This window comes from Medicago truncatula, chromosome 4, assembly GCF_003473485.1.
Source record: "Medicago truncatula cultivar Jemalong A17 chromosome 4, MtrunA17r5.0-ANR, whole genome shotgun sequence".
Lineage (NCBI taxonomy): Eukaryota > Viridiplantae > Streptophyta > Magnoliopsida > Fabales > Fabaceae > Medicago > Medicago truncatula.
Genome location: NC_053045.1, coordinates 45,374,652 through 45,445,785, shown reverse-complemented (window position 1 = coordinate 45,445,785; position 71,134 = coordinate 45,374,652). Strand labels below are relative to the sequence as shown.

Sequence of the window (71,134 nt, the reverse complement as noted above, 5' to 3'; positions counted from 1 at the left end):
AATTATGAAATACTTGTATATACACATATAAAAGGTATTTTTTAGTGAATTACTCTGGGACAGTTCCCCGTGGGGTGGGCGTATAATCCCGTCCTCGTACTAGCCTCAAGGGGACTTTCTTCCCCATTTACGCATGCAAATTGACATCCCTATTTGTATGAATGGCGGATATAGTATGAAATAAAGCTGTGTTATGATGTGTATCATGAGTCATAAAACTTAATCTGTTAAGTGAAGACATCTAATTGATTTTATATTTAATATTAAGTTTCCTCCAATACGGATTTAACTTTTGCTGATTGGTACAGTAACTGATCATTCCATAAGTCATACAACATCAGTTTCTATTGTATAAAATATAGATATAGATTTTGTATATGCAATGCTATTTGATTGGTGACCACCTCCTCAAGTTTTGGCCATGGACATCATTGGGATTAAAGTTCATAAAATCCTTAATGATGCTCCCTGCACTTGATCTATGATGTACGGTATATTTTACAGATGTTACTTTCTTTAATAAGTTAATAAACTGCTCTTTGTCAACCAGAAAAGAAAGACTGAAAAACCAAAGTGCTTACATAATAAATAAATTGCATAGCTGTTCATCAAGTTTAAATAGTCCTCCTTTCCTTAACGGAATGCATCTGGCTTATAATGCTTAAGCTGCTGATTTCTTAAATGTATTTTTATCAGGAATAACTAATGGCCAGTTAGAATATTTTTTATGAAGAATCTTCTCTTAATTTCTTATCGGGTTAAATCCAATGCAGCAATGGCAAGTTATAGTGCCCATTTCATTAATATTTATTGATGTGGGTGCATATCTGGCAGGTGCGGTAGTAGAGGCAAAAGCTCAACTAGTTGGGATTCATGAGCGAGTAAGAAGTGACATCAATGGTGGCCAACCACCAACACCAGCTACTGTGAGCACATCTGAAACAGGCAAGCGGGTGCCAACTGCAACCAATCCCAATGCTGAAGATGCTGCAGAGCTTTTGAGGTATGTATTATTCTTTTCTGAGGTAGTAGTTAGGACCTGAAAATATTATTTTTATTTCATTATCTAAATACCAAGTATACTACATGTAGTCTGTGCATAAAACTCCTATGCAAGTTTGCAGTAGGTGTATCTTCCAAGAGGTGTTAATGTATTAGCTTTTAAAATCAACAACTATGAACTTTCCCTTATTCTCTGAGCTAACTTGCTCGCAGCATTATGAGGAATATTTTACTAACTTATGATACTAGTTTATATGTTTTTCCTTTAAAGCAAAATTGGCATGTAGAGGCATCACATACTGTTTCATGTGTGTAGGTAGATTTTTTGTTTTTTGGTTACTTGTAGTCTGATCTGAGCACTTCGCTTTCTCTATAGAATGTGTGTGCAGTGTGGAATTCCCAAAACCTACTCCAGTGCACGTGGAATGGTCTGCCCTGTATGTGGTGATCGCCCTCCGCCGGAACCAAGTGCAGAGGCCAAGAAGAAAGGATCAACAGTCAAAGACAAGGAAAAATCTAAAAGGATGAGGGGCCAATCATCTCATGCAAGTTGGAAAAGTGAAACAGAGATGCAGCTAAGGCAACACTTTGATTAGCATTATCTGTGTTTCCTATGTAGGTTTCATGCTGTGTAGAATGTCCCAGCAAGTTTGCGACAGTGTTGTTAATTTAGCAAAGTTTGTTGTTAATGAAGTCAAAAGAAGTAAAAGCTGACTATGACTACAAATATTATAGTAGTGATTTGAAGTTAGACTTCTGTTGTTGCTCTCTCGAATCTGAATTCCGAACAAGATTACCAAATGCTGTACTGGTCAATTTGTTACTTTTAACATTTCATTTACATTCATGCAATTGATGCAACGGTATTCCCTCTGATCAGTCTGTGTTGTTTTAGTCATTTTGAGTAGTAAATTTAGGATTTAAACTTGTCAGATTGCAGCTGCAGATACAGCTTGTTTAGGGTTTTAGGTTACTTTGACAAGTCTTTATGTTTTTTATAAATAAAAATTTCTAACAGTTTTAACAAGGCCTGTCACGAGCATTACATGAGGCTTTTGTGCTTCGATTAGCAAGAGCTGTCATCTACACAATAATTTATGTTTGCCGCTCACACATATACTGCCAACCATGCCAAGAATCTTTTAAGTAACCGTTAGCCTCTCACCTCCTTGGGTTGAAAGTTGAACCTTAACACAGCATCACAAAACATATTTATGTCTGTTATTGAATGGAAACAAATTCAAGTTGTAGTATCCAGAAAGCAATTAGAATGTATGGAGAAAACCCACTTACTTCCAAGAGATACACATAGCTTGTTTATAATTCTTCCGTTCTTTTTTACATATTACTTCCGTTCTTTTCATATGAAATAGAAGAATGTAGCTGAAAAGGTTTCAGAATATCGAAGGAGAAGAGGGCTTCGACAAAACGTCTCCGTACACGATATTGTGTTCGTATTTTTATGGAAATAAGAAAAATACAAGAACTGAGAAACACTGCTAGAGTAAATGATAGTTTAACAGAAGGAAAAAAAAAAAAATTATTTTCAAAGAGAACTATGTGAAGGAAAATTTATATAAAATGAACATGTATATGATAACAAACAAAACCTTATTAAAAGATGGTATATCACAGGAAAGCACACCTAAGAAATTATTGAAAGATAGCATATACTAAGAAAACACACTTAACAGATTAAGCAATTGAATGATTGATCATGACAATCATGTGCACTATGCATAAAATATACAAAGGTTCCAAGATCAGGCAAGAAGGCGAGTGAAGTTACGAAACAACTTAAAGAACAGTAAAACATTTGTCAAGTAGGAAAAGGCAAGTGATACCAATAGGAGTTGAAATATTTAGATTTTTTAAGAAAAATGGAAGAGAGGAATTTGAAAATGAAAGAACTATTAAAAAGAAATAAAATGGTGACTAAACTAATCGATCACTTCTCCAAAAAAAAAAAAACTAGTCAATCGACTTTGCATGAGATTTTCTTTTTCTTTTTTACCATTGGCCTTAAAGCCTCTGATATGGACCCATAAGACTTTTTTTCCCTTTGTTTGCAAGTTTGAAGGGGGAAAAAGAGAAGAGTTTGAAGAAAAAGAAGGAATGAATGAAAAAAAATTAAAATTAGAGTGCATTAAGAGACAAGAGCACTAAGAAGTAATTCCCATAAGAATTTTTTGAAATATTATAATTAGATGCAGATTTTTTGTTAAGCAAGTACCCTTGCACTTATTAAAGATTCAAAAATAGAAATAATTTGATAAATTCCATGTAGAAAATATTTTCAAGATAGAATTTCCACTTTAAACTTCTAAACAAGTTATCTAAGAACACTCGTTAGCATTTTTCATGTAATTAAGTGCTCGAGCCTTGAAGACAGCAAAAAATATAAAAATTAGCTTTGCCAAGATTGTTTAGTTATAGAAATATTTAAACAGTCAATGCAATACCCACGTTACATTCCAAAGTAATACTCAAATAATTTTTAAAACATCGAAAAATAAAGAATCATTGACACTATAACTATATTTTGCAACTACTGTTTTTAGTTCTAAGAAGTAACGTTAAACAGTAAATAACCAAGCCAAACACCAAGACAGATCAGTATAAAACAAGTCAATCAACTCTTTACGTGCAGAAAACCGTTTTATCGTTTTGGCGGGTAACTGAGTGGCGATCGACAGTACACACAATAAGAAAACTATTTTGGTATTGTGGAGTTCTGATCTCATTTCCTTTTCCCATCCCTATAAAAAATGCGACAATTACTCGAACCATTGATTGGCTTGTCAAAGACTCAAATCGACGAGCTTGCACCATCAAAGTTGAAAGTATATCTTTTAGGTGAAGAGAGCTGTGTATGTAGCATTGCTCTACATAATATATGCTACCATACTATTTGCCCAATATACATCAGTGTAATGGCATCAAAGCAAAAACTGAATGATTAATCGATCTGAGTAAGCCAAATAACTATATATACAATAGAGGATGACTTCATTGAAAAGACACTGTACACCAGACTTCCAGTTATCACTAGGTAATTCCCTTTAAGACTTATTTTCTACTCCAGCAGAAGATTCTTCCTGACAAGCCTGTTTCTCAGCAAATATTGGTGGATCAGTTACTGGTCCATGTATCTGTTAATAAAACCAGAAAGTGAGACTAGCAACAAAAAGGAACTATCTACTTCGTTGAAGCATTCCAGCAGTTTTATAGTAATTCAGGAATGCATACCATGAAACTGGATTTTAAAGGTAAAGTATCACTCAGGGGCAACACTGATGGATCTGATGGCCTATGAAACAGCAAGTGTGCTATAGACCGATCAATGGGATTTGTATTAGTTTCCAAATTCATGAATCCCGTACACCTGTATACAAATGTGTTATTATTATACTAACAAAAATGAAAAATTGATATTTTTTTATATGAAAAATTAAAATTAGACACTTTGCAAGTTTCTTCTTAAGTTGAAACGAAGTGCACATTAAATGATCATCTTTGGGTTGACTTAGTTATACTTTACAAAGCATGACAATTTATTACATAGAAATGAACTTGCGCCATATACCCAAAAATAAATGAACCCACACCTAACAAAAACAATAAAAAAAACCACTTGCAAATGAAGCAATATGGTATTTCAGAATAACTTGTTTAAAGAATTTGTTGAGTTCTTAAACATATTAGAACTCTTGCAATGTAAATACAGTTATGTTTAATTTCCTAAGCAAATTTTGATTCCATTTTCAACAAGTAGTAAAAAGGTGGGAAGGGAGGAGAGGAGCATGACTGATCATACAAGTTTTATTTATACCTGACATTCAGAGTTCGATCATGATATTTTCTTTGGACCTTAAAATATTTCATTTTCCAAGTCATCAATATTTCACTTTTCACTCAAAAGTATGTTGCATTAGCATTTCAGTGTGTCGATGGTTGTTGACTAGTAGCCAGAAATATCAAAAATGAATAAGTTAGCCATACCTGTTTGCATCCTCTGTCGTTCCTCCTTTGCATTCTTCACCATCATCACCCATTAAACCACTTGCACTGACATCAACATGTCTTTGGTCGGCACTTTTAGCCAAGCGGTAGAGACTGTCCCTTATGCATAACTTGATTTTAACGTCCAACTGCAATCAAGGAAACTCTATGTTTACAAAAGTATATAATATCAAATGAGTGAAATAGTGTTGTCAATCACGGGTCTGTTCAAATTCAGCTACACTATAGTGCCACTATGGCCACTATTTGACAACACTTTGTAATAGTAAGTAGCATACCGCAAAACAATAGCGATTTGTTCAAATTCTGCTACACTATATGATACAGATTAAGTTAGCATAACTTGATATTACATATCAAGATTGCATAGCCTCTCCATTGCCACCACCAATGCTAGTTTCTCCATTGCACCACCCTAACATTGACTTTAAGCCAATCAGGCCACCATGTTTGACAACCTCCAGTTTACCAGATTCTGTTTCAATTCATGTTATAAATTAGAGTTTAATTGCTATACACTGACAGTGTAAAGTTATTTCACACATGCATTCAACGATGTGTTGCGACATCAATTAATGAATGCGACAACTCATATGTTTTCATATTCATTAATTGATGTGGCAACACATCATTGCATATTTGCATGCATGTGTAAAATAATTATACACTGTCAGTGCATACTAATTAAATTCTATTAATTACTACTATTATTTCAACTGTAAATTGGTCTCTAGGATTAAGGCCAATTCCTACAGGTAATGTCATCCTGTAAGTTTATAAAATTGAGTGTTCTCAATTGAGAGTTCGAGAGTTGATTCTCTTTTGGCTTCTGAGCCACTATAGCACCACTATTTAACGTTGCGAAAGATTTCGAATAAAAAGTATCAGTATAGTTATAGCCGTTTATTTGAAAATCACTAATAGAATTTAACTTCACTATACATGTTCATGTATTTTCTAATCAATAGTTTAACAACTTCACTATATTGTCAGTGCATACAATTACAGTTGTTGATTTTCTAATCAATAGTTTAAAAGAATAATCCTCGCTTTAGAGGAGTCAATCCCACATGGAATAACTTTTTCCCCTCTAAAGAAGAGCCTTACTCTGAACCACCCACAATAAAACCTCCTTAAACCAGAAGTTGGTAAGATGTAGATCAGTTAGATGCCTGCCATTATGTGTTTTGGGAGCACCATAATTTCAACATTTATATGGCAGGCAGAATGAGAGAATAATGCTAACATAAACATGAAAAACAGAATTCAATCATCATGAAGAAACTGAAATCAGTCAAATGCATGGTGTGTTAACTTTGACTTCAAAGTACAAGAAACAATGATAAAGACCGCATAATCAAACTTTAACATCGCAAAATATTCCAATACCTGATCCAGAACCTGTTGCAGCAGGTGAAAGCTAGCTGCTTCGGGTGACGTTTCGTCCAAGGCAGAGCTCCTAAATGAACTTTCATGCACATTTGATGATTCTATTTCTGGTGAAAATCCTATACTAACTTCTCCAACTTCACTATGGCCTTCATTCACATTTTCAAACTGACGTCCTACCTTCTGAGCTGAACTTGGACTTTTGAATGGCATACGATTTTGCATATTATCACTTTTGAAACCCCTGCTCATATGGTTTGCATCATTGCAATGATATAAGTTTTCTTTCTTATCATTTGTTTTCAAGGCAGCAGCCTCTAAAGGATGACCATGAGAACTCTCCGTATTTGATACATATGACGATTCTTTAAATGAAGGAGATGGATATCCATTATATTCAGACCTTGATGCAGATGAGGCAGGAAGGAGGGAAGTATACTTTGAAGTATGACCGTAATCTGGGTGCACTGGGGGAGTTTGTATCTGCACACATCCTAGCGAATCAGAATCCGTGTTTGGTATTTGTTTGTGAATGCTATCCTGGGAAGTGACCCCACTGGAAGAGACTTCATAGGGTTGCTTCAGATTAGCATGTTGCTCCACGTGGGCATAAGGATAATCAGAATCACCGTCTTTTAGACAGCTATTTTTTCTCTTACCTGCTGATTGCTTTAACAGCTGCCCTTGTATCTGCCATACAACGAGACTGATTATGATATGAAAATTAAGAGACGGTTTATTTCAGTTTATAAGTACACCTGAATTAAATGGACAGAGCAGTCAGAGTAGTTTACTTTTACTATATAACTCTAAGATAAAACATAAACCTGATCAATGCTACAAACAGCCAAAAATAAAACAGATGACTTGAGTAGAGGTCAAGCCCGATTTTCTACCGCAAAAGATAATTAATATCAAATTAAACATGTAATTACTTGATTGCTGAAAAAAAATTGTAATCACTTGATCCCATTGACACACTATGCTTTGCAACTCTATTAATTAGGATTAGAATTTAGAAGTGCTATATAAGTATAAAATGGTATTATTGTCTTATCTTCATAACATACATCACAAAATATTACACAAGCAAATATTATCCATAGTCACTTTTAGCTTTCTTTTCTTTCTCCAGGACCTCCTCCAGTTAGGCCTCTTTAACTTCAAAAACAATTAAATCTCTGTTTAATGGATGGATGTATACTGTGTGCAGATATCAACTGAATTTAATTCTATAAAATACATAAATCCTAACATTATCAGTTATAACATTGAAATGTCAAACACAGCCAAGTCCTGGGTTGACAGTCGCTTATTCCAACTCCATCATGCCACAGTGCTATACCCCGCACTCTGTACTAAATCGCGTATCACAGAACAGTAACGATTGGTTGACAACATTAATCTGATCTAGTGCCTTCATCATAGAATGCATGTAATAACAGAATTCAATAATAAATTCAATGGCATCAACAACTCTAGCATGTTTAGAGATAGATCTCAAACTTATTATGCAATATGTTTCTGAGAGGTTCATTTGGTGGGTGCATACAAGTCACCATGTGTATGTGTGAAAGAGTTCGCAGAAATTGCAGGTACGTATTTTAGAATTCAGAAAAGCAGAAACCAAGGTAAAACATGAACCTTTTGTTTAGGTATCAGGTCATCTGTAATACTCGACTTCACATCTGACTCGCCAAATGTTGATAATGAAGTAGCAGCCCCATCAAAATCGACATCCATTTCAGACCCCAGTTTTTTATCAAAAAGTGATGGTTTTTTGTCACAGTCAAGAATTGCCAGACCTTCAATATTGTCATTCAGGTCCATATTATAGTCTGATATATTTTTCGGTGAACTAGCTTCAGCAGATGAAAACTTGAAGTCCGATTTCAGCGCATCATCATCAGGTCCTTCAGTTCCATGTGACAATGAGGGCCAGCAGAATTCATCTTCATTATTGAGGCTCTCCATTCCGAAAGTTGAGTCATAATTTCTGCAATTTTAAAAAGTCATATTCAGGTATTTATAGCAATCATTGTGCATTGATCGGTAACTCATACAAAGCAAGAGGTGAAAAAAACTTGTGTCACGTGAGAATTTCTTACAACATCATCCTATCAACATCTTCAAAGTTGTCTATATCAAGCCACCCATCAGTATCAAGAAAGCTGAGTTCATTGTCAGTCTGAGATATGTGATTGATTGAATATTGAGATACGCTATCATCCTCCACCAAACACTTGTCTCCCAAGATAGTATCATTTGCACAAAACGCACTACTGCAAGAATCTATTTTGCTGCTCTTGAAATAGCGATCAGTTATACTTGTATTATCTGATGCTAGCCTTTGCTGTTCTTTGCATGAGTCAATAATATTACAAGGAGAAAACAAATCTTCAGGTTTGCAGGAACATGAACCCTTTTCCACCATTCTTTCTTGTTCTGATTTCATAGTACTGATCTTTACCCTGAGTACAATGACTCCTCACGTAATCGGCAGTTTAACGTTTCTTTTGATACAATATATAGTTTGTGAAGTAATGTCTTACTATCGGACTGTATTGCAAACTGATCCTAAGTTTGTCACAAGCATAGAGCACTATCCGCTATCTGTTTCGACAAATTCATCCCACATGTTATCTTGAAGCTGTAACACCAAAACAGTTGTTTAGAACAATTACTAATAACCTGTATCAATAACATAATAACTCCGCACAAACATATCACCAAATCCATTAAAGAAAGAAATAAATTTTCTAATTGTTTCACATATTTCAAAATATACAGAGAGAGAAAAGTGACTCAAATAAATTACAGGAAAAAAGCATTTATCCTTCAATGACAATTTTGAGAAATATATTTATAATGCTCCCATAAAAATTTCTCAGTTAGACACCCTGAAATAAAAGCCCTTCGAGCTTGGAGGGTGGACAATGCATAGCATAGCCTGCCTGCCTTTTTTTTTTAAATCATTTAAACTTAATAGAAGAATGGGGACAAAAAGGATGAAATTTGGACAACCTAGCCATCAGGGCTTTGATCATATGTCACAATTTATCTATCCCAAAAGCTCAAAATAGCTTCTACACAAAACTAAGATATATCATAAAAACACTTCCTTCCAAATATTAACCAAATGCATCCAAAGTTGAAACATTAAAAATTGCATTCTTTTTTGGAGAAAAAGTTCAGCAATAAATTGGAATATATATTTTTTTAAGAAAGAATAACCCAATACACCAGGGCCCTACTATTAGGAGTATGCTAGGATCAAATGTATGCAACTACACAGCCTCGCTCTTGTGAATTGAGACGCTATGTGTTTCTATAGCAAAATGAATCCTCAAAGATGATTCTCGATCACAGAATATACCAAAAAGAAAATTAAAAATAACACATGGGTCAAGTATTGAGTTTGGAAAAATCAACTAAGACGGAAATTATTTGGACGGTGAAGCAAACAATCAAACTATTTGCTCCAATCCCCTCATATTTTGTGTAAAATGCTACAAACATGTGAAAATTCGGAAGTCATGTACAGTCCCACCTACCAATGCCAAAGTCACAAAATAAGACTCTTTCAACAGCTCAACAAACAAACGGAAAAAATTCAGATTTTCTTTTTAACCGAAAATGTTAGTATTGTTTGTGTTTGCTGAGGGCGGGGATCGAATCCTTGACCACCTTATCACTCGACTCACTAACCTCAGTCACCAAACTATAATTATATCCCCTTAGTTGTAATAAGGTCCAATTTAATAATTACTAAGAATAAAACGAAATTTTTCCATAATTTTTACCGCCAATTACAATTGAGTTGGATTTAACCGGAGATCTACAGAAGAACCATGTCTTGCTTGTACCCTATAATTTTCTTATAAACAAAAACATAGTTCAAAAAAAAAAAAAATAATAAATCTCATTACCATACTCAGTAGAGAAGGCATTAAGAAAAATAAAAAAAACCAAACTATTGCACTAAATATTCATTCAACAAATAACAGAAAGTTGAAGATCTAGAATACTTTAAGAGCTATGAGTGAGTTGCATAACATAGATTAAATTAAAAAATATATAATAACAAGAAACGAACCTGAAATCAGAAGTGGATTAAACGAATTTTACAGGAAAATGAGAGAAAGAGATATTTGATTCGTATGTTTCTAGAGTCTTCTTTTTCCGTCCGTCGAACTTTACCACTCACCAGCGAAACAACTTTTATTTTTTTTAATTAATTGTTGATTAAAGATTTGAAATAAAAGGTATGAAGGTGGAAGCGACGCGTGGGTACGAGAAATCACGGTTCGTGGACGGGAGCTCTCATTCAGATCCGATCAGTTACGACATTTTCATTCGTCCACGTACCCCTTCTTTTATTTAGATTTCGACACGTTTCCATGGTGGACCACTAAGCCGCCCTCTACTAATAATAACTAGTATAGTGACCCGTGCCAGCACGGGGAAATAAAAAACTGTTTTGATCAAATGTATAGATTTTATATTATGTTATCTTAAAGTTATAAGTATGGTTATAATTTAAATTTGATATGGAAAAAATATCATCTTAATTTTGTTAATTTTGTATATATTTTGAAATATCTAAACATTGCACATAACGATTAAAGTATTTGGATTTATACTTAACTAAATTATTTGTAGTATAAGATGTACTCATTGTTAAACTTAGCATATGTAATATTTTTGCAAAAATACTCCGACGTACTGTATATTATTATTTGTTGACATAATGTATTTTATTAATCATAAAAACTAAAAAAATTGTATTTTTTAATATAATAGTCAGTGTCAGATGTATACACCTAGTCTATGAATGCAAACGTTAAATTTTTTACGGGTGTGTATAAATATAGTTTGGGCTACAGAAATGCCGATTGTTATTTGTTTTTATTTTTTACAAAATCAATGGTCTAATGTAAATATTATATTTTAGGGTAACAACGATGTAAAAAAAAAAAAAAAAAAAAGTTCCACGTATTGTTATACTTGAAAAATGCATCAATTAAAAGTCAATGGCAGAAGGACATGCTTATATAGAAATTGCATGTCTTGTAATGACCAATACGCCTTACAAAGAAATAAAAAAAAAGACTTCCAAATAATACGCAACTTTGGTTTTCTAAATTATAGCAACAACAATTCTAAAACATAACCAATGATCATACTTTTTGAAAAACTTCACGATACACAACATCAGTGGTCTCCTTGCAAACATTATTATCTCCATCCAAGATGAGCAGCTTCAAACCTTTTCTAGAAGTAACTCGAGAGACAGAGACATAAAGTTGTTCATACGTGAGCACGGGCTTAGGAAGATAAACTCCCACTCGAGATAAAGATTGACCCTGACTTTTATTTATTGTCATTGCAAAACAAAGCGTCAATGGAAATTGCATGCACCTGCATAATAAGATTCATCCTGGGAATGAATACCCTGGTACCAGCCCTTTTTCCCGTAATTACGGTTGCAACTATCGTGCTCTTCCCTAGATGTGTAACTGTCAGCCTCGTACCATTACACAGACCATTGACCTCATCAATGTTTCTCATCAGCCTAACTGGACATCCCACCCTTAGTTTCAACCTGTGATTTGGAATGCCAGAGCTCTTAATACCATTAAGAAATTCCGTACCAAGCACGAGCTAGAATTTTGTCATACTTGATGAAGAAAGTTGGTATTGTTAAAGTTCAACATTGAATAAAAGAGTGTAAGTTGAACGACTTATAAGTAAAATAATAACTCATATACTTAAGGCTTAAAATTTTGGATGAAGATGATATCATTCTAACTTATGTGGTTACTCTTTTTAAAATGTGTGGATCCACACCAGTGTTGCTCCCTTAGAAGGCCCAACAGTGGCAAGATATCCCAGTTCAACATTTTGGGGGGAACGGAGTGGTTCTTGGTGGTCGATCATGGGCACAAAGAGTTTGATACTATCCACACCAGTGTTGGCTCCCTTAGAAGGCCCAACAGTGGCATGATATCCTAGTTCAACATTTTAGGGGGAACAGAGTGATGTTAATGTGTCAAGTGTGAGTTAAAATTTCAAATTTTATGTAAGAGTATATGTTCAGCAACATATAAGGACATGAAAATGTGATATCAATCTCGCTTGTGTTGTTTCTATTAGCCTAATGTGATTATACAATCCAATGTAGTTTGTAGGTGTCATTTGTTTAATGTTTTTAATATTAAATTTTAGTTTTTAAACGTCATTCGCTTTCATGTAAAAACAATTATCCAACATCTATTATTTCAAATTCTTTTCTTCTTGGTCTTTGGTGGGATCCGACAATGGAAAAATATAGATGTGTTTTGGTGAGTTGATAAAATACATGCTTATTAGACATTTTAAATTGATGTGACATTTTTTTTAATGAATCTAATAGTTTGGTGACATAATTACCCTGTAATCTCCAACACCTTCAACAAATCTATAAAATTACCCTCAATTCACTATTTTTGCCTATACTCTCACAGATAAAACAAACTCCTTACTTTCTTCTCCTTATAATTTCTCTCATGTTTAAATTAATGTTTCTTATATTTGTTTTGCTAATTTTCTTTCTCTCTTATCTAAAAGAAAGGAACAAAAACATTCATCGATGAAACCGCTACCAACCCACATTTTTTACCATGATGTTTCTCTGCCTTTATCTGACTATCTCACAAAATCACAAACACATGGAGTCTAATATTTAAGAGAGAGATGTTAATGTTTCATGTGTGAGTTAAACTTCTATATTTGATGCAAGAGTGTGTGTGTATGTGTGTGTACACACACATATACACACTTGGGGATGGGTAATGAAAATACACTGAGTGTTTTTTTATCTCAAAGATTTTTTCTACGTGGTGCAAAATTAACATTCAATCATCGTAACTTTTTTTTACCCAAAAGAAATTATTGGGACTTTTATTTTTTTTAATAATGACATTAAATGTCATACCTCAAGAATCATTAGGGTTCAATGATCATTAATTTATTTTTGTATTAAAATACATTTAAGTGCATTATTATGTTATTAAAAGACATAATATACATAAAAGACATCTACTTTTATTATGATGTGAAGCGTGTGAGAATTTTCTTCTTTTTAATTATTTTTTATTTGTCTTTTTTAATTATTGAATGAAATGTTTTTTTTGAAAATAATGCTTGGTAATTTGTGGAGTTGTCATTCAATTTGGTAATTTATGAGAAGAAAAAGACTCATCATGTGATCAGATTAATTATCCATGTATGTTCAATTTTGTTTCACCAAAATAAATGTATTTATGAAGGAAAAAAAGTAAAAATTATAGAGGTGAATGATAATGTTAAAATAACCTTGTGGGGATAGTATGCTTTGATGGAGGATAAAAAAAACAGTTATATTTTCAAAAAAGGGGATGAGTTACGTCGTATAATATGAATTAGAGTACCTACTGTGGTATCTAACTATATACTCCCTCCGTCCCAAATTGTATGTCGCTTTAGGGAAAAATATTTGTTCCAAATTATATGTCGCTTTACAATACCAATGCAACATTAGTGTTACTTTTCCTATTATAACCTTAGCTATTTATTACTCTATTTTCTTTCAATTCTTTCATTTATCTTTCCCTATATTATTTATTAAGGACAATTTTGTAAAACAACTCTTAATATCTATTTTCCACACAATATTAATTGCATTTCTTAATATGTGTGAAATGTCCAAAACGTCATACAATTTGGGACGGAGGGAGTATTATTTTACTTATTAAAATTCAAACATTTAAATAAAAAAAATCTAATTTTCATTTCTTTTTGATAAATTATCTTCATTAATTTTGATTTAATGCACATGGTGATTATAGAAATCGATTATTTTTTTAGAAGATTTCCTCAATAAAAAAAAACCCATAATAAAAACACCAAAATGATAATTCTTATAAATAAAATTATATCATAATCACTTATAATTATACACTGAAAACGGAAATTCTTGTAAATAAAAATATATAATAATCATTTATTATTATAATAGAAATTTCCACATTAATTCATTGAATAAAAATTAATGTCTTTAATTAATTAGATTGTCTTTAATTTCTATTTAAAATATGAGGTTGACCATAAATTTTATTTATTTTTCTATTTAATTTTAAATTAGTAACTTGATAACATCAAAGAAGTTATTTTTCCCAAATTTTCTATCAAGATGAAGTCCATATTATAGTTGTCAATGTGAGTTTTGTTTTTTAAGACTATTTAAATTTAGAATTGTTTCCTTTTTTAAGAACACATTTATTACAATTTTTGATATTTTTTAATGAGTCATAAATTTTGATTAATGTAGTTTTTTTATGTTATTTTTATATGTAATTTTTTTTTGTTGAACTTATAAAGTTAGTACATTTGATGTACGATTAATTTAAAACTATTACGATGAACAAACAAAAATATATAAATTTGATCTATATTTTTTTTAGAGAGATTTTAAATTATATTTATATCAATAATGTTAATAAAAAATATATATATTTTTTAACGTTTTTATATATGCTTAAAATTATGTTATTAAAAATTTATTTAATATATACAAACTTCTCAAATAAGATGACTATCTGGAATAATAAAATCATGTGATTCTCCTTATTTTCTCCAATAAATGTATAAGATAATTTATTAATGGTTTTAAATTATTTTAATCAAAATAGTGTGATACTCGTTACCTTGAAAACTAATAATAGTCCTGTGCAATTAATTTTTTTTTCTTTTAATTGCATAAAAAGATGGGTTGAATTTTTTTCTCTCACCTTAGAATTAAAGAAAATAAAAAAAAAGTATATATTCATCCTTAAAAAAAAGTGTATAATCAAATATGTTACGTTAATAAAATCCTTTATATAATTAAGTTTGTTAATATTGAATATGCCAACTAAATAAAAATGTGCTAGAAATGGATGTATATGACTATTGAATAATTAAGTTTGTTAATATCTCATCAAACCAATATCTGTATAGACCAATTCTCATTTTATATATTTATTTATGCAAAGAAAAGAGCAAGATCATTGTGTTAGAAAGGATGAAGACAATAGGAAGAAAGAAAAAAAAACGTAGATAAGATACATCAATAATTGAAGAAAATAAATCAATAATAATGAGCAATGTCCAACTCGAATTTTCTATTCAACCCTATAATCAAATTTCTATAATATTCAATAAGATCTTATCAATATTAGAATCTTAAGAAAAAATCATAATACACATATGACAGTTCTTACGGCCGTTTTTTTGTATATGCACATCAAAGTTTAAAATACAAAAGAAATACCACTATTTAGAATGTGAAATATCATTTACAACACAAATTGTATCTCTAAACTGATTAACTAATTACATGAATAACTAATAAAATACATTTATTATAATCAAAGTGATTAATCCAATTTCTTCAGAGTTCATGCCATGCGCCGATTCTTTCATCATATTCATCGTTTGAGATCCACTTCTGCAACAACTAAAGAGAAGGTGAATATAGATCAAGGTGAATTGAAAGGAAGAAAAACATTTGTTTAATTGTTCTACCAATGGAAAAATATCAGAAATTGAATCAGTTTAAGAATTAGATCTATACAAAAAACATGAGACTAAGAAGAAGAAATGAATAAAATAAAATAGTGATCTTGAGAAAATTTTCAAAACTTTTATTATGATTCTCAAAATTGTGTAAAAATGTTAAAACCAAAAAGCACAATTTATAGCAAAATTATGAGTTGTAACTCAAATCAAAATGGTGTGAAAAGTGTGAGCCTCAAACACAATATTTATAGCCAATATGTATGAAGCAATCAAAAAACTTGTTCCCTTAATTTATGGATATAGTAATTGAAAATAAAATTGTACATTAATTTTCAAAAATTTATATGATTAAAATTAGAAAGAAAAATAAAACAAATACTCATGATACATAGATATAGAAAGAAAAAATGATACATAGAGATAGATTAATCCATTAATTTTGAAAATATTTAGATTTTTTTATTATAATTTTTAACTCGGTTCTAAAAAAAAAGAGGTCTATGTTTTTTTTTAGTTATAATTTTTGGAGAAAACTTAGGTACAATTCTTTAGGTGTTTTTCGTATGGTTCTTAACTAAAAATACATAATGTTTAACCCGATTTTTAAATAAAAAATAAAAAGAGGTCATGTAAAAAAAAATCGTATCATATTAAGATTGTTTCGATGCATATTTCTTTGACCAAATCATATCAATAATATTCTTAATCAATTTGGAATAACTATTACCATTTTCGGTTCCTATCATATTAATAATATTATTATTTTAGAAAATCAATTTAGAATAGTTTCATAAAATAAAAGAATAAACATAAAACAAAAAATCTTCTTTGTTTTAATGAAAAATTCTTTCACCAAATCATATCAATAAATTACTGATCAATTTGGAGTAGCTATTGCCATTTTCGGTTCATGTCATATTAATAGTATATTTGAATATCATTGCATCAATTTATTATGAATAAAAATAAAATAATAACATTGAATGTCAAATGCATGAGAATGCTTGGTTCCAGTTCCGATTTTTTTCTCTTCCCTAAAATAAAGATTGAACAATTCAACGAAATTTATTAAAAAAAAAAATCATTTTAATGAAATAAAAATGTGATTCACATTTTTTACTTTGTGATAAATTATAAATCTGATAATTTTTTAATAGGTTAAAAATATATGCAATTTACTCTGCATATTTAAATATGTTATAATTGAAATATTATATTATATAAAACAATCTCGTTAAAATTTCATTCTTTAATATCAACTATAAAATATATGATAATAAAACATTACAATACACGATTATCAAATAATATAATAATACAATATATTTGATGTTCCAAAAATAATACAATATAATTGATACACATGGTTATTATGTGTTATTATTGATAAAAAATAAATTTGAATAATTCAATCAATTGTTTTATTTTAATCTTTGAATTCAAACTATCTTTTTTGAAAAAAAAATTAATTTAAACTATTTGATTATTAAAAAGAAATTATTTGATTCAAATTTGTACTTTTTGAATTCAAAATGTTTGATTTCTAATATAAATTCAAATAATAGAATTTGATATTGTAAACGAAAATAAAAAGTAAAAAATTTCTAACATTATTTGATGTTTTTTTTTTGAATAAACACTATTATGCGTTATTATTAATAAAAAAAAATTGAATAACTCAATCAATTGTTTTATTTTAATCTATGAATTCAAATATTTTAATTCAAACTATCTTTTTTGAAATAATTTTAATTTAAACTATTTGATTATTAAAAAAAAAATTATTTGATTCAAATTTGCACTTTTTGAATTCGAAATGTTTGATTTCTAATATAAATTCAAGTAATAGAATTTAATATTGTAAAACTTCATTTTATACATGAACATTAAATACAAATATGTGAGGATGATTGTGGTGAGAGCATTTTGTAAGGATCAATATGGTGAGAGCATTTGTAAAAAAGAAAGGGACATGTGGCAACACCAAAACAATAGTAATTCATTTCCATAAAAGTCTATGAAATGGGTCCTAAATTTATATTATATAGATATGGCAAATTCTATGGTATACCCAATCATTTGAATGTATTGGTACACCATACCATTAAATTAATAGTTCAATGAATTATTTTTTGTAGGAAAAAATTATTTTCTATCACCTATAATTATAATAACTAAATCTTATTTACCAATAACGTCAACGCAATAAAATTTTATTTTTCTGAATTCTTATTACTCATAATAGAGAATTTTGATTATTTTTTACAATAAAATGTAAAAAAATTAGTATGATTTTTATAAAAAATGAAATGATGTTTCTTCTTATAAAATTATATTTTCTAAAATATATATGTCAACAAACACTTATTTTCTTCATAAAAAATGATAGTTAATTTATAAAAATTGTAAGCGAGAGTACTGATATACTGTAATTTACGGGTGTACCGTAGAAGTTCCCTAATAATATACCTTTACTGTATTTCAATGTCTTCTTTTTTGTTGATAACAAAATGGTCTTAATTTTCTTAAAAAAAAAAAATATGGTCTTAATTTATGAGAAATAATAAACTGACAACCAAAAATTGTCCTCCATTGTATATTAATACGGTTTTGAGTACAAACTAAATTTTTTACAATATTTTCTTACCACCTTGGATTCCATTCAAGTTTAGAATTGTTTTATGGACATATGCGGTGTAAGCAAAAATTGTTGATTTTTTATTATCAAAATATCACTGCTCTTCGTTTATTTTCATGTGTGTTTTTTAAATGCATACAGGTTTGTTTGTTACTTTATTTATATTTTTAAAGCATCTTCAATGATAAGTCGTTTATCTAGTAAGGACTTCAACCTATTTGATGTAAAATAAAATGGGTAATAAACTTAGATAACAAAGAATCATTTTTAGAGTATAAGTACGAGTTTGAATTTTCACATAAATGATCATTACTCCAACTTTATTTCCCTCATGATTGGATTTTTGGATCATCAAAGCTCACTTCTCTTGAGGATTAAAAACCAATAAATTATGATTACGACGTGCATCAACCCCACCAAGAAGTGAATTGTGATTTTGAGTTGGTTTGGTTTTTAAACATTAGTGAATATATTTGTAATTTATATTACCTCTGTCTCTAATTATAAGACCTTTTTGAAAAAATAACGGAAATTAAGATAGTGGATATTTGTATTAAATATGTTTGAAATTAATATTGTTTTTACAATTTTATCCTTTAAGAGAGAGATGATTTATGTCTTCAACATATTATTTATTATTGATCGAAGAAAAAGATGTATAATTAATAGGGGCATGAATGTAAAGAAATAATTAATGTAGTTGGAAATAGCAAAGGGGTCTTATAAAAAGTGACAAAAAAAAAATCTCAAAAGGGTCTTATAATTAGGAACGGAGGTAGTAATTGTTATAGGGTAAACATCTGAATAAGTGATCAACTAATATTATATAACACAATTGACAAATAAGTGATTCTCTTAAGTACTTGGGTCATAAGTTTAATCCTTGATCGAAGTTTATGGAAGAACGTCTATTGAGAGATGTCGATTGCTTAAATGGATTTTGATACTTTAAAATATGTCTTTATCAAACATGAACTGGTAAAATGGTATTGTATTGTGCCACATGTCTCTCTCACAATTGGATAAATGGTTGTGACTCTGTTGTCAATAGCGGCCGAACGCGGCGCGGAGCGGTCAAAAACAGCAAAGCGCGACACAGTGCTCCAACGCGGAGCGTTTGGAGAAAGCGGATGAAGCGGGCGCAATTGCGGGCAAAAGCGGGCGCGATGCGGGCGCTTTTGACAACCCTGTGTAAAATACTAAATTTCCCTTAATTTAAAACTGTTTTAAGGGTCATTTTTGTAATTTTAAAACCCTAACTATTACTCTTCTCCACCATAGCCAAATACACAGCCACAAACTCAACTTCTTCATCGTACCAACAAAATAAATCCATCTCCTCGTCTCATCATCTCAGAACCCATCTTTGTTCTCCTCTCATCATCTCTTGATTTCAGAATTTGTTAATTTGTCAATTTGTTAGTTGTTAATTGTTAATTTGTCAATTTGTTAATTGGGATGATGAACTTGTTAATTGTTAATGTTTTGCAGTTTTGTTACTTTAAGCTTTAGACTTTAGATGCTTAAAGCGTCAGTTTCCTTGAATTTTATTAGTATTTTTTGCAAATATGTTTTATGTTTTGCTTAAGACTTGTGACTTTTATTTTAAATTAGGAATACTTCATGAATTTTGAGTAATGTTTAAGGTATTTTAGTAATTTTTTTAACAGTATAGTATTTTAATATTAAATATATTAGTGTCTGCGTCACCGAAATAGCGCCCGCACCCCCGCACTGCATTTCCGCTTTGACAAGAGAGGGTTGTGAAATATATTGATACAATGACAAAAATCAGCTTATACATGATGCAAAATATTAAAACCATGTTATTTATGTACCATATAATCGATCTCAAAATATTTATTAAAAAAAGAATGTAAAAAAAAAAAAAAAAAACTAAACAAGTGATCCATAATGCACCGTCATATTCACAATTATTTTACTGTAAATATATAACTAGGTTAGAGATGACGATGAACAACACAAATATACGAGGTTTGTTTGCTTCACGACTTGAAATTACATTACTTGTAACGGTGTTCCCATAAGCATAATTCCTAGAAATAACACTCCTACTTTCATGTGTTTGGCAAAAGAAAAATAGAGATGTTTTCTAAAATTTGTTTAATTTTAAAATATAAAAAAAAAAATACAAATGAATGTAAGTGGTAGAGATAAATTATAGCTAGTTATTGATATTTATCATCATGATAATATTAGATTGTCACCAAATGAAGAAATCATGTTTTAATAATGTTCTTTGGAATAAAAAAACACCTAAAAATAATTTTTTAAAGGTTAAATTTTATTTTTAGTCCCTTAACTATTTAGGTAGTATCGCTTTGGTCCCTTAATTAAAATTCGATTTATTTTGGTCCCTTAACTTCTATTTGTTACACATTTTGGTCAATTCCATTAGTTTTAATTAAAAAACGTTAGACTTTCTTCAGAATTTTTTGTTGTTAAAGGGCGATGGAGATGATATGAGGAGGAAATGATCCAAATGTGTAACGAAGAGAAGTTAAGGGACAAAAATAAATTAAATTTTAATTAAAGGATCAACGGGATACTACCTAAATAGTTAAGAAACAAAAATGCAATTTAACCTTTTTTTAAAACTTGAAACAAATACAAGAATATTGTATTCTCAATTCCACATTCTTATAAATAACATTACAAACTTTAAAACAAACACATAGTAAATGTCTGGTTTCATAATCACTTTTAGTCCTAATCAATCCTACATACTACATAATCAATTAGTCCCAACATTATAAATTACTTGATTTGCAGCTTATTTTTAGTCATAATTAAATTTACAAAATTAATTAATTTATTGAAAATCTATTACTATCTTAAAAAAGCTGAATGAAACATACAACACTACACAAACTCAATTCCCACATCTCTTATTCTCTCTTCTCCTCCTCACTCACTCCCTTGTCCTATCTCTCTCGCGTCTCGTCGCCACTAACCGCCGGTTTCTCTCTTCTTCACAGTCACCTATCTCGCCTCCTCTTAGATAAGGTAAGCCAATCCATTCTCCAATTTCTCCTTCCTCCTCCATTTTGATGTGCTATAGCGCTGCTATAATCAATTTTGTAAGAACACCTATGTGCAAATAACGTTCTTCCATTTTTTTTTTTGTGAACATGGTGTTGACTGTGTTAAGTATTTTCTACTTTTTTTTTTGTGCAAACATTACAATGCTTGAAGTAAGATCATGTTGAATTGTGTTGACAAGCAATAGATATGTGGATTCAGGGCTCCGATGATATCCCGCGTGACAGGGCCGTCCCTGAGAATTTGGAGGCTCAGCGGGGAATGAAAAGAGGCCAGTGATAAAATCAAAACGTATTTTTTTTTTTAAAGAGCGATGTTCTATTTATATTTTTTAAAAGATAAATACAAGGTGCCGTATATATGCGGTACACTCAGAGGTGAAAATGACTACCGTATACATGAAGAATCCCCACCTAACACCAAAATCAATCATGAGAAACCCCCACTCTTGAGGCCCATCCTTGGAGGAGGCCCAGCTCGTTTGAGCTGTTTGCACCCCCTCAGGGACGCCCCTGCCGCGTGATAGAGCATGCCGATGCTTGTTTATGATAATTGCTTATTCCGTAGAAAATTGTTTATTGTCTATTTATGTTATGTAGAAATTGTTTACCGAAAATAGCTTATTGTTCATTATTGTTTATTGTGTTATGTAGAATTGTGCATCGTGCTTTCTTTGTACAATAATTGTGCTTACAAAGTCAATATTTCTTATTTTTAGTATAATATACTTTGCATCATAGTTTCTTTGAAACTTTAGTCACCTTAATACCTAATGTTTAGATCCGCCTCTGACTTTTTTTTTGGCTCTTTCTGGTTAGATTAATTGAATTTCTAGCGGATTACTTATTAGTTTATATGGTAAAAATAAAGAGAAATGATATTTGTACATCCATTTTGTAACAACTTTTGTGACAACTTTCTCTCTCATACTCACATATGTTTTTACTTTATCTCTCTATTGCTTTGATTTTCGTGCCAAAACCTACTTTTTCTTTGTAAATTTATGGTTGTCAAATAAATTCTCTATCAAATGGTTGTTCAAATAACAAATTTCAAAAATAAATATGTTCAACAACAGTTTTTTCTTACAAGTTTATAGTTGTTTTTTTACAGCTTGCAACATTTACGTTCATCTTCAACCCAATTGAGTAGTGTGAGTACGTATACAACCGAAAATCTGTACTCACACAAATGCAATGCAATGCTGCACACATTCGCAAAACTCATCCGAACAACAACCACACTCTCTAAATCAAAACTACTCCATCACCACAAAACCCTAACCACCACCACAACCACCACCTCCAAAGATGAATACTTCGCCGCTATCCAACACGTCGCAAACATCGTCCGCCGCGATTTCTACCTTGAACGAACCCTCAACAAACTCCGAATCACAATCACCCCCGAACTCGTCTTCCGCGTTCTCCGCGCTTGTTCCTCTTCCCCAATCGAATCCCTCCGTTTCTTCAACTGGGCCCAATCCCTCCACCACCACCCTCCCTACACTCCAACCTCTGTCGAATTCGAAGAAATCGTCACAATCCTTGCCAACTCCAACAATTACCAAACCATGTGGTCCATCATCCATCAAATGACTCACCACCACCACCTCTCCCTCTCCCCCTCCGCCGTCTCATCCTTAATCGAATCCTACGGCCGTCACCGCCATATCGACCAATCCGTTCAACTTTTTAACAAATGTAAAATTTTCAACTGCCCTCAGAATCTTCAACTTTATAACTCCCTCCTTTTCGCACTCTGCGAATCAAAACTCTTCCACGCCGCATATGCCTTAATCCGCCGCATGCTTCGTAAAGGTATTAGCCCTGATAAACACACCTACGCGCTTCTCGTCAACGCGTGGTGCTCGAGCGGTAAAATGCGTGAGGCACAACAGTTTCTAAAGGAAATGAGTGATAAAGGGTTTACCCCTCCTGTTAGAGGTCGTGATCTTCTAATTGAAGGGCTGTTAAATGCCGGTTATATTGAATCAGCGAAAGGAATGGTGAGAAAGATGGTGAAGGAAGGGATTATACCTGATGTGGGAACATTTAACGCGTTGATGGAATCAATTTGTAAATGTGGAGAAGACGAAGTTAAGTTTTGTATTGAGCTTTATCATGAGTTATGTAAATTGGGAATGGTTCCTGACGTTAATACTTATAAGATATTGGTGCCGGCGGTTTCCAAAATTGGGTTCATGGATGAAGCTTTTAGGTTGTTGAATAATTTTAGTGAGGAAGGTAATAGACCTTTTCCTAGTTTGTATGCACCTGTTATGAAGGCTTTGTTTAAGAGAGGTCAATTTGATGATGCTTTTTGCTTTTTTGCTGATATGAAAGTAAAGGGTCATCCTCCTAATCGGCCGCTTTATACTATGCTTATAACTATGTGTGGCCGTGGTGGAAGGTTTGTTGATGCTGCTAATTATCTATTTGAAATGACTGAGATTGGTTTTGTACCTATATCTAGATGCTTTGATATGGTTACTGATGGATTGAAGAATTGTGGTAAACATGATTTGGCTAAGAGAGTGCAACAACTTGAAGTGTCTATCCGCGGGGTTTGAACTTTGATATATCGAATTCCAATGGTGATTTTCATCAGTTGTCTTACTGGAAGGTGTAAGCTTTCATTTTTAAGCTTAGTACACTAACTGCAATGCACACATATAATGGGTTAATGTCCTAAGAAAATTTGATAAGTAAATACATGCATGAGATGAGAAGAGAAAGCCATTCTTTCTCTAGGATGGAGAATCATTTTTGTTATATTTATATGGCAAATGATAAGAAGTATTTAATCATTGGTAAAGAGAAAAGTGACCAGAAGAAAGAAAGTTTAAAGTTTTTCTCCTTGACAGAATTTATGTGTTTTCCCATAAATTCAATCCACAGATGACTGGAGGAGAGACTGAAATGCAGATGAACACGAAGAAACTAATTTTCCATGTTCATAGATGTTGCTTCTTTTGTCCCGTGTATTCTTCAGTTTGTATACTCTGATGGAAAGTTTTGATGCATGCCATTGGAAATTCACAGCATCTGGAAGGTGCCCTTGAGTATGTATACAGGTTTTCTGTTTGAATTTTTGTTTGTCATGTCTTTAAATTTCAACAGTATGTAGGTCTGATAAAAGATTGTACATGTCAGTTCTGCAGCAGCAGCTCCAATCTGAATTCTTTGTTTTCTTTCAACAATATACAAATGAAAGCAAGACCTCTGCTGTGGATTTGGAAATTAAGAGCTTGAGGGAAATGATTCAATCTAGCTTATTATTAGATGTTATGGAGATCTAGAAACATTATGTGTCTGGGATAGAATCTTTACTTATGCATCAAGTTTTGAGAGAAGACTGCAATTTGCGTTTCTTCTGTAGTTTTCTTTTAAATACAATTAGAAAATAGAAATGTCAATAAACCTCAAAGATGGGAGGCATGACATTTTTTGAGAGAGAACTGCTTCGTGCTTAATGTTGACGGCGGCTGCCTAGGCGATCCAGGGAGAGCTGGATTTAGAGGCTTGAGTTGAAGATGGAATGGAACATAGCTGACTGGTTTCAGTGGTTGCATGGGAATATCAAATAACACTCGTCCTGAGTTATTAACCATTTTCAAAGGTTTACAAGTAGCTAGAAACTAGAACTGCACAGCATTTAGTGCTATACTGATTCCTTGACACAGCATTAGACCTCATTGCAATAATCATGCTACTATTATCCAGAGTATTAAAGATGTGCTGCAACTTTGATTGGACAGTCCTCATCAAGTGCATAGTTTCTAGCCAAATTGGGATCAAGTCAAGATGATAAGCTAAAGCTGTGGATTCTCTACTTCAAAATTGTTCCGACATGGCCCAAAGAGCCAATTCGATATCCAATCACATGTGTTGTGAGTATAATTTAGCCTATATTTGGTTATGCGTCAAAACTGGCAAACACGCGTTTAAAAGGGTCAAATGCGAGTTTTTCATTGTGAGAAGGATATATATATCTCAATGTAAGAAGGATACACTGTCCACCATCGAAGCTTGGAGATCTCATTCCTTGAAGTATATCAGACGGTGCTTTCAACCTCAGCATTCAATATATCTTACCTTTGACTCTAGATATATTGAATGTTATTAATGCTTGGAAGAGTTGTACAAGTATTGTCTTGAAAATTATTTCCATTTAAATAATACTCTTTCCATTCCTTATTGTTTAAAACAGCTTTTCTGTTTGTTTTCAAAGTCTCAATGTAATATTATTTTGTCAATACGGGGTGGCATAACTACAATTTTTAAGGACAAATTCTGAACTTCCATAAATACTACTGGTTTAAACCTATAGTATTTAAATACAATGGAGCAAATTTAGTCCAAACCTGGGAAACTCGATCATAAATTAAATTAAAAACTTAAGTTGCCATTATAGATTATTTAAAAAAACAAATTAAATTGATATCTTATATTGAAAAATACCAATACCAACTTGTAGCAGCAGCACAATTATATGATATTTTGGATTATCTCCTCCATTGTGTTAACATTGTCTAGGAGCAAAGTTTCTCGATATGTATGCTACTTTGACATTAATAATATTTTAAACTTTGATCGGAATCTCATGATTTACACCTCTTCGTCGTCAGACTTATATAACATTCTAGTAGCATACTCTAAAAACAACTTGATTTCGCAGATTTTTTTCACGAAACAAAAAACAGTAGTAGGTTTTTGTTTTTTGAATAAACAAGTAGCAAAATTAGATAAACTCGTTTATTTTCAGAAGGTAACTTTGTTCGTTACTGTATGACTGTAAAAAATTGTGAATAATTTGTTTAAAATACTAGTAATAATTTTGTTTTTATTTACAAAAAAAGCAAAAGCAACGAAATGAGAGAAAGCGAGAAAGGTTGTTGAAGTCGTTCAGAGATGGATTCGGATTCGAAAGGAGAAAGATGGAGCGGAGCGATGACAAATCTATCAGAAATGAGTTCAAATCTCGAATCTCTCCAGAAGCTTCTTCTCACCAAAGCTGTTTTCGTCGACGACGACACTTTCTCTAAAGCCTCTCTCGCCGCCGATCAAGCCCGCACTATCAAACTCCTCGATCAACGCGTCCACACTTTAGAACGAGAACTCGACGCCGCCATCACCGCCGCCGCTCGCGCTCGTTCCGAGAAACGTCAAGCGGAAGCGTCACAGAAAGCCGCTGAATTACGCGCTCTTGAAGTCACCAAAGAACTCGAAAACACCACAAGTGAGTAGTATTAACCTAATTGTGAATCCTAATTTCGAATTGGATGATTGTGAATTTGAATTATTGTGATCTGTGATTGGAGAAGTTAAGTAATAATTTTTGATTTTGATTTTTTTTTTTTTACTGTAGAGGTGTTTGAGTTGCATATGGAAGAACTGCGTGCAAAGCAAGAAGAAATTACGAAGCGTGATAACGATATTAAGCTTTTGGAAGCAATTATTCAAACACTTGGAGGGAAAGAATGATTTTCTACATCTCTGTAAAACACTAAAACTTGTTGTTCTTGGTTTCGTTCGTTTCTGTGTAAATTAAGTTGTTATAGTTCTAGTAAGTAAAGATTGATTGTTATCTTCAACACTGTAATAAAGTTGAATTTTTCTATAATGAGTATTTTTTCTGTATTAGTTAGTTCTCTGGTGCAAGGATTAAATTTGTGTGTGTGAAATGAAGGTGATAAAGAAAATAAGTGCATGATAGATTTGAATTTGAGGGGGTGTTGAACTTTTTTTTTCTTTCTCTGCTTTGATTAAATGTGTTTACTAGGAGTGTTTTAAATTGTGCTTCCAAAAGCTTAATATTGCTGATAATTGCAATTAAATGTAGTTGATGTAGCCTTGATTACTGTTGCATTGTTGTCTGAGACATAAAAAAATTTATGGCATGGCCGAAATTGTGTTTGCAGACTTTCTTAAAATGCTGTTCATTACATAGAAAATACAGTAAACATAAGTTGTGGTTGATCATCTTGCTTTAGGACATTAGGGTATATAGATATAGATACTCCACAATTACAATGAGTGTCTTAGGAAGCAAGATATGTTTATTTTCCTTGATGAAAGACAAAATTGGCATAAGCTCTATCTACAAGAATTAACTGAGATTTTTGAGACATTTTACGCAATATGTGTCCCGCCCACCCAATTCCCCATTTGGAAATATTCCTCATTCCAGGTGTCTTGGTATGACATATCCAAATTCCTGGTCCTATTTTCTTTCTTTCATGGCTAGTCTCTTTTGTTCCGTGTAAGATAAATGTTATGTTCTGAATGATTTCATTGATTTGTGCGTTTTTTTAACATCCCTCCGTTCCCCCTTGATTTGGAAACACTGAAAGTATTTATGCTTATTGGAAAATGTAAAAATGAAAGAGATGTATGTATCCCAAACTCTCAAAATACAGTTTTGCTTTTAAATGCTAGCGCTATGTACAAGGTTGAAGTATCGACCTCTCTCAAAACAATAAATTTGAAATTTGATCTGCAATGTTCACCTATTAGGGTTAATTTTCCTTGGTTTTTGTATCAACAGCTCATCAAAACAGCATGAATATAAGCATGCAGGTAAAATGAACACCTAATGAAATTTACATGGTGAAAACATTCCCAATGTTTTCTTACTTACAATTGTGCCCTGCTGTGTCTCTGGCCTATAGGCTATAAAAATTAAAAAATCAGTCATCATTCTAGCTCTTCTCTATTTGAAGTATCTCTGTCTAATCTTTCTTTGTATTTGTAACATATCTTCGGTTTTGTTGATTTTGTTGAAACTCATGTGTAGGCTACCTACAATCTACCCTCTGATCTCAACTTTTCTTAACTCTCACTCTATTACACAGTAGACACTAGCTATTTTGTTGATTTGGCTCCCTTGTTCCTTCTTTTATAACTTCCATAGGCATTGAGATCTTTAAAGATATAGAGCCTTCAAGAAGCCAATGTATTCACTGACAGATGAAAGAATCTCTAGTCAATATTTCACATAATTTTGTCAGGTTTAGTTTTTTTTATCTCATCTTGGAGTCTATTTTCTTTACGAATACTTATATTCTTAATTAAGTTTCACCTATTTAACAGGATAGGATTCATTTTCATAGACAAACTATTTGAAAAACAAAATTTGACTAATTCTAAATATACTTTTTTATTCATCATTAATCATTCATTATTATCTTAAGATTTAAATTCTTAAATTGTTTCTATTATGTTGAACTCTTCTTACACAAATGTTTAACAAAAAATGACTAAGTATATAGTTTGAAAAATAGAAGACCTTAGAAAATCCAGCGACGGCTGTTAAACCAGAGAAACCTAGAAACAGATATTGAAGGTGTACAATAAAGTTGTACGAGCATCCTATATGGTAAGGGCTAAACAAAAGTACACTATCCACCAAATTATGCCAAACTTGCTGCTTGGTCTGCTTCCTGTGGTCACTCTAATCGTGTCCATACATAGTAGACGTTTCTATTCCCTTTTTCTTTTCTGATCAATTTTGTCCTTTTCCTTGCTTAACGTGCTTCACTTCACAACGGTGCCAATAGAATACCATATCTTGGACAAGTAAAGAATTAAATACACTTTATTCAAGTACTACCCATGCCATCACATATTGCAGAGTAAGCATTTTACTCAACTTTATTTTAAATGGCAAACTATCGCTGCTTACATGACAAATTTTCAGTCATTTGGCAGGTCAAAAAGACAAAAACAATAGAACCGTTATAAATGTCACGCAGGATCAACATTAATGACATCCAATTTACATGAACATTCGATGTAGCAGATGCCAGATGGACAAAATATAAAAGTGCCCATAATCCACAAATGGCTAAGTTTACTTGTAACAAAAGGTATCAACAAAAATCAAATAGTAAATGATCCAAGAATAAAAAATCATGTATAGCTACTGCTTGTGTTGCATGTTAAGGAAACTAGCCTATCTATCCATAAATCAATTTAATATGTTAAGAGACAAATTCGAGACAGAAGGTTCAGATGTTTACCATGCTGCATGCATTTGTCATTAAGCCAAGATCTCTGATTTTTTTGTTCCATTTTCTAGATATGTACAAACTTGGTCAAAAGGAAAAAAGAATGTTAGATCTGTCAAAGCCAATCATTTCAAATTCTCATACACTCATTACTTTGCTTAGATGGAAAGCATCGGGGCTTGGATCGCATATTCTAAAGCTGAATTTGCTTGTGTCCCAGAAAAAGCATTTAGTTTTGCCTTGTAGTACTAATAGTTCAATCAACCAACAGACTCAAAACCCAAGACAGTGACACTTCCCCACACTTTAATGTTTCTTCCAACTTTAGTTCAGATTCTCTTTTGATTGACATATAAATTGCCCTCCATCTCTCTGTCTCATATCAATTGTTTTTGAATCATTCTCTCTACTTTTGTCCTACGTTTCACAAAACCATATAGCTCTGTACCATCATTTCCTCTCAGCAGTAATAATGGAGGTATTTTTCCTTGAACTTTTTAGTATAATAGATTGTTATACAGTTTATTAAAAAATTGTCTCCAATTCCTGCATTTTTGGCCATTACCATTAGGTGTTTATAGTTTGATAAAATATGGAGTGTTTATTATAGAGAATGTGGAGTATTTCATTAAGGAAACAATGTATTCTCAATTAATGAGTTCATGACTAGATTAACAGACTAATAATATCAGTTTCATGTGATGCTCTCAATTGAATATCAGCATGTCCATATAAAACAAAAATGATTATTAGCATGGCTGATGCTGAATCCTTTTTACAAAGTGCAGACAATTATCATGTTCAATGATTAATATTTGATTATTGTTTTGCTTTGCAGATTGTTGAGTTAAAAGTGGAGATGGTTTGTATACATGAGAAAAGATTAAGGAAATGCCTCTCAAAATTAAAAGGTTTGATTCATACAAATATTGATGATTAATGCCACAATAATTCTAAGTTAGTTGTTGACTTAATGTAATATATATTGTTTATGAGTGCAGGGATAGAGAAGGTGGAAGTGGATACTAATTGTCAGAAGGTTGTAGTAACTGGATATACACACAAAAACAAAATCCTAAAAGCTGTTAGGAGAGGGGGTCTCAAAGCTGATTTCTGGTCTCCTCAGAATGAGTTGCTTAATGCTTATGTCAGTGCCAATTATGCCAGATTTAGATTCAACCCCTTTAGTTTCTTCTAGTTTTTTTTTCATCCCAAACCCACTGTGCCTTTTGGTGTTTGGCTTTCTCTTTGGGTTTTTGTATCTGCTGCCTAGTGTGAGGTGATAGATATATACACTAGCATTATATTCATTAGCTTTCTCATTTATAGAAATCATATGACAAATCAGAAAAATTGCATGAGGATATTTCAGATACATATAATAGTGACATATCTTCCTGAACTTTGAGGCCTCAAGTCTATCTACAAATTTTAAATTCATGCTTTATTTATTTTTGAAACTAAACTGATTCCTAAAAGATGTTACCCCATGATAGGAGTAAATGAGAAATTTTAACATAAAAATAAAATTTAGATTTTTTAATCTCATTTTAACTTTACTAGGTCCCTGTTCTTCTTGAATCTTGCAGGTAAACTTAATACAATTCTCACAGACCGCTGTGCTTAGTTCTGGTTAAATATTTGAATTTTACTACATAAGAAACGTAGTACTAGGTTGAAAATAGGACGGTCATACTAGTTAAAACTTTAAATACCATAATAGCATCAACAGGGGTTGGTTTAACTGATTCCCACAACTTAGGTGACTAAAATTCAAATTCTGACTAAGATGTTCATTAACAATGTCTCAAACCTCAAGTTGATGCTCAGGATACAAGTCACAGTGCTAAATGAGGCAGATTTCTTTTAATATTACTACCTACCATCCATGATCAGGAGATGAGTTTCACTGAAGCAAAATCAATTACATCAGACGAATTAATTCCGTTTATGGTTTATAACGCCCTAAAGTGAGGGTTTAATGGTGTTAACTTGGCTACTTCTCCGTGTTAATGTTTATAAATGATGTATTTGAGGTGCAACTCCTCCACTTCTCTTCAAAATTAGATGACTCGTAGTCTCGTACGAGAATCAAATAAAACGGATTCGGAAACTAAAATTTATTGGATGTCCTTGAGTAAAAACAAGGTGTGTTCATGTTCATGGTGCAATTTTAAAATTAAAAACCATCCAATAAAAGGATTGTAATCACGCATAATTGGATGAATCCTTTTGCAAACATATGATAATGCAGGATTATAATCACGCATAATTGACAATCCAACTCAATTCAGTTTAGTTTGTGTCGGTTATTTGGTTGATCTAATTACAATTGTAAAAAATTACATTAAAACAACAATTCTAAGCAAGTTTGATGCATTATGGAAAAATCACGATATTCACTATGCCTAATTTACTTCACTTCTAAATCAAGGGTACATGATCTTGGAGGGAGAATAATGGCAAACCCTTTATGTTTACTCTGGTTTGATTAGCCTGTGATTATTAGTTATTATTTATGCAAACAACTTAATCTTGTTTTGAATGGTTGCTCTCAAACGAACAGCTGATTCATACATGTGGGCATCTCAATAACCACACCACAATATCGAAGTAGAGATCAAAATGATCAAGTACCAAGTGACAAGCAATAAAAATATAAATATTTCCGCCATACAAAAAATAAATGAATGAATGTAAAACAACAAAAAGCGAACCACAAGCTTAAATAGAGAAATGCATTCTGCCGGGCGGCTTTGGAATCAACAGAAACCAGCAATGCTGCTAGACAGACATCATCAGCACGAACTACCAACAGCTAATACCATTGCAAACCCGACCCCAGCAAAAAGGGCAGCAACAGTCCAAATTACTCACGAACACACATTCATATTTAAGATGCATCAGCAACCACCTCACAGCTACAATCAAGGAGCAATGTGCTACAGCAAACATATCTCACTACATTAAGTAGCAGATATTACAAACTCAAAAGGCTAATGTTAAAATAAGTATCCAGTAAAATATCTTAGAAAAAAGTAACCTTGAATATTTTACCATTGACTCGTTCATCGTGATTAGAAGCAACACACCGGCAAATTAGGATTCATATTTAGTATCACAGATTATGTTTAGTATCTGCATCTGATTCAACAAATGACTGGTCCAACTCCTATGTGGCATCAGCCAAGTACCAAAATACGTTCAACTTGTGCTCATCACAGCATCAAAAATTCCTCTCGGGACATTTTTTTTATGAAAACCAAGCACAATTACCAGTTCAAAATCAGAACTCTCAAAGGGTGTGCAGGATTTAAGAAATAAGGAAGTGAACAAAAAAGCTTACCAAAAATCAGATCAATCATGAAAAAATCAAGTAACTAAGTGTCTTTCTAACCAGCACATTGGTAAAACAATCAGTCCTAAAATCAGCATAGTTCTTGAAACCAGCATCAAACTCACGAACTATCATCAATGACATAGAAACAGCATCAAACTCACGAACTATCATCAATGACATAGAAACGGCATCAAACTCACGAACTATCATCGATGACTTAGAAACAACAGCATCAACAGCAACAATATCAACATGCGCCTATCAGGCCCCAATCACTTTTCCCGATCACAACTATAAAACCCAATAAGTTGTTAATTCAGCTTTACCTAGATAGATCACAACCATCCTGCCTATAACAAAGGAAATGAAAATGTAGAAGCAGGGAGAGATAAATGCAAACACAATAAAATAAAGCTAGCTAAAATGGCAAAATCCCTCGTACTGAAATATTAACCTAGCAACTACAAGGTCCAGATGCTACCGAACTTCGAAGTAAACAACATAAATGTCAAAATAGAGAAACATTCAAACATCAAAGGAAATCCAACCCTACCAAACTGCACTTAGATCATAAAATCTTCCCAAAATTCTGATAAGATCATTCACATTGACCAAATCATCCAATATTATCAAACACAGCAGCAGGTACACTAGTCGAGGTGTCTCTGGAATACTTCATGAAGAAAAGCTTATTCCTGCAAATGTAATAGAATTGAATGGTTACAAAAGGTTAAAAAAAATGCCTCTTTGATAGCGAAGATGGCTTTTTGATCCATAATTAAGTTCAAGAATAACATTACTTTACTTACATCACCATTTGAATTTCGAGGAGAGGGGCTTCGAGAAGCACCAGGACGACCTCGTGGTGAGACACTGCGAGGCGTAAGAGACCTTCCACCACGGCTACGATTATCAGGACTTTCACGGAGTGGACTTTTCCTGGGGGAAACACTCTTTTGGGGGGATATGCTCCTCTTCAGAGAAGGGCTTCTCTTTGGAGAAGGGCTCCTCTTTGGAGACGGGCTCCTTTTAGGAATAGAACTGCGTCGCACTGGGGAGCGGCTGTGAAGAATAACAAAAAAGGCTCAAATAACAGTGATTATGGTGGTGAAAAATCACAGCTGAAAAGCTCAAGTGTCAATGAATGAAGACCTGTCCACTGATCTGCTTGGGCTTCTACTACGACGCTCATCATCATGGCGCCCCCTTCCACGGCCCTTGTAACCAGGACTAGCACTACGGCTTCTGCTTCGGCGACGATGGTCCCTATCTCTCCCACGGTGCCTGTCACGTTCATGCCTATCATAACTCCTGCTGCGACTTCTCCTCCTGTAATCCTTTTCTTTGTAGTCATCACGATGCCTACTAACAATAGACATTAGTCAATACAAATTTCTATCGAAGTCGATCATGAATGTCAAAACACCACTGAGTACGAGAATCAATAAATGTCACTTTTGATTGTCACTTTTTGACATTTTATACAAACCAAGACAATCAATAAATGTTACTACTTTTGATACAATAATTTATACTTTTACTATAATAACCTTATTCATTTAATATTACATTTCATATATTTATCTCTCCATAATAAATAACTAAGGGTAATATTGATAAAACAACATTTAATGTTGCATTGACCCTTTGAAAGTGACGGTTAAATAGAAACAAAAAATTTCTCCAAAAGTGACACTTAAAAAGGAACGGAGGGAGTAATAACATAAGAAAATACCAAAATCAACACATAAGATCCCATTGAGCATATCAACCAAAAGATAATTGGAATGTTTACTACAGTACACTACAATGGCAAATATGAAAGAAGACATTCACAGAGCTTACCAAAAGTCAACAAAAGACAATTTCAATTATAAGTACAGTTTCGGATATCTACAAGCATGATTACAATGGCAGATATGAAAGAAGACACTCAAAGAGCCTACCAAAAGTCAACAAAAGACAACTTCAATTAGAAGTACATTTTCGGATATCTACTAACATGGCGCCAGACACCTTAATATAAGCTGCGGGGTTTTACTGATTAGACAAATTAACATGCTTAAATTTAAGAGGTCACGTCATTCCCTCCTTAAGGAGCAAAATCAAACTGCATGATACAAGTTTGATTGATGCATCATATAAATGCATCGACTGTATCATTGAAAATTCTAGAAATGGTTTCAGCTATAAAATTCAATGATCACTCTGAACCAAGGTTGTTAAACGCGCGATATAACACCCAAAATCGTACGATCTTGCGATTCAACAAGCCACTACCGATCTGGAGCTGGTTGAAGATCGGAAACTACGGCGGATCGGGCGGCACGCCGAGGAAAAGCGGTGGATCACCGGAATCGTCGCTTTTCTGCGAACCTGAGAAGGTTTTCGGCCCGGTTCAGGAACTGATGACCCGATCCGGTTTTGACCCGGTCTTCTAAAAGCTTTTTCCCTTTTCGGTTTCATAATAAAAACTCATTTATTGGTTACAAAAACAAATAAAAGCTAATCACCCATATGGATGTTCAAATGTCACGCAATGAATGTACCTGCTAATTGCTTGCTATTCTTAATTTTTTTTCCTTTTTTAATGCTTTTTTTTACAGGGATTTTTATTTTTTAACTCTAATTTGCTAAGTGTACTCTCTATTTTAAGTTATTTGATTGTTTTTAGCCTTAATTAATCTTATATTTAATATATTAATTCATCTATATTTTAGCAGTTATTTTTCTGACAAATTATTTTAATAGTTAATACTATTGGTTATTTATTTAACATATTAACATAATACTGTTTAATAATATAATATTATATACTCAGTAATATTAATTATTTTTGGTGGGATCTTACGATCTTTGTTACGATCCTACGATTTACGATTTTTCAATACCCTAGAGATCTTAGGTGAGATCCCGATTTTGACAACCATGCTCTGAACATTAAAAACAAAAACAAGAAATCGCAGGTAATTGAAACACCACTCATCACATTCAAATTTTCAAAGTTCTCAAGACAAAATAGCATCCACCAAAATTCTCCTACATCCACAACACTCTAGAAGCAGCAAGGACATTAAAAAGTGGCACTCACCTTCTCTTGCTGGGACTGCGGCTCCTTGAGCTCTTTGATCTCGGGGATGTTTCAATAATCCTTCCTTTCTGACTGTAAATTAAATAAATAAACTTAGCTACATACAATTGCACAAAAATAAAAAAGATCAAGCAATGAGAAAAATAATAACCAACATCCAATATCAGTGTGCAACTGAAAGCTATTGTATTCAAACTCAAACTAAATCTATTCGACAGAGTTACTCAGCGTGTGTTTGGTTTCAATTAACAATGAGATAAAATTGATTGTAGAGGTGTAAAACTGACTTAGCTTCTACTATTGATTCAAACTTGAAGCTAGTGTTTGTAGCTTTAGGCTCGAAACAAGATTTTTACACTCAAATTTACATGAACCACCTCACATTCAACTCAATTTTAACTAAAATCAATTCATTCAAAATCAATTTATTTAATTTGACATAACAACAACACCATCATAACAAAAACGAAAAATAAAACTTACATCCTCTCAGCATTAGGGCCATATTTTGCAAACTGAACAGTTATTTCACGACCATCAACCATTCTTCCTGTAAAATTAATCATTTGTTTAATATACAAAACAAAAAAAAAAAAAAACTGTTTATTCTTCCTAATAAATGAAACTAATTAACAAGAAGCATATACCGTCGAGCCTATCAACAGCCTTGGAAGCTTCATCAGCATATTTGTAACGCACAAAAGCGAAACCCCTTGATTCACCGGTCCTATAAAAAATACAAGAAAATTTCAACAAATAGATAAATTTGATAAATGAAAAATTGGGGGAAATTAAAAAATAAAAACTTTTTGAATATACCTTCGATCTTTGGGGATGAAGATGTCAACAACCTTGCCATACTTATCAAACAACGGAAATAGGTCATCGGCGGTGGTACCTGGAGGAAGAAAAATACAGCGTTAGGTTAATTAGGTTAAAGATAAGAGAAAACAGAGAGAGAAGAGAGAAAAGGGTTTCTCTTACGGAAGGTGATGTTGAGAACGAGAAGAGAGTAGGTATCGGAGATGTCTGGAGGACCTGACCTACCGAAGTGAGACATGGTTGATTTCTCAGAATTGGATTCTCGATACAGAGAATATGAGAGTGAAGTGAGAAATGGATAGATTTATCGGGATGGAATATAAACACGTTTTATATTTAATATTTTCATTTCTACTCTTAAAAAAAGTATTTTTATTTTTTTCTAATAAAAAAAATTAAAGTGAAAAAAATTCAATAATTTTTACAATTTAAATAGTTTGGCTACACAAATTTCAATAATTTTTTCTCTAAAAACAAAATTCAATAATTTTTACTACTTCCTTAACCAGGTCATCGGAGCATTAGTTAGTATTTCTTTAAAGAAAAGATTTGTAACAACTTCATTAAATTTTTTCTAATAATTTTAGTATTTTTATCCGTTATTTCAAGTGATAACTTATGTAGTGTTTTTTTTTTTTAGGAAAACTTATGTAGTGTTGAGACTCAAGTATGGATTAAATATGTAATTTGTCAAAGTTGATTTGTCAATTTAAAGTAAAGGAACATTGCAATAAGATGAAAAATCAATCAACCTAATATATCAAGATGACAAATGAAACGGTATGACACTCAAACAAGAAAACCAGGAAAAAAAAAAAGCAAAAGAAAAATCACTTAATTAGATTAAAAGATGGGAAAAAGTTGATTTTGATATTAAATGAGATCATTTTATTTTTTTTGAAATATTATGTTGTGCCTTTCCTTATCTTTTGATGCAAGCTAGCTGATAACTGAAAAGCTAGCTTATAGCCGATGATTATAGCTAAAAAGTGTTTGGTAAAATTAGTTGTTGAAGTGCTGATAAATATAAAATGACATAAAAGGGTATTTATTTTTTATTTTTTATAATCATATATACAATTTTTATTACTTGATGTATCTCTTTTTAAATGATTAAATTTATTTCAAAATATTTTGATCTTCACAATAATAAATTTATGAATTCAAGTGATTTTTTTTATTCGACAAATTTTCATTTTTTGACGAGTATTATTTAAATTATACTTGCTTCACTTTTTATTTGTTATATATTTTATTAAAATTAAATATCATATGAATTAAAAGGAAGGTCATAAAAAAAAAGAGAACAACAAAATATAAAGAACTATACGTGACTAGCTGTGAGTGAGGTTGGTTGCCGCAAGCAATTGGTGGGAACGTGGGTAGTTTATTTTTATATAAAAATAATAAAATTAAATTAACAAGGTTAAAATTGGAAGAAATTATAAGAAGCTATATAAGCTCAAAAGCTACTTCAAATAGCTTCTCAAAAAACGGTATAAGCTCATGAGAAAAGTTTGTTACCAAACACGTCACGTTTTCATCCAACGAGCTTATAAGCTAATCCAACAAACTATAAGTTAGCCTTTTTGTGTTACCAAACACAGGTCTATAAAAACTTTCTTGACTATAGTTACTCATATGGAATTGAGAGAAAGTATGGGAGGAATAACACTTGCCGGATGTGGGTGTATTGGTGAATTCAAAATTATGACATGTTTGAATTAATTTATTTGAATTTACCTACTAGCTCTTGTAAGACTCTTTGAAAGAGTTTATGAAAACAACTTATGCACGAACAATATTTTGTTTCAACTTGTTTTCATAAACTTTCTAAGACATGTTATGAAATTACATGATTTATATGGAAACAACTTGACTTTCTTTTATATTCTGTTACAAAAGCTTGTTATAAGCATTTATGCTATAAACCATTAATTAAGATCTTTATCCAAATAGTGCCTTAAATTCACATACAAAAATAAAATAAAATAAAATAAGGCCTTAAATATATTCCACTTGCATACATTAAGATCTGGAATAGCTAAGGCAGCATAGTTATGCTTCCTTGAATAGGGAAGTTTAAATAAATTTCATCCCAAAGCAGCCTTAATCAAATTCCAAAATCTAAGATGGTCAAATAATTATTAACTTAACTAGAAAATAAAGAATTTACAACTCTAGAAGGACTATGAAGGACAAACAAAATACAACACAAAATAGAGCCAAAACATTAACCTGTAATCAATGAAAAGCTGCTATGAGGAAGACATCTACAGGCCTCCCAAAATGAAACCAATGAGAAATAAAGAGAAGTATCTTGGATGACAATATAATTAATACTATAATTTATTCTTTCACTCAAATTTCTCAACTAATGTCCCCCGTCTCATTGATGGCGTGGCTCTTTCATTTCTACAATACCTCCCATCTCGTCAGTCCCAATTTCTTTTCAGCCTTCAGATGATTACCGCAAAGCAAGAATAAATGTGTATACTCCCATCATAGAACTGCGCAGAGCCCAGGATGGAGAACCATGTTTAAGTTGTGTGCCTCCACTCAACACCTAATTTGGATACTTCATTTTCTTGTTTTGGCGAGCCAGATCAGATTCAACATAGGTTTTGATGATTGGCAATATGCCGTGTATATGTTTTTGCTTTAAGGAGAACTTGAATCTCAAAAGTAATGAGTTAGTCATTACGCCAATGGAACTCAACCCCATGAGAGCCCCTGCAATTGATGGAGTCAGCATGGTACCATTTATAGGAAATAGCACTCCAGCTGCAATTGGAATCCCTACCTGCATGAAGATAGAAGTATAATCACACCATGAGAGCTGAAGACAAATAAAAATCAATGTAATAGTATTAATTAAACAGTAAATGACGCTCAGTGTAATTACACCATGAAGATAGAAGCAAAACTACACCGTGTGTCATTTTCAGTTTTCAATGTAATATTAAGTAGTTACCTCTGTTGCACGGACACTTATGATTGAAGGCGTGTCCCGGTGTCCGACATGTGTCGTGTCCGGCAACGACACAACACCGACACTTGTGATTACATTGAATTATGTCATTTTCTCAAAAAATTATCGGTGTCAACGTGTCAGTGTCGTGTCCGTGTTTGTGCTTCATAGGTAGTTACTTTTTTCAATTGTATCCCCTAATTAAGACGAAATGCAATTGCATCACTCCTAAGTCAATATCCTCCGCTTTGCATTTATGTTAATGGTGACTACACCAAGGGTTAATAAGGTTAATTTGATAAAAGAAAAAATTATAGTATCTCCTTAATTGGTAGTATGAATTATGAAATAACCTAGCATGATGCTCGTAATGGAGGAGAGAATAATGGTCGCACGGGTGGGAGAATTTGGGGCATGGTGTGGGTTGCAGTGGGTGGAGGGAAGGAATAAAGGGAGTGGGTCGTACGGGGAAAGGGAAAAGGAAGGAAAAGAAAAGGGGGTAGTTTTGAAAAAACACAAAAGGTGGTTGGAACTTGGAATGACAAAACAGGATGCTGGATGTAACATTGCCCCTTTTGTCAGCATTTGTATGGTGGTCGTCATAAATCGATAATAGAAAATGCTGAGAATACTTTTCATGTTTCAAGAAGTAACTTTTCAGGCAAAAAGTCTATCAAAATGTTACAGGTAAGAAAATGTATCAACCAAATCGTGCCTATCAAATATTTATATCTGGACAGCAGAACTTACAATGTTGTATACGAAAGCCCACCAAAGATTTTGCTTTACAGTATTCATGGTTAGCCTGCTAAGCTCCAAAGCATCAAGTAGCTGCATAAAAATAAAACGATTAACTGTCCGGTATGCTTTCAATTATCATATTGTTACAAAAGAAGGGAAGAAAATAATTAGAGTAGTCTGACGGGAGACCAATTAGGAACAACTACAGAAGTTGGTTTATTAGAGGGGATATCAGTTACACGAATAGGATAGTATGATTCATTCGGAAAATTAGAAAGTTAGTATGTTTTGAATATGAATATTTCTCATTTATATTGAAAGGAATGAAAACCAACTATTTATATACATGAGATATGATCTAAATAGGAATGCAATCCTATCACAACTCCTAATGATACTAACAGATCATACTATATTAAATATAATAAATATCAATATCTCAACACTCCCCCTCAAGGTGGAGCATACAAATCATATGCATCCATCTTGTCACATATGTAAGTTATTCGAGGACTTCGTAGAGATTTAGTAAAGATATCTGCAACTTGATCCTTAGAATTGATAAATGAGGTTTTGATGACTCCAGAGAGAATCTTTTCCCTAATGAAATGACAGTCAACTTCTATATGCTTTGTTCTCTCGTGAAAAACCGGATTGGAGGAGAGGTGTAAAGCTGATTGATTATCACATACGAGTTCCATCTGACCAACCTCACAAAAACTTAATTCTTGCAGTAAATGTTTTAACCACACAAGCTCACTTGTAGCATGAGCCATTGCTTGACACTCGGCTTCTGTACTTGATCGAGCAACGACTGTTTGCTTTTTTGCTCTTCCATGAAATGAGATTTCCACCCACAAAAATACAATAACCAGAAGTAGACCGTCTATCACTCGCATCTCCTGCCCAATCGGCATCTGAATACCCAACGATATTAGTGTGGCCTCTATCAGTGAAAACAAGTCCTTTTCCAGGTGCTCTTTTGATGTACTTAAGAATTCAAACAACTGCATTCCAATGACTGTCACACGAGAGTTAAGGAACTGACTCACTACGTTAACTGGAAAAGATATGTCAGGTCTTGTTAGGGCAAGATAATTCAATTTTCCCACTAGTCTCCGGTATGCACTAAAGCTCCTGCATACGCAGGGTCCCGAAAGGGGTCCCACCATTTGGTATATTGTATGCAACCTTACCCTGTTTTTTACACAAGAGGTTGTTTCCAGGACTTGAACCTGTGACCTTTCAGTCGCATGGCAACAACTTTACCAGTTGCACCAAGGTTACCCCTCTTTCTCCTATTCTCTTTCAATAAAATTGTTTTTTACTGTTTCAAATAGTTTCTCATTTCTCTTCACTATTTTCCTAACAAAGATAAACACAAAGTATTACAGGTCCACCTAATATAATGCAATATATAATATCCTAACGTAAGTAAGGGTGTTGAGAGAAGGGCCAAAACATTCATTCACTATTTAAGTAAACATTTGTTTCATACAAGTAAACCAACTAATTTGATTGAACACACTCTTGATGCCTCTTAGCAACTGTTGAGATCCTTTAGATGTTCACTCCAGGACATGATGGAGTCTATATCAACTAGAGATGTGGCCTAGCTATTGATTTTCTTATAAAGCTTGGGCAGTCCTCACCTTACAAGTCGATTTTATAAGGTTGAGTTAGGAACAAACAGTAGATTTCATTCAAACATGACTGTTATGGGTGCAACATTAAGTCAAACAATAAAATGATGCAATAAATTGAAGAAAATGTTGGGAAATATAAGATTGTTTAAAGAAAACCAAAACGAAAAAAATATTACCTGCGAGAGATGATTGTGCATCAATACAATAGAAGACACCTCACTGGCAGCTCCAACACCTCCACCCAATGCAATACCTATATGTGAAGAAGCCAGGGCAGCTGCATCGTTAATTCCATCACCAACCATAGCTACAACTTTCTTATCTTTCTGAAGTTCCTTTATGAACTTATTTTTCTCCTCTGGCTTCACTTCAGATAGCACCTACAACTCAAAACATGCTAGGCATCAAATTACCAAAAACATTTTCCATGCATTGAAAAATCATCAACAGCATAAAAAATATCAGTGAACAAATTCAAACCCAAGACACATATCCAAACATGTAAGCTAAATTCCAAATAACCAGAAGAGGGCTAATATGCCAAAAGGTGGAATAAATTGTTATAATATCAGCCTTACATGCACACAATGTTGTGCATGCTAAACACAATTCAAACGGCTAGTACTGCAAATATCGGCAACTTGTAATGAACAAAATATAGAACTTGATCTGTTTAGACATGGGAGGGTCATGAACAATGACAAAGCTTGTGGCTCCACCTTGGTGTCAATAATCATATTATTTTTTTACTGATCAGATGCCTCAACGCGGATGAAGATGACCATTTGCAACTCAGAATCAGTTATGTAGAACAAGTAACCCTCAGTTCTTAACCTCTTCAATTTAGTGACATATTCAACATGACAACAACCAAACATAGACTGTTGTTTTTCCATGGCACCAAAATATCAGCCTTGCAAGTGCTCTTTCTTTTTAGAAATATTTTGTAGTTACGTAGTACATTGAAAACATTTTACCTTGGCTTTGGGAATCCCGACAAGAGATGCAACATATTCAGCTGCATTCCTTTTGTCTCCAGACAGCATGTAGACATCAATATCTTGCTTAGATAAAGTGTCAACGACATGTCTTGCATCTTTCCTTATCTCATCTTCAAAATAAATCTGACCAGCCAAAGTATCATCAACTCCAACATAGACAATTGATTGGTTTTTATACTCCACTTCTTGATGTACACTGTTGTTAACTCCATGCCTGCACATATAAATTACCTGCTGAAGGTATGATTTTTATGAAAATAAAAATTGTACAAGAAGATTATTACTAGAGCTTTCAGAGTAAAGTCGATACAAATATTTTCTATTATGTTAATCTTCAAGTAGAATGCAATATTTAGAGTTCATTACAACAGTTGGTCACAGCTGTTGCATCTAATAGCAACAGATTCTTTGGGCATAAGCTAATCCACACTCCATTGCAATGAGACATAGTAGATACATTTGGATTTTATTTATAATTTTATATAATGAGTCACTGTAGATAAATAGACGGCTTGTATGAAGTACAGTAGTGGAAGTATGTAACGATTAAAGATTTTGGTAGAATGAAATTCAGACAGCTATAGCACCCATAATATCCTATTGATCTATCAAGTAACACTATAAGGGCTGTTTCAGATTTAGCATATACGTTAAAGCAACCCTCTTGGGTTGGCCTGGTAGTGTTGGTTGGGACCTTGGAGTGTGATCCTCTCAAGGTCTCAGGTTCGACTCTCCCGAGTGCTAATTTTGGTGGGCTAATTTGGCTTTTAAAAAAAACATACGTTAAAGGAGTGGAATTCAAAATAGACGAATTATCTCATGCAAATTGACTCACACTATCAAAATTACAAGGCATAGATGGGACGAGTAAAATATTTTTTAGGTTGTGTGGAAAGTGAGGAAGCATGGGTGAGTGAAAGGTGGTAGAATCAATCAACCAATACAGATGATAGTAAAAAACATGGTCTTTTCCTCTTGAAACTTGATTATAACCCTCTTGATCAGTGAGCTGAGGAGGGACAACAAACAGAGGGTCCTAAGAAAACAATAGAGATTGTGGCTCATTACCCAATACTGAGGATGACATGCAGTTTATCAAATAACTGGCAATGAGAACAACGTCGCTTCAAACTTTAAGTGCGTGAACATTAATTAATAAGGTTCGAGTGGTATCAACTAGAAGACGATGTTCTTCTTCAACGCCATTCTATTGTTTCGCTTGTGGACAACTAGATTGACTGACATATCAGCACTATCCAGGACAGATGCAGGGGCGGATGTCTCTCAAAGAGGTTCCGGTGACAGACCTGCTGCGGCTCTGGCAGCAGCTTTGATGGTGTGTTGTGACACCTGACTATTGGACGGTGGGTATGAGCTCACAGCTTCTGAAATCCTAACAAGAATGCGTGAAACAAGAGACAAAACTGTATCGAACCAAAGCTCTAGATACCAAGTCGAATGGTTTACATAATTGACTTGCATTTAACAACGGGGCTGTACAATTATATATACAAGAGAGAACATCTCAAAATAAGAAAACTATATCAATGATTATAATAGAGAATAGTCCTAATTATGACTGCAATCAACAAAATGAAGTATATCTTATCTTGTGTATCTTTGGACCATGATAAAAGAATCAAACTCAAGTACCTGGTTATCCATTCCAATGTCCCAACCGAAACCTTTCTGTTATTTACGGTTGCAACAACACCAGATCCAGGTTCTTCCAGGAATGTTTCATCTGCTACCTGCAAATTTTGCTTAAAGAATAAGCCGGCAGTCATCAATTTTAGGACAAAAGGGTAACTCACCTAAAATATGAAATGCATACATTACTATTGGTAAGATCTATCCTTTGAGTCTGATTAGATAGTCAGACTACCAAAAAAACTAAATAAAGTGTTATTAATGACTGAACAAGGTTAAACAGTTAAAAACTTATTGGCATGGCTTAATGAAAAAGATAGCATCTCAATTTCAAACATATCGTGTAATGTTCATGAAATAACCCCAAATGCAGAGAACAAAATCAAACGTTGTCGAGAAATGACATGAGAACCTTAGCATCATTGCAATTAACTGCCTGAGCGGCATCCACAATTGCTTTCCCAACTGGATGTACTGAATTTGACTCTACAGCAGCTGCTAACCTCAGAACTTCAATATCAGACAAAGCATTTATTTTAGTTTGGCTGCATTGAAAAGGCAGTGTTATATCACCTTTTAGTTGCATAACTTCGGCCAAAGAAAGTTTCCTATCATGTATTAACAACATGGGAATGGCTTCTCTCGCGATTATTCATGGTTAAAGACTTACACCTGATTCTATTCTAACAGGAAAATATATATAATCTTGTGTAGGCAAATAACTAGAGAAATTAAACATTTTATAGAAAAACAATCTTTTCGAATGAACTTGTTGTGATAAATGGGCAAAATTTTCTTTCTTTACAATACCTTGAATTTGCATTTTCTATGCATGTTCCCGTGACAATCTTTGTCACCACAGGTTTACCAATCGTGAGGGTCCCTGTTTTGTCAAACACAACGGTATTTACCATGGCAAACTTCTCTAGAATGTTTCCACCACGCAAAAGTAATCCTCTTTTAGCCCCCAAAGAAGTTCCAACCTGTTGAACACACACACAAATCAAACACAACAATAAGTAAGGTGGTGACAGATGTTGTCTGTATGAAGATTTTACCAGTACAGCAGTGGGTGTGGCTAACCCAAGTGCACAAGGACAAGCAATAACCTGCATCAATAAACAAGTATTACTTTCAGAACAGATTAGAATTTTCATTTAAGCAATATCTGAAAATTAGAAGCTCAAAATAGGCTTCTTTCTTATTAACGGAAATACGAGTGAGAACAAACAGCTGGACTGTGTATCAATTTTTTTTGCATTCCAAAGCCACTCGTCTATATAAATAATCAGTCAGTTGGACTAAGAAATATTTTTGGGCCTGTGTTATCAAAACATAAGTGCCTAACAGATCTTTACATTTGACTAACATTATATAGATGACGGAAAAATATCCGACAGGATATATATGTTCATACAAAATATATGAAAAACATACCAGAACACTGCATGCAAGCTGCAAAGCAAGTGAAACTGAACTTCCTTGATATACAGCAGTAGGTATAATTTGCGGGCCGAACACACTCCAAAACGTAAATGTGGTAACAGAGATTGCCATTACTCCATACGTGAAGTATCCCGCTATCTGGATACACAAATGTCGTTTCGATTTAGTGGAAGATATATAAGCAAGAAGATGATTGAAGGAGAATATGTTGATAACATTCCTCTAATTAAAAATACATATACAACCAGCAACAGACCATATACACAGATTGATAAAGTTCTAGAGTGAAAGAAAACAAAATTGTAATTAGAACTGAAAATCTTTCTACATATTGATCTCAGTTATTACATTAGTTTTTATATGAATGAGAAGTGAGAACCTAAAGCAGAAAAGGACCAAATCACATGATATTTGGGATTCCCTATGGACTAAAGAATACAGTGGATTATATTAAACAAGTAAAGTCTGTATTGGTTAAGAAATGAAAGGCACGGTCTGTATCAGTTACGTAAAAATACAGACTGTATCTGTTACAAATAAACATTCTAACACTCCCCCTCAGGGAAATATTCTAGAACAATGTACTGCTTAGCCCTTCGAAAAGTACATCAGCAAGTTAGCCCTATGAAATACATAAAAAGTGCAGATCGGCAATGGCAGAGCATGTGTTCTTTGACAGGGCAATAAAGTTACAATTCTAACACTCCCCCTCAGGGCAATAAAATAAATCTCAAGAAGCTTGACTATCCTGCATAGCATAAAAATGAAAAAGGAAACATCGTGAAAGATTAAAGCCAAAGAAAGCAGCTTAAAAAAGTGTTGTCATCTTTCCACCAGTCCTCCCAGAATCAAATATGTGATTATGCGATCATCACCAATATATTTAAGTAAGAGTTTAAGAAGAGATGTAAGGGAAAGGGATTTCTAAACCGTAGCATGACACTTCCTGCATTTTTTCTAAACCAGTTCCACAAAATTTTATTTTGCAACAGACCTCCTTCGTTTTTTGTTCTCAAATAAATAAAAGAGCAAGTCCTATTCTTTCTTGGGACAGACATTGAAACATACACATAAAAGGAGAAAAATAAAAAGGACACATTAGGTTGCATGACTTTTAGATGCATAGAGAAGGCTATTACTTTTTCCTTTTATGGCAAAAAAGAAATTCAATAAGACAAAGATAAGATGACTACAGAGTACAGTGAGAGATCCTCCTTAGAAAAAGGTGAAAACAAGAGAACAAAGAAAACGACAATAAGATAAACCAACCTAATCACTTAACAAATCAATTTGAGGGACCCCTTTGAAAAGAGCGGATGCTTTATACCAAGTAAAAGCCAAAAACCTAATCCTATCCCAAAGAAACTGCTCATCCAAAAACATCATCTTGAAGATTTTAAAAAATTACTCTCTAAACGAAAGAGCTAATACTTGATTATTATAATTTTCAAGGCACGTAACATTAACTTATCTAACAGCTATGATGCTTGGACCCTCTGGTGAGGCCAACTATAAAAACACCCCCTCCTAATCTGTTTATAATCAGGTTCCGTATTCTTTTGGTCAAACTTATCAAGACTGTATAATCTTCCAAGCCAGATAGAAGCATCGATCGCAATGCTAAATCTGTAAATCGGTGGTCACAATTTGATGAATTTAACTTTTGCAATCAATCAAACCATTTAAGATAGGAAAAAAAACATACATGCTATAAAATAATGGGATTCAGTGGGCGAACCTTATCAGCCAACCGTTGTATAGGAGCTTCTCTACTTTGTGCCTCTTCAACTAGACGAATAATGTCTCCTATAGCAGTCTCACCACCTGGTCTCCGCACCTCTATTGTAAGAGTTCCATTAAGATTTATAGTTCCAGCTGCAACCTCACTCTGAAGACAAAACCCAACAATCAGTTACATAATTCAACTGCCGGTACTGCCACATATACAAAAATGCTAAAGGGTCGATCATATCAACAACAACAACAACAACCAAGCCTTATCCCACTAAGTGGGGCTGGCTACATGGATCAAATTACGCCATAATGCTCTATCATTAACCATATTTTGATCAAACTTATTAATTTCTAGATCTTTCTTAATAGTTTCTCTTATAGTTTTTCTAGGTCTACCTCTGCCTATGGTGATCTGACAATCATGCATCTGATCTACTCTCCCTACTACAACATCTACCGGTCTTCTATCTACATGCCCGAACCACGTTTTCGACCATCTTTTCTACTATAGCCTATAGGTGCTACCCCAACTCTCTCGCTCTTTCTCTCTCTAATGATCACATATCAACACAAAATGAAGTGTGCTCATCATCAGTTAATATGCACCCAAACAATGTTACCATTAAAAACATAATGGTAGTCCTATTTAATAGGCACATGGCACATAATGCCCTAACAAATTTAGAATCAACGATCAGGCATCCACCAACATTAAAAGGCATCAACAATATCTATAAGTCACACTAAAAGTCAAATAAATGATAAATATCAGATTATAGTGTGTTGAGATACAACTTACCCCAAGTTCTTTTGTTACTGGCAGCGGCTCCCCGGTGAAACTTGACTCATCTACACTACTTCTACCAGCTCTCACAATTCCATCAGCTGGAATACGATCCTAGAAAAATAGAAAAAGTAGCTGGGATAAATATTTTATGCACATCAACCCTCAAAATCTAAGCAGAATATGTTTAAATTTCAAATCACAATCATCAACAGTTTAGCGGCACAAACACCCTCATACTTTTCGAAATAGGAATGAAGGTGTTTAGATGGTGAATCCCTCCTTCACCTCTTCCCGTAGTAGTAGACATAAAGCATATCAATATTATCATTTTGTTCATTTTCTTTAATACCTTAGTGGGGACTTTAATCATTCAAAGATACGTTAATAAAAGTCAGCCTTTCTTAAATAAACAATCGGAGCTTGTTCAGATGCAGAAAAGGGGTGAAGTAGTTAGATGGTTGTCTCCGATAGTATGCATGTTCCGATATTACTTACTCCGGGGAATATGATAATTTGGTCTTCAACAGAAAGACTGTCAGAAGGAACCTCAACAACTGATGCAGCATCTGTTTCCCCATTATTAACTAGAAGGCGAGCTTTAGATGGCAATATGCTAAGAAGTCCTGTCATATCACTGGTTGCTTTAATTTTAGCTCTCTGCTCAAGATTCCTTCCCAACAAGACAAATGCAATCAGCATAATAGGTTCCTCAAAAAACGCCTTCCAACCCTGCATTAAAAATTCAATTTAACACAATTAAACTTCCATTCATATCTATTGCATATCCAGCTTCATAATTTCAACGAAAAATGTATACTTCCTAGCTTTAGCTTTACATATATACAGGCAAGCCCACTGTTGAAAAGTCCCCTATCGGCTAGAGATATGGCCTAGGTAGTGCTAATAAGACTTGAGAAGTCCTGCCCTTTCAAGTCAGTTTTGAGGGGTAGAGTAGAGTCTGAAGCCTAAATTCTAAGATGGCATCAGAGTTTATCACAAATCTACTATAGGCAAAGAGCATTGTTATTCCACTACTCACATTGGTTTACGCTTCAGATGTTCAGCCTTAAGCGCGAGGGGGTGAGTTGAGAATCTCACATCAACTACAAATATGGCTTAGATAGTACTTATAAAACTTGGACAGTTCTAACCTTACAAGCCAGTTTTGTGAGGTTTACAAGCCAGTTTTGTGAGGTTGAGTTACCCCAAAGCCAAATTTCTAACACACACACAACAGGCATCAAATATACCAAAGAGTTGATTTCCATTTTCGTAAGTAAAATGAGAGTGGGCTTGATGTAATATAACAAATATACAATGGAAGTTTTAGGGAGCCCCTAGTATGGAACCTAAAACAAAGGGACCATTGGTGAATATGGACCCTAAAACAAAGGGACCATTGGTGAACCCAGGTTGATGACCGGTTATACCAAGTAACATTTTTTTTTTTTACTGTTTTTTATAAATGTTTTTTCTTTTATTGTAAAATAAAATAGAGTACTTTCTCTTTTAAGTCAAATTTTGTGTAGATCAGGAATGCACCAGATCGTTGGAGAGAAATTAAGGACGCAACTTGACAAAATAAACAAAAATTAAACTAGTTGGATCAGTTTATGCAGTACAGCAGATCCTTCACGAGTTTATTAGAAAAATTATTAACACGGCTTTTATTCTAAACCACAGGCCACTAAAATCCTACTCCTCCTAATTTGATGGTTGATTGAAGCCTAATCAAATTCATTGCATTCAAATCATTATAATGGCTAGTTTTTTTTCTCTCTCTACATTTTAATCATATACATAGAGGAAATCTCCATTGTAAACAAGATCCATATTTGGAACAACCACCTCATTGCATCCAACTAAACTTAACATGACTAACCAGAGTTAATATGTACGCATTACGCAAATATTTTTCTCAGATCTACAACCTTGCCGCACATAAACAATGATTCGGGGGTTTACCAACTAGTACTGTATCCAACCCCTACCTTTGTGACTGACAACCTTTGTCTCTCTTGAGTAAACAAAAGATCGAACGAGGAACGCGGCTCTCAGCTTATTTTCTCGCAATAGTTTTCACAAGGGGCAGGCTATATCCTTTTTCTTATTCCTCTTCTTCAAATCCACCTTGTCAACATTTTACTCTTTTTTCCCATGATGCAAGACATAAATTTAAGATCTGTCCACAATTTTCCCGCAACATGCAAGTTGACGGCCATCTCCTGACTCGTCTCCATCTTAGCTACCGAAAAAATAACTAAAAAGAAAATAAAATTAAATTAAAAAAACAATTGTAACTTGCTATAGCCGGTCATCAACTTGGGTTCACCAATGGACCCTTTATTTTGGGGTCCATTTTAGGGGCTCCCAAAGTTTTAATGTACATATTATATGAGAACAAGATGAATACAACACTATTTAGCTAAAGTAGATAAGTAACCATCTGCCTAAGTCCACCACGATTTAGTCCTTAGGTAGAACAAAAAAGAAAAACAAAACACATCCAACATTGTAATGGAAAAATGAGACAAAAAGGCTTGTTGAGATGCTACATTGACTAGAGATATGACCAAAATGAAGCTTGAGAAATCCTCAACTCTTGATTTAGGCCTAACCCAAATTTTATATAAGAGTATATCCTTGATCTTTTACAGGACCACTCGCACTTGCCCATGCTCTAAATGCCAAGTCCTGGGCAAAAGAGGTGTGGTGTTATTAGGCTACCAATATTTGTAAACACTCCAAATGTCCAATCTTGAACAGGAAAGAGTGTTTTAAGATCCCTCATCGACTAGAAATATGAACAAAGTAGTCCTTTTAGGGCTTAGACAATCTTGACTCTTGAAAAATTTAATCAAACTGGAATATGCCCATGAACATGGATGATCAAGGAACAAGTCGATTATTATTATTTTTATTATAGCTAGTGACAAGAATATAGTCGATTAGATCAAATTAATTGATCCCGCTAAATTTCTTGTGTGTTTCAGCCATGCAAAATTTTCTGTAATTTTCATTGTCATTGATATGATAGAAAATACATGAGGATATAAATAACCTAGGGAATACAATCAAATAAGGAAACTAATTAACTCCTATATTTGCAAGAAGGGGAGATTATGTATGATTGATTTTAAATGGAAAACAAGTATCCCTATGATACAGCTAATAATAACAATACAGCTGTCCCTTAATGGCTCGGCCTTGATAAGGACGAAAAAACTACTTTTTAAAGTTTAGGGGCTAAACCCAACAATCTCCCTCAATTAGGAAGCTAAAAAAACATAATTAACCCAAATATCTTATAGCATCTGTTGAATGCTTTTATTCCTAATGCTCTCATCAACGTAAGGAAATTCAAATTTTCTATTTTCTTTAGTCTTTTCAAGTTAACTGAGTTGCAAAATATAGCCGGCAACTAAATAAATTTGAAATTACAAGTTGGAGATAGAAGATTTCAAAAATACATTTTACCAATTTCGGCAGCAAAACAGCAAATGAACTGACTGTGAATGATGACAAAGCCCCAAGACCAACTAAGCTGTTCATGTTTGGCGCCCTTTTAAAAAGGCTTTTTAAGCCATCAAGGATAAGTTGGCGGCCGGGACCAAGTAATGTAAGCAAACACAAGGATAGATGAAACCCGACAGAATGAAATGCATGAATCCATGGTGCCTTTGCTGCAAAGAGATGGGAGAGATGGCCAACAAGACACACAGCACAAAGAGCCCAGGAAACAGCTAGCTCACGACCTTAAAACAGTATATAAAAAAGAAAAGGAACACATCAATTAGTCTCAGAGGACTCACAACAGATGAATCATCACAAACAACAACTCAGAAGTATCTTAAAGAGGATCTTGTTGCTACATTTAAAAGATGCTTACCACTTTCTTTTAATAGTTTATTTCTTTCTTCCATCTTTCTTTCAAAAATTTGTATGAAGTTTTCTCTTGTTGAATCTGCACTTCCAGAAACAGCAGAAAAGTTACACAGACATGTCATTGAAGAAAGCTAGTATAACTTCAACTAGGTTTAAACATGTTTTTAATGTTTTTCATTTTCGTCCCTGGATTTTTTTGTTATTTAATGGTCCCAATAATATTGTTTTCGATTTTGATCCCTGTAATGTTTTCTATTTTGGTCCTAGTTATTTTGTTTTGGTCCTAGTTATTTAAAATCCTTTAAACCACATACAGGCCATAAGCTTCAACTTCGCCACAGAATTTGATTGATCTGAAAGTTGTAACTTCAACTAAGATAAAATTTAAAGATAAAATCATCAGATTTCTAAAACCAAATTTCCAAAAAAAATATTAACACAGAGTAATTCTTGTGAAAAATTAACCACTCATCAGGCTAGTGATGTTCAAAGAGTGGTTAATAAGTAAGCATGTATTCACTTAACCAACTACACTGAGAGGTTGGTTACTCCTAGACTGAACTGTCACTATATTCTATGAGTAAAAAAGAATATTATTTATGCTTCAGACCAATAAGTGGAAAAGCTTGAATCTTTGTTATCATTGTATGTGATAAAGAGAACTTGCTGAGTGGAGGGAAACATGATAACAGAACAATATAGATGCAACCTGATAATCATCCAAGCAAGCACCCGGAGAACCCTCCCTTAAAAACTAGTTATCAAGGGAGAAGAACCAAGCCACTTAAATACTCCACCAAACATCCCATACTACTTGATGTGGAACTTGGGCACCCCATAATACCCAAGTCCCTATCACAACAATAATAAAGGAATTGGATTTTGTTATGCTATAGTGGGTAAAAAATGAAATACAGCAGCTGTACACATTAATTGGGTACACAACTGTCATTCTTACAGATCAAAACACAACCCAACCAACGTTCACGGGATAAGAGTCCACAAAATTATTGACAAATAAAGGATTTCTACTTTCAGATTCAATATCAGCAAATTCTTTAAAATTCCAGGGAGCTTGAACACAGGCATGGCTCTAGAATACTCACCACGTCCACGAGAAGCCACAGAGGCTCACTGAAGGGAGAGATTATATTATAACATCAATAATGCCACTTAACCCACCAAACTTCATATAAACAAAATGAATAACAACATATGATAATGTCTAATCTCTCTGAAGTGATGACTGCTAAGTAGACAACTAAGGGAGTAGAGTATCCAATGCCGTATTTTACGTCCATTTGGCAATTCAACTGTAACTCCATGCTTAAGAATCATTGTTTAGAAAGAGTCTGGTCTATACTGTTCCCAAATCGAAGTTCGGAAGAAAGTTGGTTGTCATTTATTGATACTCACAGTTAAATAATTTCCAACCAAAATCCTAGATGAATAACCAACCAAGATATACTCAAATGATAAACTTTGTAATATGCAGTAGTTAAAGGATAGAAAAGAATAATAACCAACCAAGCATGCAATTTATATGATAATTGTGAATATATCAAGGAACTGGATCATCAGCAAGTAGCAAGGCATGCCATTTTCTCAACCAACAAACACCGAAACATAAAGTAAAAATACACTATGTAGATGAGCTTAAAAATATACCTCGGAGGCAAGAATTGAAACCACAGCTAGTTAAATGTTCGGCAAGTGTCTTCCCTAATTGCTTTTGCCAATTTGCTGCAGCTTTTGCTTCAGATACAGGCCAAACTATTGCCGTCTCTGTTGTTAAATTTACACTAGCAGATGACACTTGTGGCTGCAGGTTAATGTAAAAAGTAAAACTAATCATTAATCATCCATAAACTTATGAAACTAAAAATACTGCATGCTTATCCCATTTCAACTACTTATGCGCACAAACATAGCAACATTCGCTCAACATTACATTAATCACCGTAGAAATAAGATAATGAAAGCATGAACTAATCAAATTCAAGTAGAATCCAAATATAAAAAACTTACTTGACTTTCCAGAATCCTCTTCACAGATGCTGCACATCCACCACACACCATTCCCTAACAAACACACAAACAAAACTGAATTATTGATTTTAAAAATAAAAAAAAAATACGAACGAAGAAAAACTCAGAGTGAAGAGTTCATACCGAAACATCTAGAATGATAACATCAGGCGAAAGAGACGAAACCTCTTGCGCAGCATCTCCAACCAATTTTACACTGCCATCCCCAGACTCACCACCAGAACCACTACCACCTCCTCCTCCTCCATTTCCAACTCCAGCACCTCCATTTCCACCGCCGGCAGAAGAACCAAAAGAAGCAGCGGAGCTCGAAACGCAGCGCGTACGGCACGGTATTCGTGAGAGCAGCGCGCCGAAGTTACGGAGTGACGGCGTAGAAGTACAAGAGGCAGAGGAACACGGAATGTGGAAGCGGTTGTTGTAGGAAGTAACAGCGCGTTTGAAGTTACGGTGGAGGAGTGTGCGGTGAGGTGCTCCGGAGAAATGGCGGTGGAGTGCTCTGAAAAGTAGCATCTGCGCCGTCGTGGTGACGGTTATCGCAGAATCCATTGAATTGGAATTGGAATGGAGAAGAGTCGCACAGTCACTGACTGGCTCTATCTTCTATCCTATCATCTACCAGTCGCGCGCTTATAATCAGCTAAGCTTATTACTACTACTTCGCAGCACTGCGTTTTCGAACTTCTTGCTTCCGAGACGGTTTTCACCTTAGATTATTACACACCATAGCATAGGATAATTTTAAGAGTGAATACCCAAATTCGTCCGTGGATTTGCACGAATCGGCCAAAAACGTCTCACAATTAATCGAAATGCACGCTTAGTCCCTGAATTTAACAAATGTCAATCAAATTAGTCCTTCCGTCCAAATGCACCGTCAGTGGTGCTGAGTTGTCTTCATGCATGGCTTCCTGTCTTGTACACGTGTACAAAGACGAATTTGATTGAAACGCACAAAATTTCAATTGTACTTTTGAATTTAATTTTTCCTGCTTTTCCAAATTTACCCTTGTAATACCTATACCTTTTCATGATCACATTTCAGCCATTCCATCAAAAACATCCCTGACCGTTCTTCTTCCCGCCTAACCCTTCATCATCTTCACCAGCATCATCTCCGGCGAGGAACGTTGCAAAAGAATCAGTTTTAATAGAAGATTTCGTCATTTCAAAAGGTAACGCCGTTCCTGTTCGTTTTCCATTCAATCATGTTTGTTCTCGTTCGTATTCTCCCTTTTTGTGTCTGTTTTTGTGATTTTCGTTTTGAACATTTAGGCATTCATTTTCAATTTTAAAGTTCATTAGATGCTTGCTTTGATGTTCGTTTTTGTTTACTTTGACTGCGTATTTTAGATTACTAATATTAGGGTTTTGAGATGAAGACGTAAAACATAAAAATTACATGTTTTTATAGAGTAGTTATGAACATTAGAGTAGTTATGAACAAGATTAGTGGTTGATTAAAATAATTACTAAAAAGGGTTATTTTGTACTGATGATTTGCATTTTTATGTTCTTTTGATTGTGAATATGATTGATGCATTACAAAATCTGTAGGATGGATATCACGTTAATCCTGCATCATGGTGGTTGTTTAGAGCGAGATGAGTATCGGAGGCTAAATTATGTTCGTGGTGAAATTTGTGTGTGGGAAAAAATGGTGGTTGATGTGCTTTCTTTGTGGGACATTGAGAAGACGGTGAAGCATTGTAGAGGCTACTTCAAAGTATCTAAGTTGTGGTACTTCAAGCCGTTCAAAGGTGTTGAAGAAGATCTTAATATATGCTTGAATCCATTGACAACAGATAAGGATTTTTTGGATATGGTGAAAGTTGCAAGGGCTAATGGGAATGAAGTGGACATATATGCACATCATGTGGTGGATACAAGTGAGGTTGAAATTGTGCCATTATCAAGTGAAGAAAGGGAAGAGCTTGAGAGAGTGATGGAAGAATCTCTGAGAAGTATGCAAACTCAAGCTGAACCATGCAATGTTATGGATGTTGACATACTTACTGCTGAAGAAAGAAGTGTTATAGAAAGTTTGGTTGCTAATGTGCAAAACAGAGTTGGTGATGAAGAGGACAATGTTGGTAATGTTGGTGCTACTCAAGAAACTCAAGCTACTCAAGTAGATACTGTTGGTGCTACTCAAGCTACTCAAGAAACACAGCCTCAAGAAACAGTGACACAACAAGAAACTCATATTGAAGAAAATGTCACCAGAAAAGGGGTTACAAATTCAGGGCAAAAAAAGGAGCACAAAAAGGGAAAGAAAAACAAACTGTAGCACCAAAAAGGAAAAGGCCAATAAGACAATCAAGAGGGGCTGGGGTCACAATTAACAGGTAAATCTTGCATTTTTAGACTTATTTTATTGGTTTATATTTGATATACTTAGAATGTTGTAAATGTTTGAATGTTGTATTTTACATTGGCTGTATTGTTGATTGTATTCACAGGAATGCCATGTATGCATGCATGTTCAGCACTTGCTCTGAGAGGCTTAAAGCCAGAAGAACATTGCCATGCTTGGTTGACCCTTGGATCATATAGGGCAACTTATAACTACTTTATTCAACCAGTGAATTCTCAAATATATTGGGAACCAACTCCTTATGAAAAACCTGTGACACCAAAGGTGAGAAGGGCTGCAGGAAGACCAAAGAAGAACAGGAGAAAAGATGGCAATGAGGAACCTGTTGGTGGGAGTCAAATGAAGAGGACTTACAATGACACTCAATGTGGAAGGTGTGGATTGATTGGTCATAATTTAAGAGGATGTAATAAGCAAGGTGTTGCTAGGAGACCAAAAGATTGGATTGATACTGAGCCAGAAGAAGAAAATGTTGGAGAGAATGCAGAAAATGTTGGAAATGTACCAGGAAATGCAGAAAATCATGTTGCTGAAAATGGTGGAGGTGTTGCAGAAAATGTTGAAAATGTTAATCCTGGACATGTTGTAGCTGGAAATGATGGACAAACTGCACAAAATGTCAGTGTTGGAAATGTTGCAATTCAGGGACAAAATGATGTCAATGGTGTTGCAAATGAAGCAGTGCTTAGACAGGTATGAATGTTAGATTCTAAGGATCGATTTTCTAGTAAGTGTGGAAATTCAGGGACTAACTTGATTGAATTTTTTATTAAATATGGACTGATATGATTGAAACTGTTGTTGCAGTGTGTTCCTGCAAAGAGGTATGGCATTAGAGGTCCAGTTATTTCAAATGAGAGGCCTAAGCAAACACCAGTGAGGGGTCCTGCACCTGACATTGTTCGAGTGCCATATCCAAATTATGGTCCATCCGGTTCAAGTCAACCTAAGTTCATGGAGTTTATCCCAACCCCCGACTTTCCAAAGAAGTGAAGCTTGATGCATGCTTAAATTGTGCTTTTTGGAATATTTTACTTTGTTTACATTATGCCATCTAGTTGGGTTCTTTTTGGCTATGTAATATTTAAGAACATCCTTTATGACTTATGACTTATGAGATATGACTTATAGTTGAGTTGCTTTTGCCTATGTAATATTTCAAACTTAAGAGATATGACTTATTTAATGATATTTTAAAGGATAAAGTTGTATGTTTTGTCATTTTTAATACGTTTGCTGCAAATATATGCATCAAGGATCAACTTGGAAATATGTTTATATAATTCAAGGACTTATTTGACGTTGTTTTGAAATAATTCAGGGATCAATTTGATAGCAAGTAAAAATTAATAGGGACTGTATTAGAAAATATTTTTTGAAATCAATCAATTTCATCCTTGAAATTTTTTGTCATTATACATCAATTTAGTCCCTGCTTATGTGGCGTCTGACATGGCATCCCGTCTGAGATGTTAACTGTAACAGCCCGATTTTTAGCTAGATTTATTTTAATTACTTTTATTATGTGTTTGTGTGTGATTATTTGAGCTTGTGTGTATTTAATTGTCATTGGGTGCATTTACATAGATTACCGTATTAGAAGGGTATTTTGGTCATTTGGCGGATGAGGGTAAAATGGTAATTTTGGTGAGAATTATTTTAATATTTAGTGAGAACCCTTATTTTACTAAGTTACTAGTGTAGTGATTAGTTTTTACCGTTAATGACCGTTGGTTATATTTTACCGTTGTTAGTAATTACCGTTGAGTGTATAGAAACTTTTTAGAGTTATGTTAGAATGAGTTAGGCCCATTAGAATTTAGAATTGAGCCCATTAAGAGAGATAACATTAGGTTTGTCATAGAAAATATCTTTCATTCACTTCATAAAATTTTTCTAGAGAGAGGTAGAGAGAGAAGTGAGTGAAAGGAAGAACAAGGGTTAGAGAAAGGGAGAAACTTGAAGATTGAAGGATTTAGGAGCTAAAGTGAAGCTCAAGTTTGGATTAATCATTACCTAAGGTAAGGGGGTTAGTCTTTATCATAATCATTTGGTTAATTCTTTTTCTCTTGTTCTATGCATAATTGATTATGGGAATAAGTGATTATCATGAACCCAATCTTTGAAATTCGTGCTTATGTTGTAGAGATATGTTTGAATATGTTAATTTGATGTTAAATGAATTGTTGATGATGAAATTGCAAGTTCATGATGTATGAAAATGGGTAGTTTGTAAATTATGCTCAATTGGTGAATTATGCATGGTTGTTGATGAATTGTGATAAGTTTCATGATCAATAGATGTTGTTGTTAAGTGATGTTATGGATGCTAATTCATGGCTTGGGTATGCATGATTCATAATCTGTTGTTGTGAAATAAGTTGTTGTTGTTGTTTGGTGAAAATTGGTACTTATGAGTTTTGCTCATATTGTTGGATTGAAATATTATGTTGTTGAATTATGGTTGAATTTATGTCTAAATGAAGTGTTGTTGAAGTAGATATGTTGTTGTTGTTGAATGATAACATGGGTATTCCATTTTATGAAATAAGTTGTTTGTATTGGTGAAGTTGTGCTAGATGGTCATGTGAAAGACCAAAATGAAATTTGATATACAAAGTTGTTGACTGAGTTGTCTATGTGGTTGGATGAGTTAAACTTGATGGAATTTCTGTTTTCATGTTGTGATTGTGATAGTCGAGTCGTTTTGGGAGAAAACGGGAGTTTCGTTTGAAAATTCATTTGTTAACCGTTTTGGAAAATGAGTGTTTGTGTGAGGTTTGTAAAATGAATTTGAGGTTGGTAAAACTGGGATTTTTCTGTGCATTATGATAGTGTTAATTGTTAGGAGCATGTAGACAAAAACGGCATCGAAAACGGATTAACGGTTTGATTTTTATGCGCGAAAACGTAGAAGTTGAATTTTGCATAGTCTGCTACTGTCAAAATCATGAAGCGATCTTACAAATCGTGAGGTGATTTTGACAGAAACAATAAATTTTCTGCATAGCCTGGTGTTGACGAATCATGAAGCGATTTCGCAAATCATGAGGCGATTTTGACAGCAACATCAAATTTTTCTACTCAGTCTGATGCTGTCAAAATCATGAAGCGATCTTACGAATCATGAATCGATTTTGGCAGCCTAGAAACCTTAAAAATGCAATTTTCTTTGATCCAATTGTTTCCAAACTTATTTCTAAGTATAGGGACTTTATCCTAATCATCTAGGGGTGTTTTTATGAGAGATTTAACCTTGTGAGAAAGGGGTCTCGTGGATTCTTATGTTGTTTTGTCTTGGAACTTCTCATACGAACTTAAGCTATCCTTTGAACTAAATTCTAATAGTTTGTAAGTGGCTTGAGTCCTTGACTACATGATTGATTAAGATTGAATTGTAGGATTTCAAACTTAAATAAGTTGCCTAACTTTGAAAATTATCAATGTTGGCCGTTTGCCACATGATTTGGATTTTTGTCGGAAATGTTTCTTTAACAAATTGTCTTGTGAGTTATTGAGATTATTCTTGTATGACTAAGTGAAGTTGTATGAATGAGTGATTATATTTTGGATATGATGCTTATCATGAGATATGTATGCTATCTTACTTGGAATGTGAGAAATGCTTGAATTAGTGAACTATATGTGATAGTTGATGTTGAATGACATTGTTGATTATTGATAGTCATGTTTATGTATGATGAATTGTGGATGTTGAATATGATATTTATCATGAGATGTTGTTTTCCCTATTACTTGGAATATGAGAATGCTTGAAATGGTGAAACTATATGTGATAGTTGATGTTGAATGACATTGTTGATTATTGATAGTCATGTTTATGTATGATGAATTGTGGATGTTGAATATGATATTTATCATGAGATGTTGTTTTCCCTATTACTTGGAATATGAGAATGCTTGAAATGGTGAAACTATATGTGATAGTTGATGTTAAAGGACATTGTTGATTATTGATAATCATGTTGATGTGTGATGGTGAATACTTATGATTTATTTGTGTATGGGCATGTTTTCTTGATAATGCAAATGATGTGGAGATGAACAATATAATTGGATGTTGTCCTATATATTGTGGAGAAAATTGTGGATTGTTGTCGCATTATCGAGTCTTTATACATGTCCATGCATCATAGTCGATGTTGCTGTAAAAGGGTTGAGCTCTTTTACTTCGAGATTATTGTAAGGCAGAGGTGAGCCTTACATACGATGTGCAAGTGGCATCGAAAGGTGACGACCTTGTTGAGATTTGGTACCACATGCATTTATGTGTCAATAAGTGCATATCATAACATGAGTCTTATGTGAAATATGTGATTGATGATGAAATGAGATGAATGATTATTGATGATGTTTGTGATTGATGATTGTGAATGAATATTTGTGAATTGATATTTGTTCCTGATACATGTGATTGGTGATTGTTCATGAAATATGATTAATGATTGTTCATGGCTTATGATTGGTGACTGTTCATGATGTATATGATTGGTGATTGTGTATGAATAACTGTGAATTGATATTTGTTCATGACACATGTGATTGGTGATTATTGATGCGAGATATTGGGATGTGATGTAAGTATTAATGTGTGATTATTATTGATCAAATGCATGATGTTTATCTTGAAATATTCATGTTACCTGTTATTTGGATTATGATAATGTAATACTTACCCCCAGTGGATCTGTTATGGACCGCCTGCCTATCTGTATGGATGGGTAGACGTTGTGCAGGTTTAGTTGCTTGGTGAGTTCTTGTGCTTGGTGGATATCTGGAGCTTTCTCCGATATCGGTGTTTAGAATTAGTCGGCTCTGATCTAGGCTTCGTTGTGTCGGTCTAGATTAGGTTATCTTTGGTTTTGTTATGTTTGGAAATGACCCGTTTGTTGGGATTTTTGAGATGTACCTATGTTGATGTAATTTATTTATTCATAACATGTATATTTGAATTTACTCTGGTTTATATTCCGCCGCGACTGTTGATGTTATATACATGTTTATTGGTTTTTAAATTTTGAATGTGGCGTAGCCTCTATTTCTTGAATAAATGTATTATTCGCATGTTTAATTGCTTTAATAGAAGTAGGGTGTTACATTAACAGTCACGTCATCACCGTTAACGCCCCAAATGGACGTAGGGACTAATTTGATTGACGTTTGTTAAATTCAGAAACTAAGCGTGCATTCGACTAATTGGGGGACGTTTTTGGCCGATTCGTGCAAATCCAGGGACGAATTTGTGTATTCACTCGTAATTTTAATTGGGATAATAGCCCTTAAAATGTATTATTTCATATTTCAAAGTGTATATATATATATATCGAAATTTCAAATTAATCTTAGTCAAAATAGTTATTTATGTTAAAATATTTCGTTAATTTATTTTGTTATAGTTGTGTTCAGTATATTTATTGTCGTAACAGGTCATATATTAAAAAGTTAATATCAACGTTTACATACTATTTTAACGTTATAGATTATTTTGATTCACAAAATGCACGATCAAAGACAATTTTAGAAACTATTATATCTATTCGTTCCACATCCAAGAACCAAAATCACTTTTTAATTTATTTGTTATGTTAACCTTCAATTCTTAGAAAAAAAACCCTCATAATCTTGAGTTAGACAGAGAGAAGGTTTGATCAAAAATTGTTCCACATAAAACTTTACACATCTTAAGTTTTTTTTTTTTTTTTGAAGGGACACATCTTGAGTTAAAATTGAAGTTTTATCTTAGAACTTATCACATTGAAACATTAAAAATCAATTTTTTCTACCTAAAACTTATCGATTATTTTTTTTCTTTCGAGAGGAGTGTTTCCCTTTTATTAATATACTTTGTTTTTCTTCTAATTTTATTAATTTATTTTTAACATATCATTAATAGTAGACGATAATTTTATAAAATAAATTATAATTTTTATTTCTCGTACATTATTAACTATATTTTTTAATTTTTTTTGGTAGTGGCCAAGGTTTGAACCCCAGACCTTGCATATTTTGTGCATTGTTTCAACCAACCGAGTTAAGCTCACGATGATCAACTATATTTTTTAATCTGTGTGTAAAGGTAAAGTGGCCTATAATTTAGAAAGGAGGTATTCAATAGAAGAAATAGTACGTGGTTTTTAAATTGAATAATCTAGAATATTGGCTAAGAAATTAAGAGTTTTTTATATGCCATCAAAAGAGGTAAACAAGAGGTGAATTTATATTTAAAATGATGTATTTTTTAGGGGTAAAAATGGTGTATTTGTACATGTTTATTGCTTACAAAAATAGTAAAAAACGAAGTTCTTTTTAGTTGTATATATATGAAATGTTATTTTTTAATTATCTTCTAAGTAGTATTTAATACTTACTTGACTTTAATCTTAAAAAAATCATGTTTTAAATGAATGAACAATATATATCACTTTTATGGTAAAGAAAATGTTGTCTTCAAATAACATACGAAACTAATTATATTTCTTATTTTTCCATCAATTCGCTTCATCGGATGTAATTGAGGTATCATCTGACACTAAATTTGAAAATAGAGTTACACGCACATTCACATGGTCACCATGCCGATGATTGTTGGATTCAGATCAGACGGTCCAAATTTCAAATATATTTTAAATAAACTAAAACCATATACTAAAAATTTGTGTCGTTCGATCTTAATCCAACAGTCACAAAAGTGGTGATTTCCTTAATACGGATTATGACTATGACGACTAGATGCTGTTCAAAACAATATATATATATATATATATATATATATATATATATATATGACGACTACATGAAATCGGTGTAAAAGACTGGTCCCTTCTGCTGGAACAAATTCCATTGATTTATTATGGTTTTTACTTTGCCTTAAAATACCAATGGAAATTCGTACTCTCGTATATGATGACTACATTGCATATACACTCAGGTGACAAAAACACGCAAGTAAGAGCTTACGTGACGCCCTTGTAAAAGAATGAAAACATAGTTAGCTTGTATCCGTATAAGAACAACCCTGTTGAAGGTTGTTAATTCAGCATACTAAGAAACCCAGATTCATTCATCAGAGGTTAAAGCGTCAGAAGATTTCCACTTAAAATAACCTTCACAACATCCACACGACAAAACATTATTTGAAAGTTGGAAGTTGTAGGCTATATACTCATTTATAGGAAATATTTTCTGGAGATTCAACATAAAAGACGTATCAAGATAATGAAAACACAAATTGTTCAATTTGTAAATCAATCATAGCTTCAAACTTGTTATCTCCTCTTCAAAATACACCTTATCGACCTAAAAGTTCCCACTAGCTTTGTTTCTGTGGCTTCACTTGTCCAACCATCAAACACTAATTTATAGCTATCCATCGTTCTGTGTCGAAGTAGTCTGCCGTTCTGGCAGTGGAAGAAGTCCTAAACTAATTGTATGATAGGAATAACTCAACCTCTAAGAACTCTGAATATTCCCATCATCCCCCTGTTAGAGGGATATTTGGCTTTTGTTCAGTTGCTGGGAATTACAAACCGTGGGGACTACTTTTCCTCGGTGTATCTTTACCCTTTTCAAAACTAATGAACTGACCGACGAATAGTTCCCCTTCACCCAGTTATGTTCCAGATCTTATCAAGAGAACAGTAACAATGTAACTCTCACATTAAACATGGTTTTCAAATTAGGTGGGTTCTATAGAGTCATTAGTATACATAGTCTAATCAGCATGCTCTTTACAACAACAAAAAAGTAGTACAAACGGTATATGTAGTATAATGCCATCCAAACGTATGATCAAAGCATAAGAATTCTGTATAATCAAAATATTGGTGCTTATAGGTATCTTCATCTTCTTTCTATTTTAAGGGATGCTTATAGGTTTCGTAATGCAAACTAAATGAGTAATTTTATATTCATGACAGTAAAGCCCTAATGATAACCAAGAGGAGCTGGTGCGTCCCGCAGTTCTTTACCGTGGAAGTGGATATCCTGCATGAAAGAACGGAATTGTATTATAAAAACAGGGAACACCAATGCAAAACCAATGGCCAGCATTATTATGAAAAAGAAAAAAAAATGTACAACATGAGATAACGAACTATGAATAGCCACTTTCTTTAAACTAAGTTCTCAGCATAAAACATGGCAATACTGGAACTTGCCTAAAAGAACAAATCAAACCACAAAATGCATCTTACTCTTTGAGTATGTGTCATCTTCCTAGGTGATTACAATTTTTTTTTCTTTGCAAAAGCAAAATGAAATGCATTACTGACATGCACAAGATGTGCAGAATGCCTCACAAGCAACCTCCAAACGAGATCCAATACACAAAATAAGGTGTACTACAATAAAACCAAACGAAAACTAATGTGTAACATCACAATTCGATTTTGGCATTCTTCCACAATAAAACAGAAACTACTCCCTCAAGAAACAGCCACTGATATCGGCATCAAATTGGCTGCAATTATCTCTCCATAATGTCCCCCTAGGCCAAAACATAATTATGCCACACACACACACATGTATATGCTCGGCCATCCCTCCATAAACCTTATCCACAACATCTCTTAAAATAATTGTATTGATCACTGCATCTTCTTAGAATCTGGGTTTGAACTTTGGACTACTCCAAAACAACGTATCAGTCCCCTCCCCTGCTACTTTCCTAAGCTTACAAGAGAACCAGCTCATTTAATTCTCCTCCTCCCTCGCTATAACCCTCCTTCACCCGTGGCTAGACCCATTTGTCTGTTGAGTAGTAGTACCCCTTGAAGTTCTCACGGTTGATCAAATCTTATACATTCATTCACCAACTCCTTCCAATGGATTGGCTTTCTCCTCCAATTCCACTTTCCTTCGCCCCTCTCTGAACTTGTTCCACACACCTCCCCCACATTGGTATCCTTTTGCATTGTTATTTGGAATAACGTTGCAAACTTCTCTTTCAAGATCTCCCCTTGCTGCCCTACTCATGGATCACTCCAAAACAATGTATCACTCCCCTCCCCCACTACTTCCCTATGCTTACTAGAGAACCAGCTTGTTTGACTCTCCTCATTCCCCCAAGTGCTTACAATTTCTAACCTCCCTAAAAGTTGGATATAATCAAAGCTTCATTATGTGGGTGAAGTTAATTAAATTTCTACTGATTCTGTCTATTTGACTAAACTTGAAAACAAATGTATGCCTTATGGTAGTCATATACTTCTGCAGCCCTTTGTGCATAGCAACACAACCTACACTACACTTTCGAATTCCAGGAAGTGCATGAGAGGAAATTGGGGGGAAATGCAATCTGGTTTCCGTCAGATTATTATCCTTTGTGTATATTACCTTATATCAATCCTAAATTTTACAGTTTTCATGTTCTGTTTTTCAAATAAAAAGTGATCCAATATATTGAGATCACAAGTTCAAGAGGATGACAAAATGAAAAGAAGCACAGAAACAAATATACCGTAAACAAATTTAAGATGATAAGTTGGTAGAATAAGCATAGTTTTGTGAAGAAAAATATATAATTATACAAGTGATAAAGAACACTCACTGAAGCGAAATGGTTCACATCCCGATGGTGAGCCTCGTCAGCACGAATGACTGTTATAACATCTTTCAATTTGGCATCCTTGGGAAGCCTCCAATAGTCTATTGCAATGGCAGGAGCAGGAACATTTTCAATTGCACCACTATCAATGTCCTTCAAATACTCAGTGTAAGAATGTATAGCTTCTTCTTCAAGGTACCCAACAACTCTATGAGCCACCTTTGGGGAAAGTATGTAAAGTACAAAGAATGCATTGAAGAAAACTCCCTGTACAGCAAGAACCAGAAATCTCTCGTACCATTTCGGCTTCACAAGTTCTACCATAGTCATTAGGTGCATCCTCTCATTCTCTGCTTCTTCAAGCAATGCTTTGACCCAACCACCACTATGCTGAAATTTTCGGAGTGACTTGAGGTGCAACAGCATCCCTCCAACCATTCCAGGGACAGCTGCAACTGTTTCAAGCATCATTGCACGGCAACCATAACGTCTCTGAAAATATTCATGGATTATTATGAATAACAATTGAGACAATTTCCATGAAGACGTCAGAACAAAATTTTGTGATGAACCTACAATGTCTAGTATAGTATGTATCTAGATATTTTTTTAGAGCAAATACATGACATGCAATATCAACGATGCATATTTCCAGGAATAAAAAAATAATAATATATTAGTACATGTTGCTAAACAAATCAATTTCTTAAGAGCACATAAATATACCACCCTTCATATATAGCAAACACTTTGTATGAAGCACCGACATGGACACTAGACACAACACGACATTGACACGGACACGATGACAGTAAAAATTTGACTAAATGAAATTAATTGAATGCAATCACATGTGTCAGTGTAAGGCACCATACACCTTCCGTCAGAAGTGTTTGTGCTACATAGAACACTTCCTTCTTCTCTTTTCTTTTGTTATGGATCATACAATAGGAAATTTCAAAATCAAGTGCTATAGTATATCACACACCTTAAAAAACACATCAGTGGGAATTCTGAGAAGCTTCACTGTCCTGTAAGCGACTTTATCCAGAAAATTCTTCGGCACATGATGCTTATTCAGATCAATGGAAACGTTTGATTGATAAGTCTCCCATGGCTACAATTAACAACGAATCTCGTCTCATAAGTCAAATTCCACTTATAGAAATCATGAATTAGCGAAAAACAAACGAATGCAAAAAAAAAAATCTTCAATTCAGAAAATCGTTACCATGAAGCAGTTCCAAGGCCACTCAGTTCCATCCTCTCTCATAATCTTTGGCCTCGAAATCCCCCAATAACTCGACGCAACCACGTTATTCTTCGTTCCGGAACTCTCCTCCTTCTTCTTCTCGTTCTTCTCGGTCGATTTCGCCTCCGTCTCTTCCGCCGATGGCTTCGACGGTGCCGCTTGCGAAGACATCATCCTCTTCCAGTAAAATAAACCTCCGTTTCCGCCATCGGCGTAGAGATGCTTCTGTCCAATTTCTGCCGCCGCGAATGACCTCACAACCGCCGAACTTTGACGGTTAGAATTCCGGCCACCGATCAAAGCTCGGCGAGCCACGTAACACAATGCTGAATGCTTCATCTTTCGAGAGCGAAGGAATCGCGTTTTGATAAGTTTCCAAGAAATCTGGAATTACAGTTACCGAAGAAGAAGCAACGGTGTTTATATATGGGGTTCCTTTTCATGCATTTCTCGTGATGATTGGTAAGAAACGTTTTCAGCCGTTGATTGAGTGGGTTAGTAATGTGATCGACGGTTGTGATGACGGGAAAGCTGTGGAGGGAGTTTGACGTGCAATAAGGCGCGTAGTTTTTGGATAAGAATCGCATCTACTGGAGTAAGGCGGTGTAGGAATGTCAATACTCAATAGTATTCTTTTTCTAGTTTAAACCTAATTTTTTTTAGTACATACGTCGACACACTTCATTTGTACACATTTTTTTACATCCACATCAATGTGCGACACGTGACATTTTTTTGTGTGTATGTGAACAGTGAACTGTTAAACAAACAAAAAAAAATACAGGAAAAAAAGAAAGAACCGTGAAAGCCTCTCTCTTCCTCCCTCCCCGTCGTGTTCTCTCCTCCACCTCCTCACAACCCACTCAACCGGCGGCAACCATTTTCCTCACAATCTCCAATCATGACTGTATTAATTCATCACCATATTCCTCTTTTCTTTCACCATATTCTCCATCACAGACACCCAAGTCCCACCCACGTTTTGCATCAGAAGAGGAGGGGCCATTGATTGTGCTTGAGAAAAGGAAAGATTTGAATCAAATTGAAAGGTCGGCGGAGACGACGATGACGGAGCACCGAATGCTTGAAGATAAAAACATAAGACAGGATTTTCACTTGGTTTTTGGGTGGTTGAAAATATTGTTGTTGGTGGCGTTTTTGGAGAGAAGGAAGAGGAACAGGGGAGACACAAAGGAGGCAGGAAGGTGAGAGGAGAGAGTGGTTGTTTTACTTTTATTTTCTTTAATTTTTTATTTTATTTTATTATTATTTTGACTTTTTAGTAAAAAAATGTTACAGTCAGGGGGTGTACATCAATTTGATGCCACCTAGGGATGTTTATGAAACATAACCCTTTTTTTTTTTTACCAAAGTTTAAATCTAAATAATAAACTAGACTTTTGTTACCAAAAAAATATAATAAATTAGACTTTCGACCTGTGCGACGCACGGGTCATATCGACGGTAATAAAGATCGTTAAATTAGATTATATAATAAACTAGACTTTAGTTACCTCTGATTGTTCAATTTATGGTTTTTTCAAGTGTTGGTTCACTTTGAGTTCAATTATCAATTTTAGAGACTCTGTTTATTTGCTTTTTAGCTATTAGTTTATGGTTTTTTCAAGTGTTGGTTCACTTTAAGTTCAATTATCAATTTTAGAGACTTTGAAGTACCTTATAATTGATTCTGTCAAATAAAATATATGTGGTTAATGAAATGTAAAACTTTAGTGCTTCATAAGAATGTAAAACTTTGAAATACCAATATTTACAAGTTGCAAGGAGAATTAAGAAACTCATTCAGCTGCTTGCTTTTAAAACAGAAGGCTGCTTAGAAGTAATGTACTATAAAGTTTCTTGGTAGTAGATGTGAAACTTTTGCATAGAAGTCTACTGAAACACCATGTATGTCATTTGAAGTTGAGCATTTGAAGAATATAATTTAATTATGTAGGCATACTCCAGATTCTGTTAAAATAGATTTTGGAATATTATGTTCCCTTTGATCTGTTACAAACTATTGTTGATTGTAATCTTATTGTTGGTTTGATTCTTGTTGTTAACAGGTGGAAAAGTTAAAATGAAGTTTCAAAGAATCGATTCTATTTTCAAGAGGAAGGCCGTTGATATTCAAAGAGATGAAGTTATAATTTCTTCATCCGAACCTGAACAAGTTCATGAGAATCCAAGAATTGAAGAAAATGAGTCTCGTCCTTCAAAGATTAATAGAGTTGATCCGGTTGACATTGAAAATTCTTTAGAAAGGGATCCAGGAAAACGTATTGCAATTTGGCAATATCCACCAAATCAAAATGATACAATACGAAGAGTCTATCTAAAATGAGGTCCTTATCAATCAAACTTAGAAAACTATCCCATGGCGTCTTGTTATGATTCTTCCGGTTTCTACAGCCACAACTGAAAGGTTTTTTTCAGCAATGAAAATTATCAAATCTAAGTTGAGAAACAAGATGGGACATGAGTTTTTAGCAAATAGCATGTGAGTTTACATCGAAAGGGATATTAGTGAATGTATTAGTTCTGAATCAATTTTTGATGATTTCAAGTCACTCGGAAAGCCTAAAGTGTGTCTTTAGGTATGCAATGATCGACTTTATATATTATGTAGTTTAAATTTTGAATGATTGATTTTTGGTTTATTTTGAATGATTTACATATTTTAGTTTACTTTGATGGCGGCATGACGGCCACCCCAAACATTTATGTCTGGCTCCGCCACTGGGGCCAACCTAATAAGCTTCAAAATTAAGTGAGGCATAAAACTTTTTTTTTTTACAAAGACAAAACGATATTCATTCATTTAAATTGATAGAATACATCAGATACAATAACATGATCAACATCGTTAAAAACATATCTACAAACAAACTCACAACACCCAAGTTAATAGCATACAACGACAAAATGCTTACAAATAATATGATAAAATCTAAATCACCAGAATATCTATTTTATGGATCTGTAACGTTGATGTCCAAATTATTGATTGAATATGCGATTGACCGAAGATGATCTTTCAATGTGAACCAAACGAACACCAAAAGAAGA

The 71,134-nt window shown here is 33.7% G+C and overlaps 8 protein-coding genes and 1 long non-coding RNA gene across 17 annotated transcripts in view; 5 read left to right on the top strand and 4 right to left on the bottom strand.

The window, feature by feature from the left end:
- The window catches only part of LOC25493278 (uncharacterized), a 4,336-nt gene extending 2,455 nt beyond the window's left edge, over positions 1-1,881 (top strand). The window contains exons 3-4 of the mRNA XM_013601745.3: positions 835-1,003; positions 1,379-1,881. Coding sequence (XP_013457199.1) covers positions 835-1,003; positions 1,379-1,598 — 389 coding nt within the window. The 3' untranslated portion in view covers positions 1,599-1,881. The remainder of the gene's footprint in view (positions 1-834; positions 1,004-1,378) is intronic.
- A 1,588-nt stretch (positions 1,882-3,469) lies between these two features.
- Positions 3,470-10,688, bottom strand: LOC25493277 (protein LNK1). The gene is made up of 7 exons (XM_013601744.3): positions 10,511-10,688; positions 8,523-9,064; positions 8,059-8,410; positions 6,415-7,104; positions 5,005-5,153; positions 4,252-4,387; positions 3,470-4,154 (listed from the first exon to the last, which is right to left on the bottom strand). The coding sequence occupies exons 2-7, from the start codon at positions 8,867-8,869 to the stop codon at positions 4,065-4,067; spliced, it is 1,764 nt and encodes a 587-aa protein (XP_013457198.1). The 5' UTR covers positions 8,870-9,064; positions 10,511-10,688; the 3' UTR covers positions 3,470-4,064.
- A 10,840-nt stretch (positions 10,689-21,528) lies between these two features.
- LOC25493276 (pentatricopeptide repeat-containing protein At5g18390, mitochondrial) lies at positions 21,529-24,721 on the top strand. 2 transcript variants are annotated; one of them, XM_013601743.3, is made up of 2 exons: positions 21,529-21,658; positions 22,808-24,721. In XM_013601743.3, the coding sequence occupies exon 2, from the start codon at positions 22,896-22,898 to the stop codon at positions 24,264-24,266; it is 1,371 nt and encodes a 456-aa protein (XP_013457197.1). In that variant the 5' UTR covers positions 21,529-21,658; positions 22,808-22,895; the 3' UTR covers positions 24,267-24,721. The 2 variants fall into 2 exon arrangements, with proteins under 2 accessions (XP_013457197.1, XP_039689115.1); XM_039833181.1 differs by having other exon boundaries at positions 22,794-24,721.
- A 1,810-nt stretch (positions 24,722-26,531) lies between these two features.
- On the top strand, positions 26,532-27,419 carry LOC25493275 (uncharacterized). Its single transcript, XM_013601742.3, has 2 exons — positions 26,532-26,935; positions 27,065-27,419. The coding sequence occupies exons 1-2, from the start codon at positions 26,608-26,610 to the stop codon at positions 27,178-27,180; spliced, it is 444 nt and encodes a 147-aa protein (XP_013457196.1). The 5' UTR covers positions 26,532-26,607; the 3' UTR covers positions 27,181-27,419.
- A 2,353-nt stretch (positions 27,420-29,772) lies between these two features.
- LOC25493274 (heavy metal-associated isoprenylated plant protein 45) lies at positions 29,773-31,117 on the top strand. The gene is made up of 3 exons (XM_013601741.3): positions 29,773-30,183; positions 30,544-30,616; positions 30,707-31,117. Exons 1-3 carry the CDS (start codon positions 30,178-30,180, stop codon positions 30,901-30,903), a joined length of 276 nt encoding a protein of 91 aa, XP_013457195.1. The 5' UTR covers positions 29,773-30,177; the 3' UTR covers positions 30,904-31,117.
- Positions 31,118-32,243: 1,126 nt separating this feature from the next.
- LOC25493273 (serine/arginine-rich splicing factor SC35) lies at positions 32,244-37,281 on the bottom strand. 7 transcript variants are annotated; one of them, XR_005645742.1, is made up of 9 exons: positions 37,121-37,281; positions 36,956-37,034; positions 36,784-36,863; positions 36,620-36,686; positions 36,137-36,208; positions 34,198-34,410; positions 33,855-34,107; positions 33,599-33,740; positions 32,244-33,336 (listed from the first exon to the last, which is right to left on the bottom strand). XR_005645742.1 is itself a non-coding variant. In XM_039833222.1 (8 exons), the coding sequence occupies exons 1-8, from the start codon at positions 37,194-37,196 to the stop codon at positions 33,735-33,737; spliced, it is 846 nt and encodes a 281-aa protein (XP_039689156.1). In that variant the 5' UTR covers positions 37,197-37,281; the 3' UTR covers positions 32,276-33,734. The 7 variants fall into 7 exon arrangements, 2 of the variants coding, with proteins under 2 accessions (XP_039689156.1, XP_039689157.1); XR_005645740.1 differs by having other exon boundaries at positions 32,276-32,647; positions 32,749-33,740; XR_005645741.1 differs by having other exon boundaries at positions 32,276-32,666; positions 32,763-33,740.
- A 1,805-nt stretch (positions 37,282-39,086) lies between these two features.
- Positions 39,087-55,612, bottom strand: LOC25493272 (copper-transporting ATPase PAA1, chloroplastic). The gene is made up of 17 exons (XM_013601738.3): positions 54,992-55,612; positions 54,848-54,901; positions 54,488-54,641; positions 52,824-52,898; positions 52,412-52,689; positions 49,430-49,663; positions 48,947-49,045; positions 48,152-48,301; positions 46,405-46,551; positions 46,026-46,076; positions 45,778-45,950; positions 45,380-45,512; positions 44,971-45,068; positions 43,294-43,531; positions 42,493-42,696; positions 40,680-40,760; positions 39,087-39,761 (listed from the first exon to the last, which is right to left on the bottom strand). The coding sequence occupies exons 1-17, from the start codon at positions 55,415-55,417 to the stop codon at positions 39,525-39,527; spliced, it is 2,832 nt and encodes a 943-aa protein (XP_013457192.1). The 5' UTR covers positions 55,418-55,612; the 3' UTR covers positions 39,087-39,524.
- A 9,292-nt stretch (positions 55,613-64,904) lies between these two features.
- Positions 64,905-68,877, bottom strand: LOC25493270 (ubiquinol oxidase 2, mitochondrial). Of its 2 annotated transcripts, XM_039833463.1 has the most exons (5): positions 68,042-68,877; positions 67,799-67,927; positions 66,814-67,302; positions 65,141-65,249; positions 64,905-65,101 (listed from the first exon to the last, which is right to left on the bottom strand). In XM_039833463.1, the coding sequence occupies exons 1-4, from the start codon at positions 68,399-68,401 to the stop codon at positions 65,190-65,192; spliced, it is 1,038 nt and encodes a 345-aa protein (XP_039689397.1). In that variant the 5' UTR covers positions 68,402-68,877; the 3' UTR covers positions 64,905-65,101; positions 65,141-65,189. The 2 variants fall into 2 exon arrangements, with proteins under 2 accessions (XP_039689397.1, XP_013457190.1); XM_013601736.3 differs by having other exon boundaries at positions 64,913-65,249.
- LOC25493269 (uncharacterized) lies at positions 68,877-70,725 on the top strand. Its single transcript, XR_003011613.2, has 2 exons — positions 68,877-69,267; positions 70,132-70,725. It is a non-coding gene; the product is annotated as an uncharacterized lncRNA (long non-coding RNA).
- Positions 70,726-71,134: the final 409 nt, after the last annotated feature.

Excerpts from the sequence above, each read along its gene's own strand:
- LOC25493277 (XM_013601744.3), bottom strand. The coding sequence starts at position 8,869 with ATGAAATCAGAACAAGAAAGAATGGTGGAAAAGGGTTCATGTTCCTGC. Across the intron at positions 5,154-6,414 it reads TGCAACAGGTTCTGGATCAG|TTGGACGTTAAAATCAAGTT; the intron begins GTATTGGAATAT and ends CCTTGATTGCAG. Across the intron at positions 4,388-5,004 it reads ACGACAGAGGATGCAAACAG|GTGTACGGGATTCATGAATT; the intron begins GTATGGCTAACT and ends ATTTGTATACAG.
- LOC25493276 (XM_013601743.3), top strand. The coding sequence starts at position 22,896 with ATGCTGCACACATTCGCAAAACTCATCCGAACAACAACCACACTCTCT.
- LOC25493275 (XM_013601742.3), top strand. The coding sequence starts at position 26,608 with ATGGATTCGGATTCGAAAGGAGAAAGATGGAGCGGAGCGATGACAAAT. Across the intron at positions 26,936-27,064 it reads AGAACTCGAAAACACCACAA|AGGTGTTTGAGTTGCATATG; the intron begins GTGAGTAGTATT and ends TTTTTACTGTAG.
- LOC25493274 (XM_013601741.3), top strand. Across the intron at positions 30,617-30,706 it reads ATGCCTCTCAAAATTAAAAG|GGATAGAGAAGGTGGAAGTG; the intron begins GTTTGATTCATA and ends TTATGAGTGCAG.
- LOC25493273 (XM_039833222.1), bottom strand. The coding sequence starts at position 37,196 with ATGTCTCACTTCGGTAGGTCAGGTCCTCCAGACATCTCCGATACCTAC. Across the intron at positions 36,864-36,955 it reads TTCATCCCCAAAGATCGAAG|GACCGGTGAATCAAGGGGTT; the intron begins GTATATTCAAAA and ends TATTTTTTATAG. Across the intron at positions 34,108-34,197 it reads CCAAGCAGATCAGTGGACAG|CCGCTCCCCAGTGCGACGCA; the intron begins GTCTTCATTCAT and ends TATTCTTCACAG.
- LOC25493272 (XM_013601738.3), bottom strand. The coding sequence starts at position 55,417 with ATGGATTCTGCGATAACCGTCACCACGACGGCGCAGATGCTACTTTTC. Across the intron at positions 49,664-52,411 it reads CTGTTTTGCTGCCGAAATTG|GGTTGGAAGGCGTTTTTTGA; the intron begins GTAAAATGTATT and ends TTTTTAATGCAG. Across the intron at positions 45,069-45,379 it reads TTAATTGCAATGATGCTAAG|GTAGCAGATGAAACATTCCT; the intron begins GTTCTCATGTCA and ends CAAAATTTGCAG.
- LOC25493270 (XM_039833463.1), bottom strand. The coding sequence starts at position 68,401 with ATGAAGCATTCAGCATTGTGTTACGTGGCTCGCCGAGCTTTGATCGGT. Across the intron at positions 67,928-68,041 it reads GGCCTTGGAACTGCTTCATG|CCATGGGAGACTTATCAATC; the intron begins GTAACGATTTTC and ends TGTTAATTGTAG. Across the intron at positions 65,250-66,813 it reads ATGTGAACCATTTCGCTTCA|GATATCCACTTCCACGGTAA; the intron begins GTGAGTGTTCTT and ends TCTTTCATGCAG.